Genomic DNA, 72,089 nt, shown 5'->3' on the forward strand with positions numbered 1-72,089 from the left:
ATATTGTTGGTCAACCATGCTAGTCATATGTCACATATTCAGTTTTTGCTGACTCATATGTTACATGAAAATTTATGTTCAGTCATATGTCACATATATATTTTTATGAGATTTGAATTTTTTAAATTAAGATTTGAATTTTTTAAATTAAATTTATAACAAATCCATTATAATGTTTTATTGTATAAAAAATCTTGGCCACAGTGAAAGATGTTAATTTTACATTGTATATTGTATATAAAGATTTGGATGAATTTGATGTATACAAAAACAAAAGTGAGTGAGTGAGAAAGAGACTGAAAACAGAAAAGTAGCGAGTCCACAATTGGAGTTTTGACAAACAAACTGGATACTTGGAGAAGAGTTTCAGGAGGGAGAGTAATTTTGTAAATACATGTATTTGTTACTTTTTAGCTAATGGACAAACGGTTGTGATTTACTATAATTTTATCTGTTAGATAAGATATATTTTCATACCTTAAGAAAGTCAAACCATAGAAAGTTGGTCGGGTCCACAATGGAGATGTGGTAACTCTTTGAGAGCTCAATATTCTGGATAATAAGCTGTGGGAACTAGGTCTAGAAGAGTACAATATAAATAAAAGTTAAGCATAGAAGTAGTAATCTACGGTAAAAAAGAGAAGAAAAAAAATTGTGGAGGGCAAAAAGGCTAGATCGAAGGAGTGAAGGGTTTTTATTCGTGAACAAAAATCAAGGTATTACAGTCACTTTACTTACAGAACACAATGTTTTTGTTATGAATGAAACATGTTATTTTTTTATAGTGGAAGAAGTTATGGTAGAACTAAAAGTTAAATGAAAAATATTATAGATCTGGTTGTGTTTGGAATCGAACGTATGGGCATCCAATAGTGGATTTTAATTTTTAGTCTCTTATGTACTGTTGTAATTTTTAATGAATATATTATGTACTGTTTATAAAATAAGAATCCTTAAGATTCTAATTAAAATTATTTTCTCCAATGGTAGAATATAATATTGAGTCTTTTATTTTTTAAAATATAGTTTTTTGAATCTAATTTCATTCAACTTCCAAACCCTTTGATCAGTTCTATAGGAACAAACAACCAAAACAACATTGAGCTTTGGTCCAACAAGGACAATTCATACACTTCATATTAAGGTGAATTACATATGTGGCTTCGGCAGGCTTTGCCTGTTCTTGCTTGGGTTCATCAGTCTATATGAGTGATGATATTGTAAGAATATACCAAAAATGTCAATTAACCTACACAAATCACCATTAACAAGAAACATACTATTTTCAACTTTTACGACTAACCTAAGGTTTCTGATTCATATTCTCATTCCTGTTATCATAAAAGCCAGCCCATTGTTCCTAAAGAAAAAGAAAACGTAACTTGATTTGAGAACAAAACGATGAGCAGACTCTATTATGGAATATGAAATGGTGCTACAAAGCTGTAAGAATTCATAAAAAACCAGTTAAAGGAAAGAGTTTTGCACACTTGACCTGCAAAAAAGGGGAGAAACTTAATCGGAAATGCTGCAACCAATGGTGATAAACATAATTTGAGATGTATCAGCTACTTACACAATCCATGAAAAGCCTAAGCAACTCTTCCATTGCAGTCAAAGCAATGTCGGTCATAAGAGGCTTATCCATGTCTGATATTGCAGATTATTATGACCCATAAAACTTCCTGGAAGAAGATCAAAATCAAGTGAAGGATCATGAACACAAGGTCCACAACCAGTTAAACTAAAGTATGACTAAGCATGAGTTCGGAAAATGAGATCATGGAATTAATAATGAGACCAATATGTAATACTTGAAGTCGATTCAGAATGTCAAGGTGTGTGAAATGAATACATGAAAAAGTTTGCTAGCTTATAATGTTGTTACTCACCCTTTGTCGACAAGCCAATGTATCATTCCGTCAGTGACACCCTTTGTGACAGAGAAAACAAGAAATAAACTATCGGATGTAACTGGGCGTGGGTCATATCTTCCAAGCACTCCAGCAGCAGTGTCAATACTAACTTTCCCATCTTTATATGAACATACCTAAACAATCATGGGTGAGTTAAACCAAAGGTAAAAAATGAAAAGGAAGCCTCTTAAAAAGAGAGTAAAAGAGCGTAGCTCACCTGAATTCCAAGAATTTTCTGAACACATGCACCACTACACCACAAAACAATATATATCAAACAAGAGACTGGGAGCGACACAGTGTCCTCTCAAAAAACACAACAAGGACTAACATCTCACACTTGTATCTTCCTCCAATGAACCTCAAATCCAAAACCGATGGAAGTTAACGCTCGGTTACACTGGTTCCTACACAAAAGAATGTGAAAACCCATTAAGCATAAACACAATCAAAATGCCTGAATAAACCATGTGTCAATGATCAGACTCAATTTAATGACAAACCAATAGAAAACTTCCAATTCTTATATAAGCCTTATATTTGAAACAAGAACGCACCACTGTGATTGCAGAATCAGAGAACACAAAACAAATGCACGGAATGATCTATCTTTATTCATAGGTTCCAATGCTTTTATAGGGAACTACATGATCAACAGCAAAACGAAAATAACGGACACACGACTCAACTAGTTCAACTAGTTCCACCAATAGCTACAAAATAGGAAACAGAGCTTGACTCCTTCAGACCTAAAGAATCGGTCTAAGATAATTATTCAAATAACAAATGCTGACTCAACAATCCCTCCCTTGAACTGAACTCGATTAAGAGTCACAGTTCACAATGCTCAACCCGAACGCTTCCCTGATTCGTTGAAATGATGCCATCTTCAATGGCTTTGTCATGATATCGGCCAACTGCTCCTCTGTGCTGCAATGAACCAACTCCACAACTCCTTCCTTAGTTAGTTCTCTGAGAAAGTGATAACGAACCCTGATATGTTTTGACTTCCCGTGCATGACTGCATTTCTTGACAACTTGATAGTGGAGGTGTTGTCACAAAACAGAGTCATCCTCTCCTCTTGTGCATAACCAATTTCTTTCAATATTCTCTTCATCCAGATAGCCTGACACGCACAGGTGGCTGCTGCTACATACTCTGCCTCGGTTGATGACAATGTCACGATCGGTTGCTTCCTGGATGACCAAGCTACAGCCCCTCCACTCAGTAGAAAAACATAACCGGAGGTGCTCTTGCAGTCGTCTATGTCCCCCGCATAGTCACTGTCGGTGTAACCCAAGAGATCCCCATTTCCTCCTCTTCCATACCATATCCCAAACTCCAATGTTCCCTTTAAGTACCTCATGATTCTCTTTGCTGTAGCTAGATGTGACTCAGTTGGATTTGCCATAAAACGAGAAATGAGACATACCACAAACATGAGATCTGGTCTTGTGGCTGTGAGATACATCAAGCTCCCCACTATCTGCTTGTAAAAAGTTGAGTCCACCTTTACTCCAGCCTCATCTCGCCCAACTTTCTGTCCAGGAACAATCGGATTTGAAACAGAGTTGAAGTTCTGCATCTCGAATCTCTCAACAGCTCTGCCGCATACTTCCTCTGACATATAAAGATCCCATCAGGTTTTTGAATCACTTCAATGCCCAGAAAGTACCTCATCATTCCCAAGTCTGTCATGTCGAACTCATTCTTCATGGACTTCTTGAACTCACTCAACATTTCTTCATCATCACTAGTGAACAACAGATCATCAACGTAAATGCTTACGATTAGAATTTTACCTCCCTTCCGTTTGATGAACAAAGTTTGTTCACTAGAGCTGTTCTCAAAGCCTTCTTTGATGAAGTAAGACTCAATACGACTAAACCAGGCTCTGGGTGCCTGTCTTAATCCGTATAAAGCCTTGTGAAGCTTGTAAACCATTCCCATCTTTCCTGCTATCTCATATCCCTGTGGCTGCTCCACAAACACCTCCTCCTGTGATTCTCCATGTAAGAACGCAGACTTGACATCGAGTTGATAGATCCCCCATCCCTTTTGTGCTGCAACTGCGATGATCAATCTCACTGTATCCATCCTGGCTACGGGTGCAAACACTTCGGTGTAATCAACTCCGTATTCTTGCGCATATCCCTTAACCACCAGACGAGCCTTGAACTTGTCCACTTCTCCTCTTTCATTCAACTTAGTTTTGTAAATCCACTTGACCCCAATTGCTTTTACACCTGCCGGAAGTGTAGTAAGCGACCATGTATGGTTTCTTTCAATGGAGAGTATCTCTGCATCCATCGCTTGTTTCCAGTGAGAATGTCTTGCTGCTTCTGCAAAACTGGTTGGATCTGCTATAATCATAAAAGCAAGATTCTCAATGTCGACTCTGGCCATGTTTGCTTCTTCCTCAGTGTCAGAAATCTCCTCTCCTGTGACATAATCTGCAGACCAAATTGGAGCTCTTCTAATTCTGCTTGTTGTCGCTGCTGTTGCAATCTGGGAGGGAACATCAACGTTTTCTTCTTCTCCTCCCTCCATCCCAGTTTCTGCAGCGATCTCATCTGCAATCTCATAATCATCTTCCCATTCAAGTTCTGCATCTGCTTCATTAACGTAACCAGACTCTTCCCAAATCCACTTTTTATCTTCCTCGAATATTACATCTTTGCTGATGTGAACCTTCTTTAGCACCGGATCGAACATCTTAAAGGCTTTGGATTCACTACTGAAGCCCAACAGGACGCACTTGATGCTTTTGTCGTCAAGTTTGCTTCTCTTAACATCAGGGATGTGAACATACCCGATGCTTCCAAACACTCTGAAATGCTCCACTGATGGCTTTCTTCCACTCCACGCCTCTTCAGGTGTCATATCTCTTACAATGACTGTAGGAGAACGGTTGAGAACGTGATTCACCCACTGCACAGCATCTGGCCAAAACGCTTTTGGCACTTCTTTCTCCAGTAGCGCTGCTCTCACCATATTCATGATTGTGCGATTTTTGCGTTCAGCAACGCCATTTTGCTGAGGCGTAAAAGCCGTAGTCAACTGCCTTTTGATTCCATGCTCTCTGCAGAACTCCTTGAACTCATTTGAGTTGTATTCTCCACCTCTATCTGTTCTCAAACATTTGATGACCAGACCAGTTTGTTTCTCTACAAACGCTTTGAAGGTTTTGAAGCAATGAAATGCCTCTGACTTTTCCAAGACAAAGTAAATCCAAGTCTTCCTTGAAAAATCATCAATAAAGCTTATCAGGTACCTCATGTTACTGTTCGATGGTGGACTGATCGGACCACATAGATCAGAATGAATGAGCTCCAGTTTCTTGGTGGCTCTCCACTTGCTCTGTTTCGGAAAAGGAACCCGGTGATGTTTTCCTTTGACGCATGCCTCACACGTGACTTTCACATCACCAATATCAGGTAGACCCACGACCATCTCTTTACTGCATAGCGTGTGGAGTCCTTTGTAGCTGAGATGTCCATATCGATGATGCCACAGCTCTGCCTTGTCTGAGACATTGATCTGCAAGCATCTTTCTTCTTTGGTCTTTTCATTCGGTTCCCCCAAGAGAATGAACATTCGGTTTGAGCTCATCACAGATTCTGCAATTTTTCCTCTTGTGGGATGGAAAATACAGCAGGTTTTCCGATCTCCTCCCCCTTTGAACAGTACATCCAGGCCTCGTTCTTGGAGTTGTCCAACACTTAGCAAATTGTTCTTCAGTTCCGGTACATAATAGACATCATTGATCACATAACTTACCCCACTAAGAGTGATCTTCACCACCCCTTTGCCACCAACCGTCAGCTTCAGGTTGTTTCCGAGTTTCACAGTGTGTGTGAAAGTCGTATCCAGGCTCGAAAACATGTTGCTCTGCCCACACATGTGGTTTGAACAGCCAGAATCAACAAACCAAGCATCGCTCCTCTTTGTTCCGCAGAACTCTATGTATGCCATCAATAGAACCTCCTCTTTCTCCTCCAATTCTGCATAGTTTGCTCCATTGGATCCATCTGGACATTCATACTCAAAGTGTCCCAATTTGTGACAATTTTAACACTCAATAGTGGCCTTGTTGAAGAAGCGGCCTCCTCTGCCTCTACCTCGTCCTCTGTAGGAGCCTCTGCCCCTCCCTCTAACAGTGAGTGCCTGATCTTCCTCTTCATGGTTCGAATTTTTGAATTTCTTCTCGTGCACAGACAGTGAGCTCTGCAACTCATCGACGGTCATGCTGCTCGTGTCTCTGGAATCTTCGATCGATACCACCACGTATGTGAATTTATCGGTCAGAGTGCAGAGAATCTTCTCCACAATTTTTGAATCTGGCATACTCTCGCCATTACTCCTCATCTTGTTTGATACCATCATCACTCTCTTGAAATAATTGTCAATGCTTTCATCGCCTTTCATGACAAGAACTTCAAAGTCTCTCCTCAAGGTTTGGAGAAGCGATCTCTTGACCCGTTCATTCCCTCCAAACTTTCTCTTCATGGACTCCCAAATGATCTTAGAAGTTTTCCGGTCTAAGATCTGCTCAAACACCTCCCGCTCAATGGCTTGAAATAGGTAGTACTTGACTTGATGATCCTTCTTCTTCAGATCCTCAAGACTCTTCTGCTGCGCTGCAGTTGTCTCGAGTCCTGCTGCTGTCTCAGGTATGCCTTCTTCTACGAGACTCCACAACCCCTTTGCTCGCAAGAGATTCTCCATCAGCTCGCTCCAATGATCGTAGTGACCATCGAACTTGGGGATCGTAATTGTCTTATCTTCACTCATCTCTCTCTTCACCGTTCTCTCTCTTCTCACTTTGATCACTCTAAAATTGTGTTTTGCTCTGATACCAAATGTGATTGCAGAATCAGAGAACACAAAACAAATGCACGGAATGATCTATCTTTATTCATAGGTTCCAATGCTTTTATAGGGAACTACATGATCAACAGCAAAACGAAAATAACGGACACACGACTCAACTAGTTCAACTAGTTCCACCAATAGCTACAAAATAGGAAACAGAGCTTGACTCCTTCAGACCTAAAGAATCGGTCTAAGATAATTATTCAAATAACAAATGCTGACTCAACAACACAGTATCAGTAGAAAGAAGGATCATCTCTGAACATATGCAAGAACCCTAATTTCCAAATTTCAAAGAAACTTAAACCCTCACTAAACGGGAATTCATACTTATCAGAATGACAATATAACAAAACAACTGCCGATTGAGAATCGATTCAATCTCCTCTAATTCAATTACCTCCTCCGATTCGCATCTCCTCCGACACGAATCTCCTCTGATTCCATCTTCTTCTCCGTTTGTCATGTCAATTCGCGAGCTCGAGAGAGAGACAGAGACACAGAGAGAGGAAGAGGAAGAAAAAAAAAATCAATCGACCATCAAAAAAACTTTTATCTCTATTAATCGGTTTGTCCAACCAATTGATGACACGTATAATCTCTTATAATCAAATTGAGTCTACTAAACAAGAGGACCTCTTATTTTTTTTCCTTTTTCTGATTTTTTTTCTTCTTCTTCTTTTCGCTTAAAATTCCCCTTAAAACCTGCCATTGAGGAAAGTCTAACTGGGACTATTTTATATCATCTATTTGTTAATCTTTCACTATTTCAACTACTTTTATGATATTTTTGAATTATTTTTTATACCTAATTTTTGTTATGTGGCTAATCTAATTCGTTATCTCTAACAGAATACTGGTACATCTATAAACTGTTTATTTAGGTAATAAAATGTATAACGAATTTTGTAATATATATATATATATATATATATATATTTATATATATAAATCTATAAATATGTAATGATAAAAATAATAGAGAGAGGAATTTACATGCGTTTTCAAGCAATCGTAATAATGTGTATTTCATATGAACGAATATATTAGTATTTATAGATAATATTGAGACAAATATTACTGTAAGTTATAATGAAAATTTTGATTTTTGCAACACTTCCCCTTGGAATCCATTGTCATTTGTCCATTTGATGTATTTTGTTGTCTTGTTAAAAACCTTTCTAGAAAAATTGGTGAGAAAAACCATAGTAAGGTAAAAGAGTATAATCACACTTGCTCTCCCTCGAATGACTTAGTGTAACACTCTAGAGATCCCGTTGATGACGCATCCCAATGTTATTGACATATTTTTTGAATATTGAAATAGGCAATGACTTTGTGAAAAGATCTGCTGCATTGTCAGATGACCTAACATATCTTATTTCAATTACCTTATTCTTCTCAAGCTCTTGGGTATATGAGAAAAACTTTGGAGGGATGTGTTTAGTTCTATTGCTTTTGATATATCCTTCTTTCGTCTAAGTAACACATGCGACATTATCTTCATATAAGACAGTTGGCTTTATCTTTACGTTGATTCTACTACTTGATGTAATGTGTTGACTTATTGACCTAAGCAATATACACTCATTACTTGCCTCATGGAGTGCGATGATTTCAACATTATTTGAGGAAGTAGCTACTAAGCTCTGTTTTTGAGAGCGCCAAGATATGGCGGTACCCCCAACAGTAAAAACATATCCAGTTTGTGATAGAGCTTTGTGTGGATCTGATAAATATCATGTATCTGCAAAACCCACTATTTGAACCTTTGAGTCTTTAAGATAAAATAATATTAAATCAATAGTCCCTTGAAGGTAACGAAAGACATGTTTTATCCCATTTCAATGTCTTTGTGTAGGGGATGAGCTGAACCTTGCCAAAAGGTTAACTGCAAATAATATATCAGGTCGAGTGCAATTTTCAAGGTACATTAGTGCTCCAATTGCACTTAGATATGATACTTCAGGACCAAGTATCTCCTCATTTTTTCATGTGGTCGGACGGGATCCTTTTCAGTATTAAGTGATCTAACGACCATTGGTGTACTGAGAGGATTTGCTTTATCCATATGAAAGCGTTTTAAAACTCTTTTAGTGTATGTGGATTGGTGTACAAATATTCTCTTATGAGAATGTTCAATTTGTAAACCAAGACAAAACTTTGTTTGTCCGAGATCTTTCATCTCAAACTCTCCTTTTAAATAGTTTGTTGCTTTCTGTGATAATTACAAATTCGGGTATTGTTTTCTTGATAAAAACACAAGGGCATAGAGGATTATTGTAATGCCCCGACACCCACATCTTAGTGGACCCATATCCAATACCAGTCCATGGGCCCACATTCCTTAATGGGCCTCACATCCTCTCACTAGGTCCATGAGTCCATCTATATCCGACGGCCGGTTTGCTACGTCCGAGAGGTATTAAAGACTTGTTACCGTCCCTACAAATCACCACATGATCTTTTCCTCTGTTTTGTCCTCACTCGCACAGATCCGACAGTTACTTCGCGGAAGGTCACCCATCCTGAGAATACTCTAGCATAGGCACGATTAACTGTAGAGTTCTCTCAGGACCTTTGACCGAAAAGATAAGTGCACTTTGGTGACATAGGTGGCCAAATCAATTCTTTCAAACCTCTCCGCAAGTCTCTGAAACGGGTGTCAGAATTCATCCACACTAAAAGATCGCAACATCCTCGTTGCACATCAAGACCATCACCCCCGACTGTGTGAGCCCACTCGACTCCACACGCGTCTGGGTTCGGCTCTGATACCACTTGTAACGCCCTGACCGCCACCTCTTAGTGGGTCCCATGTCCAATCCCAATCCATGGGCCCACCTTCCTTAATGGGTCTCACGTCCTCTCACTAGGCCCTTGAGCCCATCTATATCTGACGGTCGGTTTTCTACGTCCGAGAGGCATTAATGACTTGTTACCATCCCTACAAATCACCACATGATCTTTCCATGTGTTTTGTCTTCACTCAGACAGTTCCGACAGGCACTTCCCGGAAGGTCATCCATGCTAAGACTACTCCAGCATAAGCACGCTTAACTGTGGAGTTATCTCAGGACCTTTGACCGAAAAGATAAGTGCAATTTGGTGACATAGGTGGCAAAATCAATTATTTTATACCTCTCCACAAGTCTCTGAAACCAGGGTGTCAGAATTATTGGCATTTCCTTCTTTAGTTAAGTTCTCACTAAGACGATTATATCACATATGCCCAGATTGTTTTAAACCATATAATGATCTTTGTAATTTTATTGCGCATAATTTTTTTGGTTTAGAAGTTAACGTTTTAGGCATATTAAATCCATCAGGGATTTCATATAGATATCACTACCTAATAATCCATATAAATATGCTGTTACAACATCCATGAGACGCATCTCTAGATTTTTATCAGCTGCTAGACTCATTAAAAAAATCTAAACGGGATAGCATCCATAACAGAAGAATATGTTTCCTCGTAATCAATCTCAGGTCTTTGAGAAAAGCCTTGGGCCACAAGATGAGCTTTGTACCTTGTTATCTCGTTTTCTTCATTAGGGTTTTCTTTCTTGTTATCTTGTTTTCTTCAGTAGGTTTTCGAACGAAAACCCATTTATAACTAACAGGTTTTATACCCTTAGGTGTGGCTATAATTGGTTTGAATACATTTCTTTTGTTAAGAGAATCAAGTTCGACCTGTATTGCTTCTTTCCATTTTATCTAGTCATGTCTCTTCTGACATTCATATACTTACCTTGGTTCTGGATCTTTGATTTCTTCATTTATTTCTTTTGAAACAAGATATGAAAAACATCATCCATTTTCTTTCGATTCCATATCTTTCCACTATGGATATAGTTGATAGAAATCTCATGATTTTCTTTAGATTCATGATACTCTATATTGGTAGTCATAATTTGTTTTTTCATAATATTTTCTGTCATTTTGGGGGTGTTATGTTTTTCGACTTCTTTTCTTTTCCTAGGATTTTTATCCTTCGCACTAATTGGTCTACCGCGCTTTAAGTGTATTCTAGACTCATGTGCTTCATCAAGTTTTCCATGTTCTTGTGCAATTTGAATTCTAGCAGGGGCATTTGCTGCTGGTATATGTGATTTAGTTACCGATTTGATATCTACAAATACATCAGGAAGTTGATTGGCTATACTCTGTAAATACATAATTCGTCGAACTTCTAGTTCTGACTGCTTTGTGGGAGGATCAAGGTGTGATAGTGATAGTACACACCATTTGATATCTTTTTCGATCTTTTTACTTTCTCCCCCTAGAACCGGAAATTCTTTTTCATCGAAGTGACAATCAGCAAAATGTGCAGTATATACGTCACTAGTTTGAGGTTCTAGGTATTGTATAATTGATGAAGAGTCACAACCAGTATATATTTCCAACCTTCTTTGCGGTCCCATTTTAGTACGTTGTGGAGGTGCAATTGGTTCATATACCGCACAACCAAATATTTTAGATGAGAAATATTTGGTTCTCGACCAAATGCTAACTGTAATGGGGAATAATTATGATATGTACTTGGCCTTATGCGTATAAGTGATTCTGCATGAAATATAGCATGTCCCCATACTGAGGTTGGTAGTTTTGATCTCATGATTGATGGTCTTGCAATTAATTGCAGACACTTAACTAAAGATTCCGCCAAGCCAGTATGTGTATGCACATGGGCTACAGAGTGTTCAACAATGATTCCTGTTACCATACAATAATCATTGAATGCTTGGGACGTGAATTCACCAGTGTTATCTAATCTAACTCTTTTTATTGGATAATCAGGAATCTAAGCTCTTAATTTGATTATCTGAGTTAGAAATCTCGCAAACGCCATGTTTCGAGATGATAACAAACAAACATGTGACCATCTACTAGATGCGTCTATCATTACCATAAAATATTAGAGTCGTCCACATGGTGGGTGTATAGGTCCACAAATATCACCTTGAACTAGTTCAAGAAACTTTGGTAATTCATTATCGATTTTGGTTAGCGATGGCCTTATAATCAATTTTCCTATAGAACATGCAACACATGTCATTTTATTCCTCTGATAAATATCTTTGGTTTTAGTGAATGTCCATGTGAGATCTCTATATTTTTTCGCATCATTGTGGTGTCTAGGTGACCTAGGCGATCATGCCACAATGTGAAATCATCATGATTTTTTTTTGTCACAAGGTGCGATTCTATTGAATTTATGTATGTATGGTGAAAACCTGACGGGAGTCTTGGTAATTTTTCCAATACATTTCTTTTTCCTTATTTTTCAGAAGTAATGTACATGTACTTCTTTCCATCTCAGTTGCAGACTGAGTGTCATACCCATGAAGGTACAGTCTTTAAAACTCAACAAAAAAAAATTTAAATTTGGAGAAAATAATGCATTATTAATTGAAAACTTTGTTCTGTTAGGTAATGCAAAATTTTCTTTACTAGTCTTTTCATTAAGTTTATGGGACCTGACATTGTATTAACAATACCTTTTGATTTTTTATGTCTCAAGATGGTGTGCGTTGTTCCACTATCTAGTATGCAAATGTCTCCAAGTTTGTCTTGGATATTGTTCCACTTGTATTGTGATCCATTTCCTTTTGGAACTGGTGGGTCGAGACATGTAATTCTTGATGAGGAGCTGATTATTCTTTTCAGCTATTAAGAGCGCCACAATTACCACGCATCCTAAATTGCTTCTGTAGAGTAATATGATTCTTGTGAAACTTGGTGTATGTTTTCTCAAGCATCTGAGACTCGGTGATGGTTTCACCACAATATCTTAGCTTGGCGACAATCCCCAACATGGCAGAATTGTAATTCATCACCTTGTCAAAGTCTTGGAATCTTAGACTTTGCCATTCATCCCGAGCAAGTGGGAGAGTTATTGTGAGAACCAAAAACTAAGTGGGCTAATGATGAGAATAGACTCTCACAAATCACAATTCATTAAGCCTATTCCACATAGCGTTTTGTGCAACACACATGATGTCGAAGAAGACAGCACATGGTTTATTACAGAGAAATCTTTCTGTCAACCAAGGAAAAAATTAGTTTGAGAGAATAGGAAAAGACGAGAGATATAGATTGGAGAACATGCCCCAAAACCCAGAACCTAAAGCTCGATTTTTAGAATATGGGATTATTGTTGATTGTATTTGGCTTTTATATTACATTTTGACTAAGGGGGATTTTTTATTGTGTTGTGTTATTTGTATTGTTGTCAAATGTGTTGTAAAATGTTAAAGATAATCACTACTATATATGTCATGATTTTGTTTTCTCTTTAAGCCTTTTTTTTTTTAATCTATGATGCAGATGGCGTCTTGTGGGAATCCAACAGGCAACAATGATCCAATGGTTATTGAAACTGACGATGATGAACTAGATATGACAGACGATGAGATTCAAAGACCTAATTCTGAAAAGACATGCAAGAGGAAAGAGAAAGACACTGAAAAAGGTAGTAGTGTAGGAAAAGAAAGGCAAGGTCTCATGTATTTTTTACTCTTTTAGTATTTTCAGGTATATCATAATATACTCGAACCAATTGATGATACTCGATTTTTTTGAGTTTTTATAGGTTTACAAATTTCAAATCCGAACCGATCCCAATCCGACATGACCCAAACCGAAATTGAACAAAAAAAAATTGTATTACTTTGATGGGTCATAAACCCCTGTATCTTAAAGATCCAAGCCTGATCGATCCCGACTCAAAACCGACCTAAATATCTGAATGCCCAAGTCTAAGCGTTTCATTTCATTCGACTGTTTTCTTTTTTATTTCTTTATGAAAGTTCGGTACTACAATATTAATTAATATTACTTATTCTTTTTAAAACATTATATTTCCTGTGAATCCAAGATAATATTCCTTTTTTCTTTTCTTTTGAAAAATTAAGATAATAATATTAATATTCATAGCTATAGTTTTACACTTTCACCTAAAATCATTTTATATGTTTGATTAAATCGACTTCTTTTAGTCGATTAACATGTTAAAAAAAAAATTGTATTCTTTCTACTTTTTGGTTTAATGTTTGTGTCGGTTTAATTTCTTGTTAATATCGAGATGTTGCCATTTAAATTCTAATATGTGTAATACATGTGATTGACAACAAAAATAGATATCAATCGTTAGCTCGGAACTAGTAACTTTTCTTCTGGCCTTGAACTTGAAATATTTTTTACCTGTGAAACTTTACCATAGTTATTTCAAATATATGTTCAAAATTAAAAATCTAATATATTTCTAGTCTTATAGATTAGTGAAAAAAAATAATTTAGTGGTATATTAACGTTGACTTGTTAACGATCCAAAAGCATGAACGAAGCTTAAATCGTCGATCGGCGTGACCCTGGCCAGAATGAAAGTACAGATAGAGAATATATATACCATATAAAATAATTATAATATATTATATATTATAGAATATAATCATTTATATGTTTGGTATATTTAATATAATTATATGTTAATTATAACCATACGTTAAAATTAAATAGACTTATCCATCTCCAACCATATTAGACCCTATCGTATTTCATTACATCGTCGCCCATGAATGTTTGGTAGGAAACTTTAGAGAAAGTTAGGTTTTCTAATTAGTTCTACGAATATAAATAAAGCAATGCAAAGAGTTAGGTTTTCTAATTAGTTCTACGAATAAAACCTCAAAGGACTCATTAATCTGACAAGCCTCCAAAATATTTGATCCCTTAAATACATGCATATGAAGTTAATAATTTATATTTAAACCAAAAGATTACATATTCGCATAAACTATATATTTCTATTTAATACTTATTTTGATATTGACTCGTGTGTCATGCGTTTTTATTCTTCCTAGATATAAAAAGAATAATATACCGTGTCAATATCAGCAGCCAGCACACTATAGTCTCTATATATATATGAGTCAAATATCACATGATTTGAAGCAATATAACATATATCCGTTTCCTATACTAAAAAGCCAAAATTAAAAATGGCTACGACGACAACACAACACATGAATCAAATCTTCCTCGTACTCCTCCTAATCTCCTTGGCAATCTCTCCGGCAATCTCAACGGTTCCAAAAGAATGCGAGACCGACCCAACAGACTCTTGCATCGATAAAACCAGAGCCTTACCCCTAAAAATCATAGCAATCGTTGCCATCCTCGTGACAAGTATGATCGGAGTGACAGCTCCTCTCTTTAGCCGATATGTCACTTTCCTGCATCCAGGTGGTAAAATCTTTATGATCATCAAGTGTTTTGCATCCGGAATCATCCTAGGAACTGGTTTCATGCACGTTTTGCCCGATTCTTTCGAGATGTTGTCCTCTCCATGTCTTGAAGACAACCCATGGCACAAGTTTCCCTTCACGGGCTTTGTCGCTATGTTGTCCGGTCTTGTAACTCTCGCTATTGACTCTATTGCTACAAGTCTCTACACCAAGAAAGCTGTCGCTGACGACAGTGAAGAAAGGACTACTCCGATGATTATTCAAATCGATCATTTGCCTCTAGCAACTAAAGAAACTAGCTCTACATGCTCAAAACAACTATTGCGGTACCGAGTTATCGCCATGGTTAGTTTTTCATTACTGCTTTAACATATGGAAAGTACTATAAATTTTTAATATTTAATTTACATCTTAAAAAATCACGTGTAAAATTAGGTGTTGGAGCTTGGGATAATAGTTCACTCAGTAGTCATTGGACTATCCCTAGGTGCAACCAACGACACATGCACCATTAAAGGTCTTATTGCAGCTCTTTGCTTTCATCAGATGTTCGAAGGCATGGGTCTCGGTGGTTGCATCCTCCAGGTACAATTTTTTTTATATTACAAAATCTTTTATGATCTCTGGTCTGAAGCAATACTAAACAAAACGTAAAAGCCTTAAGCCCCAATGTAAAAATTAAATGAGGATCAAAATTAATATGCACATATATTATTTTAAAAAATAATAGCAACTAACACCATAAACATATAGATTAAATAATAGTAATTTAAAATTTTATGTGAATTTGTGTAACCTTTGTTTAATAATATTTTCAATAAAAAGTATCTAACGATAATAGAAACATAAAACATTCTGAGGAATACAAACTATTATTTTTTGAACAGGCAGAGTATACAAATGTGAAGAAATTTGTGATGGCCTTCTTCTTTGCGGTTACAACACCGTTTGGAATCGCTCTTGGTATAGCCTTGTCGAGCGTTTACAAAGACAACAGTCCAACAGCCTTAATCACGGTCGGACTGCTCAATGCATGTTCAGCAGGGTTGCTAATTTACATGGCACTTGTTGATCTTCTAGCTGCAGAGTTTATGGGATCTATGCTCCAAGGAAGCGTCAAGCTTCAGCTAAATTGCTTCGGGGCAGCTTTGCTCGGTTGTGGTGGAATGTCAGTCCTAGCTAAGTGGGCGTAAATACTTCAACATTTAACTTTCAATTTTTATGAAATGTAATAATATTTCAGTGAGTGTAAATAATATATTTTTCTATCATAAGAAGAAAAAAATGTGATTTTCAAGCGATTATACTTTCGTTTTTATTGTCATATTGTATTGTGGGTTATACAATTGAATTATGCTTTATCTTGAGGAAATTTTATCTCTTACTATCATTTTTTTTTGGTTTGTTTACATGGTTAATTCTATTGGCAAAAGAAAAATAATTTTTTTTCTATTTAGATTACAAAAAAAATACTTAATAAGGAATTCAGTGAAGTTGTCGTATGGGGGTTTTCAAAAAAACGATTTTTTTTGTTACTTTTTAAAAATACCCTTTGATGGTATCCATTTTCAAAAATACATTTTTTATTATATAAAATGATAAAATTCTAAATTTTAAACTCCAAATACTAAATCCTACTCCTTAAAACTAAACGTTAAATGTAAAATAGATAACCAAAACCTTCAAAAAATTCTTAAAATAAAAAATGAAAATATTTAAAAAAAAAAATGTTATTTTGAAAAAAGTATCTTAAAAAGAACATAACCAACTAATTCTCGTGAAAGTAGCAAAATAAAATTTTGATCCATTAACAAAAACTGTTGGAAAGAATATAAATATTAGAAAGAATTAAAGTCAAACACTCCAGATTAAAGAAGAAAATTAAAGGCGTTGGCCACTACACCACCAACAATTTTTCTGAAAATGATTCTCCATTGTTAATAAATCCGATGCCTAAAGTCCTTGTTCATGAGTGACCTAGGGCAGGCCTGATCAAATGGTATCCTGTATATAAACATGAGAATTTAGAACAAGCCTGAACCAAATTATGAGATGTATTGATCAATGAGTCTGATTCCGAATGAGGAATGGTCAGAAGTCCCCTTCATGTAGTTTTCATTATCTGTTGAGTGATTATGCTTGCGGTTGTGGATTTGGATTTGGACTGTCTAACGTTTCTTTCGTTCCAAATCTTTAGCTTTAGGATGATACAAAAATCTTATAACCAATTGCTTTACCTGATAAATTTTACCAGACTAAGGATATATGGTACATATGGTTAATTTTACCATATATCCTTAAATTGTTTTAAAGATACTTTTACTTTACAACACTTAACCCCTAGCTCTTTGCCTCTTAATTAACACTCTCTCTATGCATCTATAAGCAGTGTACAAATATTATCACACCACGTGCTTCTCTCTTTCTTCTTAGATCCAAAGAATTCTCTTGTTCCACAAGAAACTTAACCCATTCATATAAATAGTCTATAAAACAACAAACTGTGATACATATTTTTATGGATTGGGATATAATGGCTTCGTACATGCATATCTTGAATCAAAAGTAAAGAATTATAAGAGAGATAATAGATATAAATATGTTCTTTGGTTAAATTGTAAAGTTGAAGATAAACCATAAAAAAAAAGGTTACTCCTCTTGTAACTATTTTATTCTCCAAATCCCAATAATTAATTGTAGTCTATGTATATCCAACCGTACGCATTGTACGACTTGTGAAAAGGCAAGATCCGTACAACTTCTTATTACGTACGTGAGCAAGAATATTGCAGTTTCACCAAATCCTAACATTAAAAAATAAAATTATTTCGCCAACTCCTAAATTCTTTCCGTACATATTAAGCAGAAATATCTTCAACGTCAGCTAAATTTTGGCATGGGAATAGCCAGCCCACTTTTTCTTCTATATAAGCTTAAGTCGTACCACGCCCAAATAGAACACACGAGAATACAAATCACTCGAAGAAAACAAAAACAAAAAGAAGTTCTAAAACAATTATAATGGCAGCTTCGGCAACAACACTTATGAAGCTCTTCTTCTTCGCCCTAATTCTTATCAGCTTTGCCGTATCTCCGGCGATGTCAACGGCGCCGGAAGAATGTGAAGCGGAGTCAACTAATCCATGCGTCAACAAGGATAAAGCCTTACCTCTAAAAATCATATCCATTGTAGCTATCCTCGTTACCAGCATGATAGGTGTCTCGGCTCCTCTCTTCAGCCGATACGTTCCTTTCCTCCATCCGGACGGAAACATTTTCACAATTGTCAAGGCTTTTGCATCCGGAATCATCCTCGGAACAAGTTTCATGCACGTGTTACCAGATTCTTTTGAGATGTTGTCATCAGAATGCTTAGAGGATGATCCATGGCACTAGTTCCCATTCACAGGATTTGTCGCTATGTTGTCGGCCCTCATCACTCTAGCCATTGACTCCTTGGCGACTAGCTTCTACTCTAGCAAGAACGTTAGTGAGATCGTACCTTCCGCTAGTAACGGTGATCAGGAGAGAGCCAATCCGATGATAACTCATGGTCATAGCCATGGTCATGGCGTAACACTAACTAATAAAGATGATGGTTCTTCACAGTTATTGCGGTATCGTGTTGTTGCTATGGTAATCCACCACATATATAAATTTACCATTTAAAGTGATATAAAGTTTTTACAAAATTAGTCAACAGTTTAGCATGTTATATCACTACAAGAAAATAGTCATATTACAACACTAAAAATTGTTGCAATTATTTAATATATAGTTGCAAATCATGTTTTTGTAACAAAATTGAGACACATTTTGTTTGTTGATGTTTGAGCATTGCAAATTTGCTTTTGTTGCACATATGTTGCAAAATTTACAATGAATTGACTTCTTACTATATATGTCGTATTAATGCAACATTATTATCGTAGTAAATTTGTTGTATAATTGTGACGCACATTTGCAACTCTAAATTGTCGTAACTTATTGTCACATAAACATGTAGCAAATCTCATTACAATTTAATAACAAATTAATTTATTGTTAGATGTGTTGTATTTTTGCAACGCTATTTATGCAATAAAATAGTGGTATAATTATGACATTTCAGTGCAACCATAAATCGTCATAAATATATAAAAATATTTTTTTCATATATGACGGTTGCAAATATTAAAACTGCAATTTTTTGTCGCATTATTACAATAAATATATAGTCGTAATTCTATTAAATATTTGTAAGATTGCAATTTATTTTGCAACATTAATTTTAATCTTTGAATTTTGCAACATCACTGTTCGGTACAGTAGCTATTAATTTACATTTTTTTATTTTTTTCTGAAAATAAAAATATATTCTAAAGATAAAAAAAATAACAACTTAGTTTTATTAAGTAATCAAATATTAAAATATCAGCAACTTTGGCACATGAACATGAACCAGCTCAATATAAGATCCCAAACCATTCCGATCAAACATCCGGCTCTTGGAAGGTGTTTGGCTTCTCCACTTAGCTTTTTGGCTTTATCGGTATAGTTGAATAATTTTGATGTGACCAGAAAAGTTAGACCAAATAATTATTCTTTTCTCATTGCGTTTGAACTTGCAAAAAGAATCAAAATAGTTACACATATGATGCAAAATAATCGTTTCTAAATAAAAAAAAAAGGAAGAGTCTTTAAATAATTTTATTTTTTTCTTACCGGCCGCACGTTTCATTCAATCTTGAATCTTCAGTTGATGGAATATTAAAAACACCTAAAACAGCCGGAATGCCTTCTCAAGTAGTTTCCATAGGGTTCATCTAAAACAGAACTTATACCACACTTAAGACAAAAAAACTATAACAAAACTGGGTAATGGAGAACTTTGTTTACGTTTGGAAAAAGAAATATTGCTTATCAACGTGTTGTATTGATAGAAGCACATTCTTAACCTATTACCTATATATAAGCAAAGTAAAATAAAATCGTTTCAAAGATACTGAATAATAGTAGATTAAGCCAAATCTACAAAATATTATTAAAAAAAGAAAACAGAAAAAAAGAAAAACAAGCGGAAAGTAGCGGGAATCTTGATTTCTTTTCCCACATATGCTAAATAATATACTCAATAAGATTAGTTTATTTGAATGTAAATGTTGGATTTGTATAATTATCTAAATGACTAACGAGGACAAATGTTAACGAGGAAAAGGCATATAGCTTTCGTGTTATATATATGAATTTTGAGACATATTTTATATGATTATGTATACATAATATTGTTATACATATTGATAGCTTTCGTGTTATATACTTATATGTAATCATATATGTATATATGATTATATTAGAGTATTAGACAATAGTGTTATATATGATTATATATACATATTATATAGTTATAGTTAAACGTTTATCGTAATTAAGTTTGCTTCATGTGTATCTATATATATATATATATACTAATTTTTATGAAATAAATGTTGCAAAAGAGTTATAAATTGTTGTAAATATAGTGACAAAGTTATCACATATTCTGTCACATAATTTTACTATAATTTTTTTGCAAAATAACCACAATTAATAATCGTTAAATATTTCTTGCAAATTTTGCGAGATATTTTTTTATATCACAATAATGTTGCTAATTTGTAACGAAGAAATGCAACGAACAGATTTGTCGTTACTTTACAACAACTTTGTGATAAAATTGTGACATGCATTCAATCATTGCAAACATGTAGCAGAATTTGTTACAAAGTTGTAACGAATATAATCATAGCAAATATATTGTTGCAATAGCACTACTTTCTTGTAGTGTATAAACACATGATAGGTGTTGGAGCTTGGAATTATAGTTCACTCCGTAGTCATTGGACTATCCCTAGGTGCAACAAATGACACATCCACTATTAAGGGTCTTATTGCAGCTCTTTGCTTCCATCAAATGTTTGAAGGCATGGGTCTCGGCGGCTGCATCCTCCAGGTAAATCGCAAACTACATCTTTATTGAGGTCTTTTAATACACTATATACCAATACACATGATAGGTATTTTAATACACTATATCCCATAGAGATATTTAATAAATGTTTACTAACAAAATCTTGTAAATTGTGAGTAGGCGGAAATATACGAATGTAAAAAAGTTTGTGATGGCCTTCTTTTTCGCGGTTACAACACCATTTGGAATCGTTCTAGGGATTGCATTGTCGAGCGTTTACAGGGATAATAGCCCGACCGCATTGATCACTGTTGGACTGCTTAACGCGTGCTCACCAGGACTGCTCATCTACATGGCCCTCGTCGACCTTTTGGCAGCTGAGTTCATGGGACCAAAGCTACAAGGCAGCATCAAGCTTCAAATCAAGTGTTTCTTTGCCGCTCTACTTGGCTGCGGTGGCATGTCAATCCTCGCCAAGTGGGCTTAGAAACTTATCAGTAATTTTGGTGTTCATGTTTTAAAATAGTTTGGTTAATTAACCAAACTTATAATTAGTTCGGTTTTAGAAAGTGTCGTTTGATCTCTGTCTGTCGCGTGAAGTGTTCATGTCTTCTGTTGGTTACTTTCATATAAATTATGTAAAGAGCAAGAATTGTCGTGTGATGAATAATTGCGTATTAGTTTTTTAGAATAAACTTTCAATATTGAAATTTAACACAACGTAACAGACAAATTAATGATTTATAAGACAGCATAACAAAGCATCAGACCAACCGTTTTAGTCTCCTAATCAAAATTTTAAAAATATTTCTCTTTTTTATATATGTAACTACATAATGTCTACTAAGTAACATGAAGAAAATTTAATAATTTTAAAAACTAAAATAATTTATTTTGTTAGTGAAAGCAAAAAAAAAATGAGTTATAAAAGAAATTTATTTGTTTTAAGTTCCAATGTTTAAACTTGTTGCGTATTGCAGACCTCGATTCACCTCTGTAGTGAACCGTATACCGCGACTCTGCTCTACTCCTCATCTACTTCACAGATTAATAACATAACACAAACATAACACAGAAATTTAACAAGTTCCCCTATGTTTGAGAGTCCATCTTGTGTGGGAACCTTCTCTCACAAACATCCACTATCAATCATTCAAGGTTTATATTGTGTTTCATAGACAAAGCTTAGAGAGTAACTGATCAAAAGCCAATTAACAACCTAATGTGTACTCAACCACGATCTAATGGTATCATTGTAACACTTTAGGATCAAATCCTCAGAGACCAAGAAATTACACGATAAAATTGTGAAGACTAAATATAGCTAAGATAACGTAAAAGTTTGTGAATGAAAGTAACTATCAAAAACGGAAAGTAACAAGTGTGTTAAATCAGAAGAGAAAAATTTGGCGCAGGGAATCATTAGGGAATATAACCATGAATTTAGGTGATTAGATAGGGATGCATTAGACACCGTTCTAGAACTCAAATCACTGTTGTAAAGTTAACCCACTCTCGCAGCGTTAACTATCTAAGCAATGAATTTACTAAACCCTAAACTCTCGTTTGAATCTAGCAAATCAAGCAAGCATTTATAAGTTCAGGTTTAATTAGTTCACAAGGTGCCTTAACTTCAACTCGTGTTGGCTAAGGGTGGCTAAGGGTCACCTTGCTCACCTATGTTCTTTTCCAGCAACTCAACAACACTTTTGGTGTCCCGATGAATTAAATCTAAGATCAGCAACTAGGTAGCTAATCTTGTTTAAGCATTAAGAACAACAATAGATGAGGAACAAAATAGATCAATCCCAAATCTAAAACACCTATGTTAGTTAATCATAAATCCCTTTTGAAACTTGAAATTCAATTTAGAAACTACTGAGACATGGAGAAACGGAAACAACAAATCATTGATGAAGAAGACATAAATGAATTACAAAAGAAAAGATTAGAAGGATTCAAAATTCTTCTCCAAAGTGTTAAAAAGGATTAGAGATCTTCTCCCAAAGCTTACAATTGCTCAAAGGTTGCGTAGAATAAAAGTTATGTTTCTCGAGGCCGAGCTTCTAGCTTAAATACTATAATAAAACCTTAAAAGTCGGTTTAAAACGAAAAAAAAAAGTTGCTTCGGGTACAGGATCGGTCAACCTCAAGTGAGGACCGGTCGATCCTGGGTGCTTTTTCTTTGGAAGGAAACTGAGTGTGCTCCACATGCATGTTTTACTACAAGAAAAGTGAGTATTAATAGCGCGTCATATCTGCTATGGTAGGATTCCATAGCGCTCTTACGGACGTTGTCTATACGCCCGTTATAAAAAGTATGAGAGTTTTAATAACGTTTTTCCGAAACGCTATTTTAGGTCTATTTAACATGGCGGTTTTCTAGTGCAATATATAATTATATAATAACACTTTTTCTATGCAATATTAAATTTTATAATAGCATTTTTTCCTATGCAATATAAAATTATTTAATAATGTTTTACATGTGCAATTTTAAAAATATAGAATAGCATTTTTATTTTGTTATTAAAATTATTAAAGTATATTGTCATAATGCTATTATTTAGTGGTCTTTTATTCAAAATTAAAATTGTGAAAATCTGATAAAACACAAATTTTAAATAGTATCAAAATGTATTACAATAGACCACTCACACAGTAACAGAAAAGCAAAAAGGTTGAGGTTCAAAACAACACAATTGCAACAAGTTTTTGCATCACTTTAATTCAATCTTGTCATTAGGCCAAGCAACCGTTGTACCTATAGCATCAACAACACACTCGATTTCAGAATTTGGTCACCACACTTTAGCATCTCCATTCTTTGACACATCTACCCAAACCTTGCTAGCATTATGACCTAATGGGATGAAGTGTACTCGATCATCTGGGTCAGATGAACAAACACGACCTTCTGCAACAATTTCTCCTAAACCGCTGCAATCAAACAAGATACATTTCTTTTGAGAACTTTTGGTGCTACTAGCGCTTTTACTTGTACCCTGGCAGACAAATTGTCAAATACATCCATCAGATATCTATTAACGTCTTAAAATTGAAGGAAAAACTGAGTAAAAAGATATTAACCTCAGGTGATGATTTTGCTGAAACATCTTCTACTGATGTGTTGGCGTTGAATCCAATCTTATCAAGTGGCCATGCGATGGCCTCATTTAGAACATCACCAAGTACTGCCACATCAATACTTGGCCTCCACAAAAAAAGCATCATGATGAATCACCTTGAGAAACTTAACATTTGCAGCATTAGGACCTAGAGTGATATGGTTAACCTTGTCAGTTGGGTTAACTGAACAAATTACACCCTCACCAATAATTTCAGTTCCATTCCAAGCAAAGATGTTGCATTTATCATTTGTTTCATCGGATGCCCAAAGAGTCATTCATATATTAGTTATTATCCATAAGATATGAACATATAAAATCTTATATACTTCGAGAATTTACCTCAGGCTTATGTCCAGTTGTGGAGATGTTGTCTGAAGGCAAAATTACCCTTTCAGTGGCCAAGGAATTTCAAGTCCGACAGCTTCACCAATGGTGTAAAACATTTTGGTAGGCCTCCATACAAATGCATATGGATTTGTAGCAGTGTGAACAATAACAGCCGCCGCGTCCGGACCAAGTGGAATACGACCAATCATATAGTTTGGGTCGGACGAGCAGAATTCCCCTTCCCCCACAACAATTTCTGGCCCGCACCAAGCCAATATCTTACACTTAATTCCTCCTTTGTTTGTGATTGAAACATTAGACTGAGCATCGAGCTCTGCACCGGATGGCTAAAAAAAGAATTGGTTAATTAACCATTACCCATTATTGGCCATTATCAAAAAAACAAGTATGAAACTTACCCTTCTTCCAGATAGTAAACAACGAACTTCATTCTGCAATTCTACTATCTTGCCCAGCATTTCAGTTTGTGAAGCCTCAAGCTTCTGAACATGTGCGTCTCTAGCGTTACGATACTTCAGCTTGTTTAGACTAATCCCTCTGCCCATCCCTCTAACTCTTCCATATCTATCTTTCCCTAAAACTTGACTGATAGCGTCTTCTCTTACATTTTCAGTAGTGGTGGAGTCCATTTGACTATCAGTTGATCGTATCTTCTCCTGATATTAGTGAACAATATCAGTTAACCAGTTTATCATGATTCTAAAATAAAAAAATGTTGGCTAACACTCAAAGAACTATTCTTACAATTGTATCTTAAAATTATGGCTTCACAGGTCTCCCATCAAAGTGAGTGTGGCCAGCTAACCACACCTTACTTCTTGTCACCTTCCTTGGGTCAAGACTCTTTTTCTTCTATTAAAATTTTAACGAAAGTATGTAACCATTTCGTTTAACACTTTAAAAGTGCAATATACACGAGAAAGTCACACATACCATTTCCATAGATAGACGAAACATGCCCTTACGGCTAGTTGTGTGAGGAATTTGAGACTTCCTTAGGTTTCTGTATTTCTCACTTTTAACCTGCAGTATTTAAAAGTTAATTAATCTTGTAGCAAGTACAATGAACTATAAGAGAAAATTGTAATAAGTACATAACCTTAAAAGCAGGAGAAGTCCAAGATGATAGAGACTGAATGTTGCTTGGTTTTAACTTGTTTCCGCTTGCTACGTCGGACACTATGCTCAGTTGCTTTCATGTTTCACCCTTCAAGAACAACAATCATCATTAGTAAAAACCCTATACAATTATTCACAACTCTACAACACGGAAGCATTGGTTGATATATATTATTATATTAAAACCCCTTCACAGTCATCCCTAACACAAAAACTTTCATCATTAGACGCTTGATTATTCAGGTCATCTTGCTGCACGAATGATACTGATCCACTAACAAATTCCTCTTATGTCTCCAATTCATGATAACCTCTAGGTGGCGCCCGCATAACAACATACCAAGATGAAGAATCATCTTCTCTAGAGTAACATACTTGTTTTGCTTGTGATGGCATAATGTATGGATCTTGTAGAAAAGATGACTGGTTCATATGGAGGTTCACAAGAGTGAAGCCGTCTTCTACCTTTACACCATACCCTCTGTTTGCCCAACTGCATTTGAATAGTGGAACTTGGAACATGTGATAGTCAAGCATAATGATCTCCTTTATCACTCTGTAGTACACAACCATGTCAGCCATTTTTCTACTATCTCGAGCACTAGATCTACACATACTGAAAGCTTCGAATGTCACTCCACTGTTCTGAGTCATTCGCTTTACGTCGTCTCTATGAAATCAATGGCCGTTAATGACATATCCCTTGTAGCTTTGAGTCGTATGTCGTGGACCAAATGCTAACCATCTAAGCTTGGCTGAATGAACCTCTGAGTTTGTAGGTATCTAAACATAAAGTTACATTATTCGTCAGTCAATGATAAATAAAGAGATAGAATTGAAACTGATAATATGATAGTATAATTTGTACAAACCTTTGCTTTTATCCACTTGCAAACCGGTCCGTATGAGGTTTCCAACAATAAGTCTCATCTCTTGCACATCGTAAATTAGTAGCTTGCAATTCTTCCAAATGCAGTCTGAGTCACAAAGATTAACAAGATGTTATTCATAGATTCTTAACTGATCGATGGAAAATTAGCAATGTCAAATAGAGGTAAACTTACTCAATATAAGGATCCATAATGGTTGTATTCATTAAAACATACCGATGAGCTATGTCTAGCTCTTTAGATGAAAGTGTTACTTCCATGGGTTTCTGTAGTGGACGACCTTCGAGGATATGTTCATCACATTCAACATCTTCATTACGGTTGATGGCTTCTTGTATTGGTAGAGTGCTCTTAAGAAACTCTAAACAAAAAGCAAGACATTCTTCAGCCAAATACGCCTCCGCCATACACACTTTTGGCCTAGCAAAATTTTTTACATATGTCTTCAGTGTTTTCATGTACCTACAGGTCAATCCCAAAACATATTTGTCAATTACGTTTACAGTTAAAAAAAAACTACAATATTATTTAAAAAATAAGAAAAAGTACCTCTCAAACGGATGCATCCACTGAAAGTGTACAGGTCCACCCAACTGTGCTTCCCTTCCTAGGTGTAGAGGAAGGTGGAACATGATATCGAATAGTGAAGGAGGGAAAAACTGCTCCATTTGACACATTGTTTCTACAAACTCAGACTCAAGAGTAATGAGCTTTTCTGGATCAATCACACGCTGGCATAACCGTTGAAATAGTTGCATAAACGAGTAATAGCAACTCTGGGTCCTTTGGGCAGCAATTCTCTCAATGCAACAGGCAATAAGTTTTGCATAAGGACATGATGATCATGCGACTTCAAACCACTAATAACCAAAGGATCCAGAGAAACACAATTTGCAATATTTGCACAGTACCCATCAGGGTCTCTAAACTTGGTAACCTCTTGCAAAATCAGATAAGCTGCTGGCGGCAGGTAAATTTTCTTTCCCCTAGTTTGTGTGTGCAACTTTCTTCTAATCCCCATCTCTTCCAAGTCTTTCTTTGCCTTGACTCCATCTTTTGATTTAGCATTATTCATCATAATAGACAGTATAGCGTCTGACAATTTCTTTTCAACATGCATAACATCGATGTTATGACGAACCGACAAATCCTGAGACAATAAATCAATAGGGTTAGTTACTTAACAAAGACTAACATAGAGTAATATATTAAATAATTAAGTAAGTACTAACTACTAACCTTCCAATATGCTAACTCAAAAAATATTGATCGTTTCTTCCACCGCCATTGATCAGAGTCCTCCTCATATTCTTCCTCTGAGCCTACATCATCTTCACATAACTCAGCTCGTTTTCTTTTATTATCCCTACTTAATGGTTTCCCGAAGTCATTCTTGAAATTCTTAATCGCCTCAAATATTTCTGATCCGGTTTGAATTCTTCTTGAAGTCTCCTTCTCAACTGTGTTACCAAACCATCCTTTCCTACGTCTATAAGGATGTCCAGGAGTAAGCCGTTTCCTATTTCCCAAATACACATACTTCCTCTTAAACTTCAGCCATCTATGTGGTGTATCCTTCCCACAAACATTACAAGCTTGTTTCCCCTTCGCTTTACATCCAGAAAAAGTCCTTAAAGCTGGATAATCACTGATACTCCACAACAAGATAGCTTTAAGTGTGAACTTCTCTTTCAAATATGCATCGTACACTTCAATACCTTCTTCCCACAAGTCCTTCAAGTCATCTACTAATGGTTGTAGATAAACATCAATATTATTGCTTGGTGCAGTTGGCCCAGGGATTAGCATCGTCACATAATATTTTCAGCCTTCATATACATCACTAGCGAGATATTATAATTCACTAAAAACACTGTCCACATACTATTTGGTATTCTGAATAGCTAAAGGGTTCATACCATCTGTAGAAATACCAAGTCGAAGGTTCCTAGGTTCCGCAGCAAACTATGGCCAGTTGCCATTGACCTGAGCCCAAATTATCGAGTCCACCGGGTGTCCCATTGTACCATCCTCTGATGCATTGTTGAAATGCCAACGCAACTCCTCAGCGATCCTTCTTGATCTAAACATCCTTTGAAATATTTCCTTGATTGGAAAATATCGAAGGACCTTGGCAGGTATTCCATCCTTCACAGTATCAGTCTGTTTATCGATTTCCCATCTTGAAAAACTACATCTTGGACAGGTTTCCATCTTTTCTTATTGCTTCCTATAAAGAATGAAATCGTTTTGCATGCGTGTATGACATCATAGCCAAATCCAAATACCTTCAAGAACCTTTTCAACTCATTTGTTGACTTTGGAAGTACGTTGTCATCAGGCAGCATGTCGTGGACCATCGTCAGAAGCTGGTCAAAGAAGTTTTCTAACATCCCACTCTTCACCTTGATGCAGTAGAGGCCCATAATTGCAGAGACTTTGGTGTAATTGTGACATCTCGAATACAGTGGTGTTTTAGCTTCATTCAACTTCTTACAAAACTCAGAATCTTCTGCAGTTTCACCATTATCAAACTGAGATCCATTAGGCTTCTCTGACTGTGGACTATCCCCATCATCACTGAAAGCTGACCTAAACAACGCATAAGCATCCAATCCAGAACTCTGACCATTCTCATTCTTATCTTCACTTGTGTCTCCATGTATACTCCACACTACTTTCCTCTTGTATTTATGATCCATCCCCCTAATCACTAAATAATCTACTACTGCATCTACCGGTTGATGACTAACATTACGACAATCGATACACGGACATAAAATCTCAGTAGGATAACCCATTGATGAAGCATTCACAAACTTATTTGCCCCTTCAACATACTCACTGCTATTCCTGTAAGTAAAACAATGAAGTCCAACTATCAATATAACTCACATACACACTATTAATTTAAAATTATAATAATATGACCGAGAGTTTCATACCTAGGTAACCAAACCCATGAATTCTCCATAGTAAACACAACTCAGCTCCTCCACCAAATATATAAAGCCAATTGATCAGACACTCAAATAACTAGCTAACATTAAAGAACAACAGTATATGAACACTGGGAGAAAGGATTCACAATCTTACGATTCAGAAAAAGTCTTCTTTGACAAAAGATTGGTAGAATCTGTAAACAAAATTTACAAAGAACATTCAGACAAAGAATATTTTGTAAATAAGAAGAAAATTCAGACAAACAATGATTAATACCTTCAACTCCTTGAATTCTGACACAAAGAGCTACCTGTGAAAATCATATCTCCAGTTGCAAAACCTAAAATCGATACAAAACCCAAAAAATTTAATCGAATATGGGTCATTACAAGAACCCTAAATTGATACAAAAACCTAAACCCAGAAAAAATTATTCGGAAATAGGTTATTAGAAGGAACCCTAAATCGATACAAGAAACAAAGGGATCGTAAACAGCTGAGAAATCACGGGGTACCTCAAGAACCGACGAAGAGAAGACAACGACGAGATCGACAACAGCTGAGAAATCCACACGGCGACGACCACGATATGCAGTGAGTGAGAGAGAGAGAGAGAGAGAGAGAGAGAGAGAGAGAGAGAGAGAGAGAGAGAGAGACTGAAAGGTTTTTTTTTTAATTTTGCCTAAGTGTTTTAGTTTTTAGTGTGAGGCCAAAATTTTTAACACGCGGGGAACAAAAAAATGAAATCCCGTTTAAACATAAGATAAGACAAAAGAAACTCAGGTGCAATTAAAAATAAGTACATAGTTAAAAAAAAATAAAAAAATCACACTTTCTAACCCCACACACTTTTAATAGCATAACTAATATACAACCGCTATTAAAAAGTAGCGTCTATCTCTTTTATTGCGGAAAACAAAAAAACGATATCTTGTAGTGTTATTAATACTCACATTTCTTGTAGTGTTTTATCCCAAAACACTCAGTTTCCTTCCAAAGTAACCTAACACATGTACATACTCAGAAAAAACTATAAAAACTCTAAAAGCACACTTTGACTCAATAAAAGACTCAAAACAAATGTAAAAACTATGGTTAAAATCCTATAAAATACAGACACATCAGTAACTACAAAGGAACTTGAAGAAGAAAACACATACGTGAAAAAGAAAACACAGAGTAGATACTTTTCTTCTCTCCCCTCCATGTATAACTCTCATTAAAGTGCCATGATGACACCTTAAACCTAGATTAGGTCATGTTCGGTTCTCAGCCCTTATGCCCTAGAGAAGCTTCTGCTCCTTTATCATGGTTTTGTGCACTGCTTCAAACCCTATGTACGACATTATGCGCATGGTCTATGCAATGCGCTCTTGCATTTTTCCTGCACAGCGCCATGCGTTGTGCCCTACAGCTGCCACGAGAGTACAACTAGCTTTTTCTATGTTTTTTTGTTCTTTCGGCCACTACAAAAAAAACATGACTTTCCCGACTAAAATGGCGACCCCTCTTTCTCGAAAACCTAAAGACATATAATCTCTCAGACCTACCATATCACTTAATTAGCCATATATTACACTTTAGGGAAAATGTCATGAAAACCCACTTTGGGTGTGAGTTCTGTCACAAAAACCCACTTTCCACTCATGGTATACTTTCCCAAGTTTTTTGCTTATGTGTCCACTTTCCTTTTACATTTTTGCCCTTACTAACAACTTACCTCTCTTTCTCTCCTTCTTTTCTCTCTTTTTCTCTTTTTTTTTGTTGTTAACACTTTAACAAAGTAAAATATATTTATTTGTTATCATAAAACAAATTTTCTATTTATTTATATAAAATATGTTATGATTATATATTTTCTACATTTTAAGATACATATTGCTATATTTTTTATGAATTTTTAGATTATACAGTATCCATCAGTCGTTGAACATTTGTTCAATTATAAGTGGATAATCAATTGCATTATTGTTAATAGATAGTTACTTGTGTTTATTCATACAAAATATACATACATAAATTTGGTTAGATCTTTATCCATAGCATATTATCCATAACACAACATAGACCAAATAAGTACAAAACCCTTTAATTCTAAATTTTAAATCCTAGAGCATAAATCCTTGAACCTAAAACCAAAATTATTCACTTTAAAAAAAAAACAAAGTTTAGTGGATAGAAAAACTGTGGATAGGTCTCCATGGATTTACAAAGCATATCTAGACATTAAGCTGAAGAATAGCAGTTGAATGGTGGCTATGGATGTGATCATGTGGATATTTTTTTGTGGAAACCAATGTAGACAGACCAAAGAATCATCATACAACATCCACACAATTAAATCCATAGACACCATGAGCTCCTTGCTTCATATTTTGTGTTGGTCCAGAAACATATACACTCATAAGTGGTTAATAAACAAAATAAAAATTAACAACATTGATTTATTTAGAACATTGAATATCAATCATGTGGATTAGTAGTTATGGATACTTATCTTATAATATCTTGCTCATTCTTTACATGAGCAGAAATTTGTCCAAGATAAATTAGCCACATAGATTTCTTTTAGCTAAATGTTTTTGTACTATTTTTCAGCTAGAAGTAGGTATATTAGAACTTAGAAGTGTCACTAGAAGCATACTACACAATAAACATGGTCATTATTAATCTCAAAGCCTATCCACCAAATTCTGACCACGTGGACAAGCAATGCAGATGAAATTTATTGACAAGTTTGTTGCATGTTCAAACATCACTATAGTTTAGCCACTTAGATGTCTTTTAGCCAAATGTTTTTGTACTATTTTTAAGCTAGAATTAGAGATATTAGAACTTAGAAGTGTCACTAGAAGCATAGTACACAACAAACATAGTCATTATTAATCTCTAAGCCTATCCACCAAACTCTGACCATGTGGACAAGCAATCCAGATGAAATTTATTGACAAGTTTGTTGCATGTTCAAACATCACCATAGTTTAGGGTTTAGACTTTAGATGGTATATAGATTCAATATCTATGTTTTGAGTTCAAGTTGTATTGTCTAAGGTTCAAGGTGTAGGATTTAGGGGTTAAGGTTAAAAGTTTAGGTTTAGGTATGTGGATGATGTGTCTATATTTTTAATTCATGGTTTAGGATTTAGGGTTCAAGGTGTATGGTTTAAGGTTTAGGATTTAAGATTTAGGGTATAAGGTTTACGTTTTTGGGTTTATATGGATTTAGTGTCTATGTGGTGTTAGGATTTAATATTTAGGGTATAAGGTTAACTTTTTTTTGTTTGTCAACAACTAAAGTTACTAAACTTAAAATTTAGTATGTTTATCACCAACTAAAGTTACTAAACTTAAAATTTAGTAATGAAAATAAAAAATAAATGTTAAAGAAAAAAAATATTAGAAAAGAAAGAGAAAAGTTAGAGAGAGAGATGAGAAGGAAAAAAAAAAATAGAAAGAGAAGGTTAGTTTAGTTAGAGGGTGTAAGTTATAATTTGACATAAGAAAAGTATAGGGATAGTAGAAAGTGAGTGTAAGTGTCAATACTTTAGGAGAAAGTGGGTGTGGTTGTCATTTTCCCTACACTTTATACCTCCCACACTTAAAGAAAAAAAAAAAAAAAAAAACTCACTAGTAACCTAATTTATATCTTCATCTCTCCACACCCGACATTCACCACTCATCTTGTTCCAGCACAGATAGAGAGAGAGCGAGAGAGAGATTTCTTAGAAGATGTTGTCAGATTCAAATATGGGTCTACACCAACGAATGCGAGAAACCCATATTCGACTTGGTCTAGTCATGGTGAAGATGAGACGATTAAGAACGGAGAAGAAGATTGGTTGACAAAATTTCAGAAATTGTAAAGATGTGGTTTTTTGCGATTTGGTTGTTACTTTTCTCTTTTGCTTCTCATTTTCGTTTGATTTTGAATTGGATTAGTAACTTTTTTTTTTTAATTTGTCATCCTCTTGTTTAGATCTGGTTTGGTAAGATATTATGGATCTAAGAGGAGTTGCAGCGGTGGTGACGTGAAGAAGATCAGAGATAATTTCTACCCCTTAATCCTGTGTTGACGTAAGCAAATCATCGGGTCTAATTACATTCTCCCGGAAGCTATAATTCAAATTTATGGTTTTTAGTTAAGTTGTGCTCGGCTTTTTTTTTTTTTTGTCTCAGAACTCAGATGCAGCTGAAGCATGAGCAGAAGTAAAAGGGTGTTGAAGAGTCATTACTTTAACGGTGAGTAACTGAATATGAATGATGTTAGGATGTCACCTCTGTTTTTACCTCTATGATGAGTTTGTGTATACTTGTGAAATCTCTAATCAAAATGCTGGATTTGTTTGCTAATGTAAATTGTAGTTGGTGTTTGAGCAAATTTTAACCTTCTAAGTAGGAAGCTTTTTGAAAGCTTTTCCACTCTCAAGGTCTTTGCTTCTTTTATTCACTCTTTTCACAGTGTGATTGATGTTGTATTAATAATACTATTCTCATATAGCAACTTAAAGTGATGAAGAGTTGATAAGCTTATGAGTTTATTTATCTTTTAATCAATTCTTATGAGCCTGCTTAAACTTTGTTTCTATTGTGTTGTTGTTCTTATTTTCATTCTTTCTTTTTTTTGGTTGAAGAAAATGGATAAGAGAGCCAGAAAATGCTAGGCCACAAGGTTAGGTTTTTTGTTTTTATAGTTATACTGTGTTACTAAACAATACCTTGAAACTCTTGGCTAGAGAGTCCGCTTCCTATCAATTTGACATGGACACTATTGAAGTCAGTAACCTGAATAGGCAATTTCTATTCCGTCCTTCTCATGTTGGGCACTCCAAGGCTAAGGTATGCTCTTGCGTTTTCACTAAGTCCAAGGGAATCCAGTTCATAAGAGAGTTCATGTGACCATATAGAATCAAAGTTGTTAACCAAAGTGGTTTGGGTTTTTGGGTTTGTTAAATCCAGTTTAGGAGGTATATGTGAGCGACCTAAGCTCATTCTCCCTCGCTTCAAGGTATATGTAAGCAGCCTGAGGTCATTCTCCCTCGTTTGTGTTTGTTAAATCCAGTTTAGGTATATGTAAGAAAACTTCTTTCTTCTCCAGTTTAGCTGATTTCTCTCTGATGGTGTCATTAAGCAACCTGAGTTCATTCTCCCTCGCCTTAAGTTCCTTAAGAGATGCTTCCATCAGCTCAGCTTCCTTTCTCCTTGTCTCGGTCTCTACGGTTTGCGTCTGGTCAAAATCTTTAACATTCATCTCAAAAGCAAAACACTTCTCATATGGGGAAAGCAAAGCAACCTCCTTTTCCATAGCTTCAAGCTCAGCCATTAACCTTTGATGTTTCTGCATTTCCTCCATGATACCTCCAATATTTACTTTTTTTTTTAGTAGTACGATGTATTTTTATTTTTAATTATGTTTTTAGTTTTATTTTATAATACAGTTTTTTAAAATATATCATGGTTTCATAATAATAAATATAGTATTTTTTATTTTTAATATCAATTCATTCCAATAACAAACTGTTATTCAATAACTTACATATATGTAAAAATAATTAATAAATATATATATATAATGCTGTATAAATACAATATTGTTTAAATACATAATAGTAAATTAGTTGTCAATTAGTCACTAAATTTTGTGTCTACATTATGACTATATTGCGTAGTCGTAAAATAGTCGTAGTGTAGTCGCTAGATTTAGTGACTACATTACGACTAAATTTACGACTATGCAAAATAGTCGTAATGTAGTCGCTATTTGGCGACTAATTTTACGATTAATTATTTTAGTGACTCTCGATTTACGACTAATGGTTTTAGTCATTATTTAGTCGTAACACAACGTTTAGCGACTAAATAGTGACTAATAGTGCAGTCGCTATTTGTCTATTTTCTCGTACTGGGCGTATCCTTCTTTGACCCTAGCTTCCCTTATATAGTGAAATCTTAGAGTTTGTGTTGGTTTATCTTGCAAACTATACAACTCAGATTTTGTATAGGCTACACATCAATATAAACTACCCTAAACTTTGATTGTCAAAAAAAAAACTACCCTAAACTTCATAAAATTAAGAACATTTCCAAACCACTTCAATATTAATAACCTATAACATTTTCTCACAAATTTAGATTCTTTTGTTCAACAAATAATATTCATATTAAACTGAATAGAGAAGATAATTATCGTTAGTTAAGATCAAATGTTTGTTTTAAAGAAAAAGAATATGGTTTCAGTCAAGATATGTGAAAGCATGTGGATCATCATCTAACCAAATAGTATCGCGAAATGTCATCACTACGAAAAAAAGTTGTTGGACGCATTATGAGGAGGAAAATATAAATTTTGGATAGCGACATTGTAACGTTTCTTGGACGCAATCATCGTAAATCGTGAATTCACACTTCGTATTCATCGTTCTGCGTTCTGATATGCACACTTAAATGGTATATTTGAATAACATTTATTTTATTATTGAATCTGGTTATCTAAAAAAGTTATGTGGTCTTTGTTTTGTCTATATGTACTGCACAAGATACGACGCCAAAATTTTAAAGTTTGTAACACGACAAATAATAATGACTTTGAATTGCAAAATGTCGTGGAAGGTATCAAAAAATTCAGACTATTGCTTTTTCTGACGTTTTCATTTATACTTTTTTCTTATATATTAGTTGGGATAGCGAAATTTGATTCTTCTTAGAAAAAACAAATTAATATACAAACATTTTTTGTTATATTAAACGTCACTGGACAATTTCATTATTAGTGATTGCGACATAGTTACATAACCTTTAGTGGGGAAACTGTTTTTTGGGTAGCATTGAAATTCGAATTTTGAAAGAACAACAATTAATGGACACAAGAAAATTATGAATTTTGTGTTTCTTCGTAGAGGTGTTGATGACACTTTGAGTGAAAATGTTTCCCTCTGACACTTTTGAGTAAATATCAAACATAATCGAAAAATTAAGGATCCTAAATTTTTTTTTTTATAACATTCTTAATAATATTAATATATAGTTAAGCAGACACATTATATAATTATACATAACAAGGAGTAATCGAATCCAAAATTTAGCCAATAAGATATAAGAAAACTTGTTAGAACATCAACTTTTACAAACAATACAAAACAATGTGAAACCAAATCTGACTAGGAAATTGTACCAAACATAAATAATGAAATTTTAATATTGCAATGTAGTAATATTCTAATTTTTTCAAGTAATGAATAACTAAGAAAATGTCAGATAAGTAAAAGTATTTTATCTTCAATATTTTCCAAATTCAAGGAAATTTATAACAAATTTGTTTTCTGTTTTTCAATTTGTTATATGTAAATTGCTTTGGCTAGAGGAGAAGTAAAAGGCCAAGGACCACCTCACATGTTTTGGAGGGACTCTATAAGATGTCTTTCCCCTCATTCAATTATTATGTCGTCTTTTGCAACTTCCATTTTTGGCTTCCACTTCTGAAGTTTCCAGGAAAAACAATTAACCAAAGAGTATTTTTATAATAGTAACATTCATGACGATCAATGACGATAATAATGACAACAGATTAAGAAAACGGATATACATGATTTCGTTTTCAAATTCTAACTAGGAAGAAAAAAAGTAGGGACTAATTAAGGATGTAGATTAAGCTTTAAACCAAACCCGTAAGATTGCATCGCAATTTAAACAAAAAACTAGGACCACAAAATTAAGAACTACTATTTTCGTGCTTAATGTACACTGTTAATATTGTTGCAACAAGACACTAACTAACACTGAAACGTGTAGCCGTGTAGGGTAAATTTTGTTTAGTGCGTTCCGAAGCATGAGCACGTACACACCACAAATTATAGTATTCATCATCATTCACAAAAATGCAGTGTAATTGGACATACAATTTACATATTACATACTACATATTCCTTAGTTTTTCCACGAATATATACAATCTACATGATTAAAAAAAACACAAAAAAATATGTTTTATTCTGTACAAGATTATGTCGCACCATCACAATATATGTAACTGTATATATGGTGTTAAGTCATTAAGCAGTTCCATAAGTTGAATTAATGATAAAAACTTACAAGAATCGTAACATTCTTTGACTCTAAAACCTAATCAAACTTTTTTAGTTTAATGGTCGTAAAATCCTAACATATCCTTTTTTTTTATTTCGCACGGTTACAACAATCCTTTCAAAGAGGTCACATTAATTCAAAAACACAAATATTTAGTTATCTACTATATATGATTGTATAAACTTCCGTACGAATGAAGGAAACAAAAAAAAAAAGAATTACCAAAAATAAACAAAACTACAAAACAAATGAATCAAATCAATATTTTTAAAAAAAAGTCAAAAAGAGTCATATTTCTTTCTTTTTATCCTATTTTTACTCTTTAATCCTTAAGTTTAAAACTTAAAAAAAAAAACTTAAAAAATTAAACAAATAAAATAAAATAAAAAAATGGTCATGATGACATGTTAACATGTACACTAGCATTCATGACCATATCACAAACAGGACACTTTTGTAACAACGCCGACGATCCACAAACCGTACACAAACACAAATGACGACAAGGCAACACCAACACACTCGCCGTTAATTCACCGCACCGTCTACACCCTCCGTTAACAACCGTTTCCGTTACCGTTACATTCTTCTCTCCGTCGCAGCAGCTTCCACAGCTGGACTCAGCGTCATCTTCAGCCACCACCAAAGGACGACGAGCCAAATCCAAATCATCGACTTGAGCAAGAACTTGTTCAAGATTTGATCTGAGATTATTAGCAGTAGCTTCATTAGTCTGAGCCAAATCACGCCAGATCTGATTCTCAACGTAGAGACTCTTCACGCGTTCTTGTAAAACCCAGTTTAGCTTCCCAACTCTTACGATCTCTTCGTCTTTGGCTTTCAAGTTTTTTAAAATCGCGTTTTGTACCGCGGACGCTAACATCCGCGTTTGCGTTCTCTGTCTCGCTTCCAACTCGATCCTCAGCGTTTCCGTTTGCTGCGCGACGAACCTGTCGATCTCCGAATTTTGCTGTTGGATCTGAGAGACGAGCTCCGCGTCGATCAGTGACGACGGAGAAAACTCGGAGATCGATCTGCGTTTCTGAGACGCGATTTCAGATGGAGTGTTATCGAACGTTGTTGTTGCGTCTCTCTGGCGTTTTGTAGATTGGTTGAAACTGTAATTTGTGAGATCATTTTGTAATTGGTACTGTAAGTTCTGATCACCGATTGTTACCGGAAAACCACCTCCGCCGCCGTTGTTGTTCATTTGTGATTTAACACATTCTCTGCAAAACAAAACAAAAATAAAAAACTGCAAAAAAAAAAAGAGTAATCGTGTGGAGAGAGAGAGAGAGAGAATGAGATTATTTACCTGTTGGTGATATACTGAGAAGAGAAGAGATTCATGTGTCTAGCTTCAACAGCCATTGATAACGTTTTCTTAAAGGTTAGAGAGAGTTTAGAGGGGAAGAGGAAGAAGAAGAAGAAGACTGGTGAAGAAATGTATAGAGGGAGGCTTTTTATTTAAGGAAGAGAGAGAAAAAGTCAAAAATGAAAATTAAAAAAAAAAAAAGATTGTTTCTAGAAAGAGTCTTTTTTTTCTTATTTTACATTTTTAAAATTTAGGGATATTTACATTTCCTTTTTTATATATATAGAATTATCAGATATCTTAACAAACACCAGCACATGTGACTTTGACTTGTAGTGATATATGGTATTAATATTTTTTATATTCCTAATTTTGTAAAATTTAGAATTGATTTGTTTTTTTGTTAATAATGTTTTAAAGAAAGAGAAAAGCTGTATATCTGTTTTTCCCGTGCATAAGAATTTTAGCATAAATGCTATTTATGTCATAAGGAAATACAATCTAGCTAAATTTAAAAAATTTCTTGTGGTTTTGACGGTTTGTTTTGACTAACATGAAAATTATGAATCATTTACTAAAATAGTTAAAAATGCCTTTTTCAGTTTTCTTTTGACTAAACCAAAAAAAAGGAATAATATATTAAAATAAAATAAAACATTAAACAATGATATGATTGGTCAGTATATGTCATAGTACAAATCTTAAGGGGCACTTTCGTAAAACAAGTTTTCTAAAATGTACTCGTAGAATACCAAAAAAAAAAAAAAAAAAAAAATCAGAAGCATGCACGTCGCATATGCGATGTGTTAATTCCTCTCCACGCTTGCTACATCACGCTATTACCGAAAAGATTCCACCGTGTTTTTTTTTTCTGTTTTGTCAACTGATAATATTCATTTAGAAGGGTAAATTGTGAAATACAATCTAAGTTGATATTTTTCAAGTCTAAAATCTAAAAGAGAAAAATTTAGTCGACGAACAAAAAAATAATTTAAATAGAGAAAATTTAAACCGAAAAAAGTAAGAATCTATAAACTAAAAATAGAGGCAACAAGACCTAACCCACACAACACACTAAATTTAAGAAAAGAAAAAGCTCTTTTCATAAACCACTTGCAGATAAGATTTACTAAAGATGCGTACGACCAATTTGAAGTTAACATCAACCACTTCCTATTATGATCAAAGCTAATCTTTCCAAAGCATAATCAAAGTCTTTTCTAAAATACGCTCTCAGATGTAGCGATGAAGATAACATCGTCCAATATCGTCTATGTAGAAGCCTTCAAAATATAATTAGATCTAAACAGATCTGTAAAACCAAGACCTCTTGATAAAAACCGAGCTTTTTAGAGCACAAAGATAGATCGAGATAACTATCAACCACAATGAGCACCAACTACAAACAACGAAGACTAACATATCTTCAAACAAAATAAAGCCTAAGCTATAGAAAGAGAGCAAGCCTTATGGGAATCAGCGGTTGGAAGATTAAACCAAGGGTGAGAGGCGAGACAAAGCTGGGCGGATAAAACACAATCACAGCCAAATAACACAAACGACTTCAAATCGATGAGAACACATGAACGAAAACAATAAAAAGGAAGGGTCAAGAAGATGCATTATTGTTCGAGCCGCACCGTGGAACTACTAGCTCCAGAATCACTAACATCTTCTTGCAACCACAAAACCCAACAAAATTGACCCCTCCAACCGCAATCTTCAAACCACAAGACTCCCCAATCGAGAGCTAAAACTCAACCACACCCACCATAAACATAAGAGAGAAAACTAAATTAAGAGACTCAAACGCTTACACCATGGTCCTGGAAGACAACAAAATCGTGAGATGAGGCCACATAAACGGCGAGCCTCCGATAACTAAACCATCCCAACAAAAAGCTACTGCAATGAATCCTGACTGAGACAACTGCAAATCGAATGACAAATCAACACTGACAAATCAACACCACTGTCAGATTCACCATCTAAGAGATACGTCGAAGCTAGATCTTAGCCTCACCACCACTGTAATGAAGTAAGAGAAACGTTCTAAGGAGCCTTCTCATAGCGTTGTGGTGGCCGCCGGAGAGACAAATCTGAGAAATCAAAATCGTAGCACAGAGACTAAACTTAATCGCAAAACGAGAGAATCTTAATTTTGAAGTAACACAATGTATATGTTTTACCATATAATATTTAAATCGTTTTTGTGGTAGTAAAAAAATTGATTTATTTGTTCTTTAAAACACACTGAGTAAATGCATATTTTAATTTGTGGTAACTGTAAAACAAATTTTAATTTTATTATATTTGAAATAATAATATTTAGTAATTCAGTTTTTAATTTTATTATTACCTCATAAATCTTTTGTTGTTAATTAATTGTAACTGTCGTCAGTTGATTACTATGTGCCTCGTCTAATGGAAGTGGTGCAAATAAGTTGTTCAATACTATAGTTGCAGCTTAGCAATTTACTAATTGGATGTTGTAAATTTGTTAGATAGGAAAAAACCTATGGTAAAAAGTTTGCTAGTAAATAACTTTGAATGATGCATTAAAAAAAAATTGATTCTCTAAAAGATAATCCAAGATCTATTCATAAAATAAGGTGATAATAAAATTTTGAAAAAAATGTTATTAGATTTTTTTATTTTGTAAGTTTAAAAGAACAAAATGTTGGCGATTGTTTTTTAGTTGAGGTTGCTAGTGTTCGGGAAAGGAAGACTATTGCGTAGGAAACTCATTGAATATGATTTTCAGAGTTATGCTAAAAAAAATAGTGACATATGATATAGTTTCAACCTTCGGTGACAATGTGTACATTTATAAATTCGACCTTTGCTTTTCAATGTAAGCCATATCGTTACCATCTAATAATCAGTTTATTTTAAAATATATAAATTAACTTGTATGTTCTTTGTTCGTAATTCTTATTAAAACATTGCATGTTAGAAAATTAATATATACTCTATTTTCTTAAGTAACACAATAATCTTATAATCACTAAACAAATAAATAATCTGATACTTCACATTTTTTTGTGTGTGTACAATGATGTGTTATTAGAATATAATTAACGTTTAAAGAATAAATTATTTTTAAAAAATAATTTAAAAGAAATTTGTATTTTTTTTTTCACCTAATCTAGTAGGCATTTTTTGCCTAAAAATACATGAAAGAACAAATTCCATTTAGGATTGTAAAATTCTTTTTTTTTTTTTTTTTTTTTTTTTTTTTTTTTTTTGTCAAACAGATGTTATCATTCCATTAAAACAGAAAGTAACAAACAAAGCAGAGAGTGTTTTTAAAATACAACATAAAGGGATCTTGCCCAAAGCATAAAACAATAAAAGAGACACAAGTAGATAGGGGCAATCGATGGTAGGAGCTTGAGAGCTATAAACCGCATGCTGGGAAGCAAACTGGAACTTGTGAGGTCAAGGCAAATCGATGCAAACTCCATGAGCAGGTCAGTGGAGGAGTAGGTGGCCATTTTCTTGGGTCGAAGACTGTGGCGATGGAAAGATCAAAGCTGGGTGTCTCACTGGAGTGAGGGGGGCTACTTTAGGTATAGCTTTGACAAACAGTCGAGCAAAGATAGAGCTCTGACAAACAGTCGAGCAAAGATAGAGCTCTGGAGGCTGATCACTACAAAAGTAGTTTCGGTTCCAAGGTTAAGTGAGGAGAGCTTAAAGATGTTGTGGTAACCACTACTACTTTGAGTAGAGGTTATAATGCTACTAGTCTTCAAGTTTACATGAGAGAGCTTCATAAAGTAGATAAATTACGGTTGTGAGAGCTTTGCAATCAGGCGAGGTGAAGATAGGAGGCTGGTGAAGCATCGGTAATCCCAACTCTGTATAAGTGGGATCATAACGCCAAGCTTCACCAAGCTTTCTCCATCAAAGAAATCATCCCTAGGATATCCGACAAACACGGTTTTCAAAGGACTCTTATACCATTCTAGTAACATTGGTGACTTAAGGATCAAAAGCAGTCTTCGAACTAGTGATACCACTAAGTAAACCAAACGTTGACTAGGGTGGGAGAGAGTGGGGTTTAGGCCAAACCTGGATTCACACTGAACTCGACACAAGAGGTTCTCAAGCAAATTAGAAGAAACCAATATTCTGCTATCGAGGATACCTCGTCTTGACCAAGCAGAAGACACCAGTACTAACCAATTTGAACTTGATATAAAGCAGATATGATCGGGTCTGAGTAGCTTCGAGTGTAGGGATGAATCATATTCTAGATAAAGTAGACTATCTACCAGGGTTCTATGATAATACTGGGGAGGAAACCTGGGCCAAAGGGGTAACAAGGTTGAGACAGAGCAAGTCGAGGTTATGGGATTCTTCGTCAAGATCTTCAATGGCTCCAGCGTCAACACAGAGCTCCCGTCCAGCTGCAAACAAGCAAAATACTTGGAGAGAGGATATAAATCCGAGGAGCGGAGAGATGTTGAGGTTTATTGTGGAAAGGACCAGATCGAGAGATAGACGCATTGTTACCAGGGCATTCGGGGGGTTGAAGGTTGAACTCAAGCGGCTGGAGACTCATGAGAGAACCCTCGCCAAAAGAGGGAGACATAAGCGGAGGAGAGAGGGTTAGGAGATGAAGCTGATGCATTACTGGAGGTGAGATCTGGGCTCTCAGGAAGACTCCGGTGAAACTAAAAAAGTATATGAACGAGATTTGCAAACAGAGGAGAGAACAGAGATGGCAAAACCAGAGCCCAGTGACACCGATCGGCCTCGGTGGTTTTGGGAGAGTAAGCCTCGGTGGTTTTGCCAGAGAGAGTTCGGCTAGGGAGAACTTGAGTTCCTTTTGATGGCATTGTAAAATTCTCCTTTATAAACTCTAAACTGACAAATAACCTTGTTTAATTATAAAATCTGAATTCAAACTATTTATTATAAATCCAAACTGGTATATAACATCGTTTAATTTTAAAATATAAATCACAATATTCTTTTAAGAACTCAAACAAACATATAACATTATTTAATTGTAAATCTAATTCTTATACATCATCTTTTACAAACCTAAATCGATATATACTCTTGTAAAAACGAAATCCAATAATATATTGTTAATTTTTATATAAATAATATTAAATTAAATTTATTTGTTTCTGTTATGTGACAGATTTTTGTTATTAAAAATATAGAGTGAAGGGTGAACCCACCAATTTTTCATAACTAAATTCTAAATACTTCACACTTTCTATTTTGTGTACAATGAATTAATGTAATTATATAATTAACGTTTAAAGCAATAATTTTTTATTTTTCTCGTATAAAATAATTTTTTTAATTACACTTCTTAGTTATTATTTTTTGTCTTTCTTAATTATAAGGTAACAAAAATGGTAAGGCAATAATTTATGTGAGTAATTTCATACTATTATATTTTTTATTATAATTATCATGGTCTCATTTTTGGAAAATAAGAACATTGACATGTGATTTTTCTCTCTCTCTCAAAGCGACGCCTCTTCTTCTTCAGAAACCGTTTTTCCCGATCTCCATATTTTCCGGCCGGCGATGGATTCTCCGACGTCGGTCGGTCCTTCCTTTCTTTTCAGTTTCTCAATTTATCTTTCTGTACAGTTTTTAGATAATTATTTCCGCAAATCCAGTTTCCAAATCCCCATCCTTTGCTCATTTGGAAAGATGGTGTGGTCAGATCTGAGGCTGATAACATCATTCTCGACTTGTGTGGCGTTTAATCACACCCAAAGTACAACAGGAGTCCTGTTTTTTAGGCGGAAAAGGGTTGTGTTGGTTCGTCTCTGTCGTGGTTGGAGTTCTACCTAAACACGCGTTTTCATTCTCTTCTTGTTGAAGAGTGTATCTCTCACTTTACTCAAGCCTCATCCAATGAGTAATTGTGTCAGTTTATTCCCATCTCTGATTGATGGTTGTCATTCCATCTCCCATGTATGTTTGTTTCAATCTTATCTGTCTCTTTACTACATGAGAAACATAGCCAAGATTAGGATTTGGGATCCGGGAAGGAATGTTAGTCATGCCATTGTTTGGGTGATGGATTTAGGACTGCATCGATTTGGCTATTGTTGTATTTGCGTAGCAAATTTGAATGAGGGCTTGGTCACATTTAGACGACAATATACTATCGGTAATGGTCCGATCTGGATTTTGAAGAATGACTTAACAAAGCTTAGATGGAACTTTATTGCCATGATAGGGTCACACGAAATTTGTGTTTTGTTTGATGATGTTTATGTCACGGTGTTGATCGACTCTGTACAAGAGATGGAGACGACTTGGTTTACTCTCGGGGCAATGATTTTATATTTGCAGAGTCAAAAACTTATGACTATGACTATTCACATTCGCTTATTGGGTGTTCTTGATGATGGTGTTGAGCGAAGTGAGAGATCAAACAAAGTATTGTGGCCTCTAGTGAATTTTAGAGTTTTGTTGAAGTTTATCAAGAAGATCTCTTCAAAGGATGGTATGGTGGAGATTATTTCTGTATTGAAACTACTTGTGAAGAATATTACAAAGTCGAGATATCTCAAAATGACTTTGGTACGTAAACATTGGTACCATTATGTCTATATTCCAGAATTATGTTTGGACATATTGGGTTTAGAGTTATGGTTCGCAAAACGAAAGTTCAGCCACAAGATGCTGCAAGCAAATCATAATAGAGAAAAATCAAATATGAAGTTGGACAATAACCGATCTTATGAACGGTTAGCGAGTAAGACTACTCTTCGGAAAGCATTGTCAATCTCCTTTCTGCTGTATTTTTTTTTGTGTATGATGCATACATTTGCGTATGTAATAGTTGTGTTACAGCAATTCTGTATAACAATTTTGTAATTACGTTGTTTTTAATTTAAAGAAAGTTTGATTTGCGGAAAAAAAATTATAATTATCATAAATCCTGATGAGTACGTAAGTCTATAGTAGTTTCTACACGTGCCGAACGCGTGAGATCCATGATCGGGGAAAAATACAACATAAGCCACGATTTTGGTGGAACTCATTCCTCAAAACTTCACTGTTTCCATTTTACTATTATAGTGATTCGGAAAGAAATAAATAGCTTCTTTTCTTTTTTGATCCATCCATGGCTTTGCTAGAAAAAAAACATTATTGTCTCGTCGCTTTTATTTTCCTTTTTTTTTTCTAAAACAATATGCAAAACAAAAGAAATATCAAAGTCATCGTTGAAAATAACAAATCCGATAATGTTATAACACTGTACGGACAATAAGTGATTTTATTAATAATTGTTTTTTAGATGTGCGATAAATAGGTAGATGGACCACATGAAAATAAAAATAAAGAGAGACTCTATTATATATATATATATATATATATATATATATATCTGTCTGTGGACAGATTCATGCGTGTCTCTGTGTATATTTGATGTCTTATAGTCATTGTTATATGTACAATCTACGTATCAATCTCTCTTTCTCTGTCTCTCTTTATATTATATGTGTCATTTCATACTGACGAATACGTATTGGTATATGTCACCAAGAAGAACTAATACATTAAAAGTGTATTTTAAAAAAGTTCTAAAAATGAAATCTTTGAACCCTCGATATGTCATTTTATATTGGAGATTAGTTTGATAAAAATGGAATGGACATATTTCTATCGAAAAAAATAAAGAATATAATGAATTTTAAAATGAAAACGTATATACATCATTTAAAGTTAATCTTTAAATTTTTCGGTGATAAGGTTTAGGGTTTAAAGTTTAAAATTGGTAATTATAGTCTATAGAGTTTATAAGTTTTTAGTTTAGGATTTAGATGATTGTTTTTTTTTGTAAATTATAAATCAAATATATTGATTATTACTTTCATATTTTACAATATGAGAGCACTTGATAATAATATATATACTTCTAGCTATTGACAAAAAAAAAAGGTTATAGGTTAAGAAATTATAAACCTAACTTATGAGTTGTTCACTTGTTTTACACTTGAGACCAACTTAATGACATAATTGGTAGTTCGGTACAACATGTATATTCTCTTTCCAAATTTTTGTTCATGTTCAGTTTCATGATCCAGTACGTAAAATCAAAATCACGGTATATAACTATATATCCTCTAACATTAAATTAACTACATTCAAGTTAAATACTTAATTATTAGATGTGATAGAAATATCAAGAGATGGGTCATGGGTGAATAGAAGATGAATTGGAAGTTGAACTGTTGAAGCATCGTAATAAAGTTATGGGGGAACGGATCGAACAAAGGAAGTGGGTAGGACTTAGGAGTGGCATATACTAGGCATGGCCATTTAATAGAAAAAAAAACTATATTTAAAACCGTGTAGCCGTAGTATTATTTTTAATGACGAAACTGATTTTGTAGGCTGAAATTATATACGAGAAAACCTCAAAATATACTTCAAGTAAATTTTCTATTTTTTCCATTTTTTATTACTTGTTGTTCTACAACTTTTCTTACAAATTTTAAAAAATGGATAAATATTTTATTATATTCTTTTTTATTAGATTTTTTATTTATTTAATAAAGGATAAATAAGATAATTTTCTACTAAAAATGATATTGAAAAATGAAAATGACAGCTAAAATAATAATAAAAAAAATCTAGAACGACAACTATTTTTAAACGGTAGGAGTATAACATTAAAATACATAAACTATTTTGGTTCCTCAAAAAAAAATATCTCAACTAATAATAATTTTCTGTTTAATACCCAAGATCACATTTTTTGTTATTTTACACATACATGTTACTATAACATTTTGAAAACCTAATAATGTCCATAAATATGTTTGTCATTTTCTATCCATCTTTTGGCTTGAAATTTTGCATAGAAAAACTCTAGAAATTATAGTCATAGACTTTATTTTTTTTACAAATTATAATCATAGATTTGTGAATACTAAAAAATATAAGATTACACCAAATGTCGATAGCTCAACTGGTAAAAACTCTCTGATAAAGTAAAAAGGTTGTCAGTTCGAAAAACAACGTTTGGCAGATAACCTTATAAATGCTCTGTCTATGGTGTAACAGAATGTACGGGCCTAAATGTGGAACCTCTTATTAATTCAAAAAATAAAAAATATGAGATTATATAAACCTCTGATCATAGACCAAAAGTTCTTAAATTCACTTGTCAATCGCCGAGCTAATGGCACCACCAACTAGATTTATGAGCTCACTTTCCTTCTAATATATATTTTTCAGATTTATTTAACTTATCCTTTTAAAAAAATAGTGATAACTGATAACTAATAAGTTGATTAACTAAAAGTTTAGACAAGAACAAGACAATAGTACTAGGGCCGTGCCCAAGCTCATCCTTCGTATTTGCGGAAATGTGCCCACATGATAATAAATGTGATAAATGAATTATATAATTTCAATATTATATATTATTTATTAGGTTCTTTCACATCGTGGATGAATCGCTCATCACATCTATCAACCAATTTTTATTGTCCTTTTCATTATTGAATGTTTTTATTTTGTCCCCAAGTGATTCTGCAAAACTTGAATAAATTTATTCACGAGACACTTTCACGCCCATTAAACATATATTGTATACATGTCTAGGTACCATTGATATTGTCCTTTTCACTATTACAATTATTTTGGATTTTACAAAATTTGCATTAAACTCATATGAAAAAAGACAGATAGTGATGGAACCAAATCTGAGATTGTTGAAATAATCAAATTGGTCCCCATCACTACCCACTCCTGCACAACCTTGTTAGGTCATTGATCCTAAAGCACAGAAAAAGGAAATAATTGAATATAAAAAAACAATGAAAAGAAATTTCAAGAAATAGAGAAGTTATGGGAACAGTGAACCCCACTATATAATGTGTCTGAGACTTGCTAGCATAGTCTTAAATTCCCTAAAGCACTGGCAAAAATAAAGGTACGAAAAGATCCTCGCACACACGTATGTACTTATATATACATATACTTAGTAATCTATTTCTATATATGTGTATAAAATAAAACTCAATTAGTATAAATAGTTGTAAATTTTAATGGAACAAGATTGACAGAAAAATCATAAATGGAGATGCCACCAGAAAAGGTGGCATATATTGAGATTGATGGATTCTCGGTATCCACCACCATTGCTCTTTGTATATTTATGAATGGCTAAGTAGTTTATTATAGGCCAAAATTTACGTGTTTCCGCAAAAAAAAGCTAGTAAAACTAATTCACTTCTTTTTTTCAACTTTTTTTTTCAGCATAAAACTAATTCACTTCAACCGCAAAATTTACTACTACAATACAACCACTTTTGTTGTCAGTTAAATTTGATATTCAACTATACTTTACGAGTAGTTGTGTGTGTCAGATAATCAACAATTAGGTTTGTAATAAATGTTATGAGAAAAATTATCATATCAAATTTATCATTATTGCCCAAAATATATATATATATATATATATATATATATATATGAGAATATTGACAAATCAATATTATCACTCAGATGATTAAGAAAAAAAGATTTTGATCTTTGTGATAGAGCATTGGAATTAAAAAGCAACTGTATAAGCTCGAATATAGATAAAGAAGAAACCAAAGGATGACATAAAACAATGTCGGAAGGCCAAATAATAGGAATATACAAAGTATCTTCGTAAATTATTGGAGATATTATAATACTAGGTAGTAGTGATCTAGACTTTTTATTAACACTTTAATGTAATAAGATAAGCATTACTAACAAATTAGTGTTTGATAAGTTGGAGAATGGAGCATATTAGGTAAATAATTTTGTGCACTTTTAGAAACACATGCTAATTATAAAAATAATATAATTAGTGGAGATTGATCAGAACTTAAGGCTAATTTGTCTGTATGATTGTGTCAGCATATAATGTTTAGTTATTTAGATGATCAAAGGACCAATATAATTCTATAAAGCTTAATCATATGACCAAAATTGTCTTTAATTTTTTTTTATATTATTACGAGAAAATGGAAGATTATGGATGGCTAAGAATAAAAAAAAAGAAACAAAAAAAAAAAAGAAAAACAGTATGCAATAATATTAATCATCACATTCACATCCCACCGAAAACACGAATACATGGGAACTTGATCATCGTCTCACGCACACATTAGTTGTTATACTAATAAAAATTGTTCGTTCATATGCACAAATCAGAACTAAATTTTTATTCCGTATTATCTTGAGATTGAGGATACACTCATTTATCATAAAATTGTGGAAGCATTGGACTTTCATCTCGACTATCGAAACCTGCAGACTAGAATCGAAGTAAAGCTGAAAATTTTACATTGTTTAAAAGAAAAGAAAAAAAAACAAATGAACTATGACTACTACAATGTCTGTATGGTCATATAAATTCGCTAAAAAGATTATTCTTCTTTTTATAATTATTGCAATATTCGATATCTTTGGCTATCACGTTGAAATGTTTCCACGGAAACAATCAAACACTAATTATACCCAAAACAAATATCACCACTGGCAAAAAAAAAAAAAAACCGTAGTTTGAGTTTATACAATTTCATTTGGATCATATGTATCTTACATTATAAATTGTAAATATATATATATATATATATATATATATATATATATGAAGTATGACCATATATATATAATTTATGAAATGGTGGACTACACTTGAGAAAGCAAAAATGTACTTTACCTTTTAACCTATATTCTAGTTATTTTTTCGATTCTCTCGTTTTTTTTCTTAATTATTGCTTATAATAAGAAAAAGAAACAAGAGAATCGATGATAATTGCACGTCCCACTAATGACTTATTCAGCATCTCATCTTTTACTTTCGCCACTTGTATTTCCTTTTTCCTCCCTTCGTGTCCGCCAAGTCCTCGGGACAAAAGAAGAAAGATAGAATTAAAAAACGACTAATAACAAATCAAGTGAGTTATATTAATATACTATGATTACAAAAACTAACATTTAAATAGATAGAAGGACCCACTATTTTAGTGAAAGTATCTTAATGTTCACATCTGTCAACCTTTTTTTTATAGGATTTTGCTTCTGACTTGTTTCAGGTTTCTGTCGTTTCATTTATAATATATAATATTTTTAATTTTATTCAATATTCGTTTTACTTTTTGCGTCTTTGCGATTTTAAGGTAAAACATTTTCTCTTCGGACAAGTTCTTTGCTTTTCTATAAAGTGACAATCGATTTGATCAAGGATGGTTCTCGCGACATGGTTCTGGCTCCGGTCGTTCTCCATCCATGTACAATTTGGAAAAAGTCAAGTAAAATCGATTTGAAAAATCAGTATATTGATACTAATGAGGTTCTAAAAATACTGATGTTATTTATTGTATTTAAAAAAGAAATAATGCAAACTTTAATTTATTTATTTATTTAGTGGATATCGTCTTCTTAATATAATGTTTATAGTTGAAGTCATTTTTAGTGTTTCGTTTACTCAAATTACGAATAGTTGAGTAAATTCTTTAAAAAGTATAGTTGAGTAAATTTTGTAACCATGATTGGACCTTTTATTATAGACCCCATTTTTCCCAAAGCAAGGAAGAAGGCAAGTCATCGTGGAGTGGGTCTCTTACACATCCACGTTTCAAACATCTCAAATGATGTGTTGATTGATTACTTTGTCTTTTGGGACCAAACTGAAAAATCTAGATATATAAAACGTTTGATTGATTAGAGAGTACAACCATATTTTGTTTCATACTATACTTTTAGAAGTTGGATTAGACCGTCTCTGTCGTCGCTTCCAAGTTGTAATGATTCACGGCGAAGTCCAGTATTGAAGCATTACAGTTTATATTTCTTCGAAGGATACATTATATTCAAATATATTTTAGCTAGGTTTATATAGAATCTGACCATAGTATATAACCCATGAAATTTTACAGTTAACTCTACAACCATGATGAAGGTTAATCTATTGAGCATTTGACGTTGAGGTTTATTTTTTCATATAAAATTTAGACTGTTTTCAAAATTTCAGTCTAAAGTCTACCCTACCCGTTAGGTTAGAGTTTAGGAATCATCGTCCCACCTATCTAAATGGAATGATTTAAATGCACTCCATAATCAATTTGTCCCCACTAATCCCGCCGCCTAAGTGTTTAACCACGACACGGTTTCAGATCTAATCACTCATTATTATAAAGTATATGTCTCTCATACTATATTTTATGACAAATAAAGAAAATCACTATCATGATTTACTTAATTTTGTGTATATTTTTGTCATGATTCGGACGGACAATCAACCTCTGTGCTAATCTTGAATCCAATTTGCTTTAATTAATGTTTAAAGTTGCACTGTTCATAATCAAATCACTATTACCTCAAACCAAGAAAAGAAAATCACTATTAGTTTCACATGACACTCATATTTGAATTCAGTTTGCTTTAGTTAATGTTCTTGTTCATAAACTCTACTAGTTTCACTTTCACATTACAATCAAATACTATATGACAGGCCATCGAGAAACTTCTTCACCTACTTCTCAGGCTAATTTACTAAATCTTTATCAAAAACCGTATTATGAAAATGTGGAAGTTGCATATTGAAATCCGGATACTTAATTAATATACAAACTAATAAGAAAGATAACATTGACAAAAAAATAATATTAGAAGTACGAACACCAAACAAGTTGTAGTACTACATACGATTTTAATTTAACAAACAAACTAATCAATTAGTTACCAATTCATGTTGTGGATGCATATCAAAGATGCTTATCATATGAAAATATTGAAATATATGATTTGATTGTTTTAAACGCTAAATAATATCATCAGTTTCCAATGATTCTACGTCAGTTAAAAAACATGACGGAGAATTTGTTTGAATATTTTAAAGCTGCCCAAACCCAATGACAATCTTAGGCGGCTATTATAATGTATAAGTAACTAAATCCAATTATGAAAAATGATAAGTTAAACGTCGAAATCAATATGAGCAAGCAAAATGCTAATTTGAAGGAAGACTATATAACTTAAATGTGATCCGTCAAGATGCACGCACGCATAGGGTTATATATTAACTAAAGGGGTTTACCAGAAACTATCCTAATACTTAAACAAATGTAGTACATGGGATAATCCTTACGACATAGTAAACAATCTTTATGAATTTTAATAATTTTTGTATGATGGAATTAGTAGATAGGCTACAAAAAGATATAGTTTATATGTTTTTTGGTTGGGTTTGTTACCGCCTTTGCTATACATGTTGTTTTTATAGCACCGGCCTCACTATAAATTATGTATTCTGTAATAATCACTAATTGTCCGATTGAGCAATAATATCTTCTTAAAAGTAAATTAATTTATATGTTAGGAGAGTTCTCGTAGAGATGACAGATAAATGTTTTGCATGATTGGACTGAAAAAGATGGTGAGAAAAACTCAAAACTTGAGCATCGACCTTTTCTATTATTTTTTTTATAACATATAGTTACCGTATATCGGTATAGGTACTCGAGTCGAGACCTTCACGAAGCGATTTCTGTATAATCATAATACATTAGATTAAAATAAAAATTAGTATTGTTCTGGAAGAAGACTTTTTTTGTTCGATATTCTAAATACAAAGAATTACATCGAGTGCTATCATCATCATCATTCAATTTCAAGTTTGGTTCATGTTGGTCAGTCATGAGATATGGATCGTGACAGCAAAACCTAATCTGTATAATATCAATATATCATCAAATACAAACCCTATATAGCGGTTGGATTAGTTATCAAATTAATTAACATTGCTTTTATTAATTATTATTCTAAGTTTTGTCATTAGTCTGTTGATAAGACGAATATACATAGTTTTAATGTGTGCTTCTTAATCTGACCCCTTCTCTATAGAAACTAAAAACAAGCTTTCATGTTTAAAGATCAAATCTATATGATGATTCCAAATTTGATAAAAATTTTGAATGGGTTTTAAAAGTCCAATCCATATTGGTCATACAAAGAAAACCCCCTCTGGACTTAGGGATATGATACAAAAAGTCCTACTTTGGTTTTGGGCTGAAGTTGATTCCTGTTATTAAATGATTAAAGGCTTCTTATACTACGAGTGTAAGAAGAGTCTAGGACAAGTTAGAAAAGGCATATTGCCATATTGATATATCAACGAGTGGAGCTGTTGACAAAAAAAACGAGTGGAGCTGAATTGATATGTGCAGTGTAATGTGCGAACAATACATGAGCAACTCCAAACTCTCTAAACTGAAAAGGACCGTATATATAATGATGACTAGTAAGGAATATATTTTGGTTTCAAAACACATTTCTACTAGGTTTTTTTAGAAGAGCGTGTAAATGTCATCTTTGTCTCTAATACCATCACCACCAAAACAAGAATGAGGATCATTGTAGAAGAAACTATTACGATCACGAGTGTCTAGTCGAGAGATATGAAATTTGACCATATAATATAAAATTTATTGAAGTGTAGGAAATGTTAAGTTGGGTGAAGAACATTAAGTGTAGACTACCGATAGGAAATAACCATGCTCCATGCAATAGTCAGTGGGAACACAAAGAAAGGTGTCACAATTTTTGGTCAACTATAATATTTCTTTATTACTTTCTCTATATATTAGGTAAATTTTCTTAGAGATGTTATAGTCAGAGAAGAAGTCAACTTGTTTTCTAGATATTATTCGAAAACTAGTTTTCAGTTTTGACCAAAGAAAAAGAACAACTTGTCAACTAGTTATGTAATCTTTTGCAACATCTATTTTTGGCCACTAAATTTTTGAGGAAAATGCCAAAAAGTACTTTTTTTTGCAAAATATTAATCATACGATCAGTGACAATAATAATGTTATCTGTCTAGCTCTTATAAAGTACTTTCAAATTCAACCCAAATATACACATAAGCTTCATCAGTCCATATAGTAAACTCAAACAAGATACGATAAAACTCCTTTTGTTTGCTCTTCGATATGGCAGGATCATCTTCTTTTTCTTCTTCTAATGTCTCATTGATCCCGACGGGACTTCAAGTGTTCATCAGTTACCGGGGAAAAGAGCTACGCGACGGCTTCGTCAGCTTTCTTTTGCGTGGCTTCAAAGACAAAAACATTAACGTGTTTACAAACGATCAAGAAGAGAAGGGCAAAGACCTAATCAGCCCGTGTGATAGGATAAGTGAGTCAAGATTTGCGTTAGTTATCTTCTCTGAAGGGTACACCAAGTCAAAAAAGTGTTTGGACGAGCTGGTACATATCAAGGAACGCGTGGATCAAGAAAAACTTAGAGTGATTCCCATTTTCTACAAGCTTGATGCCACCGTCGTGAATGGTCTTAAAGGAAAATTCGGGGATAACTTCAGGGATCTGGTTGAAAGATATCAACATGAACCAAAAAGAATACAGAAATGGACGGAAGCTTTGAATTCAACTTCCCAAACATTTGACATGCCCTTGCCAGCATACAGGTCTCCCACTTTATGTTCCTATCAACAATTAAAATGGTAGCTTGTATTATTTTTCGACAAAAAAAAGCTAGATTGTATCATTTATTATGTGTTTGGATAACTTTCAGGATTCTGGAAGAAAAATATCGACATGAACCAGAAACATTCCAGCAATGGAAGTCAGCTTTGAATACTATTTTCCCAAAGTTATCCTTGACTTTGTCAAATTACAGGTTTTTATTTTCCACTTTGATAAAATGGTGGATCTACTTAATTAAGATCATTTTTTTGTGTTCGGATATATATATATATATATATAAATAAAAAAGCTTTCTTCAATTCGTATATATATATATATATATATATTTATATTGCATATCAAAGTGAGACATCCGAGAACGATTTCATAAGCTTAATCTGCAAAGGAATGAATGGCAATAGAGGAGAAGAAAATAGTGACTGTTTATTGGTCCCAGCAAGGGGACTCAGTCTCGGTAAGCACGAGGCACCAAAGTAAGTTTTTCCTTACAAAAAAGTGGAATCATATAGTATATATTTAATATGTGAACAAGTGTTATATACCACCATTCATCATCGTTATTTAGATAAACTGTCTTTTTTTGCATTGTCCTCTATATATATAAAGCTCTCTCATGGCTGCTTCGTCTTCGGTTTTGAGACCCAACTCGCTGGGGCCTCAAGTTTTCATCAACTTCCGGGGAATAGAATTGCGCAGAAACTTTATAAGCTTTCTCTACGCTGCCTTGAAAGAAGCGGATATAAACGTCTTCATAGACGAAGGCGAGCTATTGGGATCAGATTTGGTTAACCTATTGAAAAGAATAGAAGAGTCTGAGATCGCTTTAGTGATCTTCTCCAAGGATTACACGAGTTCGCATTGGTGCTTAGATGAGCTGGCCGTCTCATAGTGGTTCTATTGGAAGATATATTTACATATTTATGTTATATGGGTAATATACTTTATTGTAGTTTAGGAAGTTGTATAACTTGGTCCACAAGTCTAGTATATTCGGGTGTCTCTTGTGTATATATATTGGTTGTATTGGTTCAAGATTAATAACACAAATATTCTGAATACCTAGCAATCTCGTTTTTTCGATTTTGTTTCTCTCGTCTGTTTTTTTTGGTTTTCTTTTCTTTTTCTCGTTTTGGTTTCTCTTGTTTCGACTGTTTCAAGTTCTGTTTTTGTCCTTTTCCTGTTTGATCCATCACGATGACAGACGAAAAATCTGTTGTTTCCAAGGCCTCTGACTCCACCGTAGTCACGCCTTATACTTTGTCCTCTGCTGACAATCCAGGATCCATGATATCTTCGGTCTTGTTGACAGGAGACAATTATTCTGAGTGGGCGACGGAGATGTTCAATGCCCTGCGCGCCAAAAGGAAGATTGGTTTTCTTGATGGATCAATTCGTAAACCTCTTGAGGGTAGTTCTGAGTTAGAATCATGTACGAGTGTGAATTCCATGGTTGTTGGGTGGTTGCGCACTTCGATCACTCCGCGTGTGCGATATACGGTCTCTTTTATTGATGATGCAGCAGACTTGTGGGAAAACTTAAAAAGTCGTTTCTCTGTTGGAAAGAAGGTTCGCATACATCAACTTGTGTGTCAGCTTGCGTCATGCAAACAGGAAGGTCAGTCCGTCATGGACTACTATGGACGTTTAGTGAATTTGTGGGATGAGCTACAAAGGTATCGTCAACTCCCAGTGTGTACGTGTGGTGCGGCTGCGAAGATCGCGAAGGATCGAGAGGAGGAGAGGGTTCATCAGTTCGCCATGGGACTGGATGAATCTCGGTTTGGCAATGTTATTTGTCAGATTGTTGATGCAGACCCACTACCCGATTTGGCACAAGCATATTCGAAAGCTGTCCGTGAAGAGCAGAGGCAAACTGCGAAGAAGAAAGAGCAACAATATGATGCAGTCGGTTTTGTTTCTCGACAAGAATCTCAACAACCTGTTTCCGTTGGCAATGAAGTAGTGGAAGTTTCTAATTTGGCAACTCGATCTGGTCTTTCGAATTTCTCTCAAGGAAACAGTAGAAACAGAGAACATTCGCTGTTGTGTTCTCACTGTGGAAGAACAGGGCATGAAAAATATTTTTGTTGGGAAATTGTTGGATATCCTGAATGGTTGTCAGATCAAAACAAAGGAAGTCGTCAGTCGGGACGTGGTGGTCGCGGTTCGAATTTCGGGGGAGCTGGTCGTGGTAACAATTTTTCTGGCCGTGGTCGTGGTTATGCGACGGTTGCGCATGCTACCAGTCCACATGCTTCCTCGTATCCCAGTTTTACACCAGAACAGTGGCAAGCAATAAGAAGATGGCCTCGGAGAAGTCCATCTCTAGCTCAGACAAACTTTCTGGTAAGCTGTTTTCCGGTAAGATACACAAGGAACTTATTCTCGACACCGGAGCATCACATCATATGACTGGGAATCTTAAGTTGTTAGTCGATGTAACGACCAATCCGGTTTGCTCTGTGGGCTTTGCTGATGGAAGTAAAACGACTTCGGAAAGCATGGGCGTGTTCCATGTTTCTGATCAGATTACTCTACATAATATTTTATATGTTCCGAATTTGAACTGCTCACTGATCTCTGTTTCAAAACTGTTAAAAAAAATTGGTGGTATTGCGTTGTTTATTGATACATTGTGTGTTGTGCAGGACCGTTTTTCGAAGACGCTGATTGGAGCCGGGGAAGAACGTGATGGGGTCTACTTCGTTACGGATGTGAATGCTGTGCGTGTGAACAAAGTTGAAGCAAGGAGTGATCCTACATTGTGGCATCGTCGGCTCGGGCATCCTGCATTTTCAGTTTTATCTACTTTACCTTTGAGTTCTGGTGTTTTCAAGTTGGCTAGTTCTGGTCCTTGTGACGTTTGTTTTAGAGCTAAGGAGACAAGAGAATTTTTTTCCGATAGTAATAATAAAGCAAATGAATGTTTTTCGTTGATCCACGTTGATGTTTGGGGTCCATATCGAGTTTCTACTTCTTGTGGAGCGGTATATTTTTTGACTATTGTTGATGATATATCTAGAGCAGTGTGGACACATCTTTTGCTCGAAAAATCAGAAGTTCATCAAGTTCTTGAGAATTTTTGTGCCTATACTGAACGACAGTTTAATAAACAAGTTCGCATGGTTCGAAGCGACAACGGGACTGAGTTTTTGTGTCTTTCCAAGTTTTTTAAGAGTAAAGGCATCATTCACCAAACCTCATGTGTGGCTACTCCGCAGCAAAATGGACGGGTGGAAAGAAAGCATCGTCACATTTTGAATGTTGCTCGGTCACTTCTCTTTCAAGCCAATCTTCTAGTTTCATTTTGGGGAGAGGCAATTCTAGCAGCCACGTATCTCATTAATCGCACTCCTACCAAGGTCCTCCAAAATAGTACTCCGTATGAGCTTTTTTATGGGGAAAAACCTTCCTATGATCATATCAAGGTTTTTGGTGCATCTTGTTATACACATCGTCATGATCGTGATAAGGATAAATTCGGAGAGCGAAGTCGCAAATGTATCTTTGTGGGATATCCTTTTGTTAAGAAAGGATGGAAAGTATATGATCTTAACACCAAAGAATTTTTCGTCTCCCGTGATGTCATATTTCAAGAAGATCAGTTTCCTTTTGCTTTACAAACCGGTGTTCATGAATCACCGAACTCGTTTTTAACTAGTGATGCTGTTGATGATGATTGGTTGGTTCACCTTGCTCCTGCGTCTGACGAAAGGGGGAGTCCTTCTGCTGTTTGCGATCAACATGCGACAAATAATGATCTCCCTTGCTTACAGATTCTGTATCTCCTTCTCGTGATTCCCCTGCTCAAGAAGACACTGCTCTTCCTGATAATACGGTTGTGACACCTTCTGTTGATGATGAGCTAGGCCGTGGCCGAAGGCAGAAGTTTCAGTCAGTTCGTTTACATGATTATATCACATATTCAACGCGTTTTCTTCCTGAACCCCATCACGATTCCCCCGACTTCATATCAGGCTCTTCGTCTATGGTCCAAGGTACACATACTCCATATCCTCTCACACATTATATCTCTGATGAAAATTTTTCACCTGCACATCGAGCGTTTTTTGCAGCGGTTATCGATGGTGTTGAACCGATTTTGTTTAAGCAAGCTATGCAAGATCCTCGTTGGACTAATGCTTGTGGTACAAAGATTACAGCCATGGAAGACAGTGGTACGTGGACCATTGTTGATTTACCTCCTGGCAAAGTTGCTATCGACAATAAATGGGTGTTCAAACTTATATATAATGCTGATGGCTCATTAGAACGTTACAAGGCCCGGTTGGTTGCTTGTGGTAATCGTCAAGTAGAAGGTGAAGATTGTAATGAGACATTTGCCCCGATTGTGAAAATGACTACTATTCGTAGCTTACTTCGTTTAGTTGCTGCTAAAAATTGGGAAGCTCACCAGATGGATGTACACAATGCTTTTTTGCATGGGGATCTCGACGAAGAGGTCTATATGAAGCTTCCCGTGGGTTTTCGTCATTCGGGTCCAAATAAAGTTTGTCGCCTTCATAAATCTTTGTATGGGCTTAAGCAAGCTCTGCGTTGCTGGTTTGCTAAGCTTACTAATGCATTGGTACGGTTTGGTTTTGTTGAGTCGTATGAAGATTATTCTTTGTTTATTTACTCCAAGAATGGGGTTGAGATTCATGTGCTTGTATATGTTGATGATTTGTTGGTGTGCGACAATCATTCTCATATGCTTAAGCGATTTAAAGAGTATTTGGGTCGTTGTTTTCATATGAAAGATTTGGGTAAGGCGAAATATTTTCTTGGACTTGAGATTGCTCGGAGTTCTGAAGGTATCTACATGTCTCAACGGAAGTATGTTCTCGACATTGTGTCTAAGGTTGGTCTTCTTGGGTGTCAGCCTTCCCCAATTCCAATGGAAGAAAATCATAAACTGGGTCTAAGTAAGAGTGATTTTATTTCCAATCCGGAGGTGTATAGACGTTTAGTAGGACGTCTTATTTATCTTCTTACTACACGACCGGAACTGTCATTCTCTGTTCAACTTCTTTCCCAGTTCATGAAAGCTCCGCGCGTCGATCATTTGGAAGCTGCGCTTCGTGTGGTGAAATATTTAAAGGGTACTCCGGGACAAGGGATTCTTTTAAGTTCCAATTCGGATTTAACTCTTACGGCTTATTGTGACTCTGATCATAACTCTTGCCCGCTCACACGTCGTTCGTTAAGTGGTTTTGTCATGTTTTTAGGGGGTTCTCCTATTTCTTGGAAGACAAAGAAGCAAGATAAGGTGTCTCACTCCTCTGCAGAAGCTGAGTATCGATCTATGAGGAATGCATTAACGAAAGTGTTATGGCTTCATAAATTGTTTATCGATTTGGGCTGTCCTCAGTCTCAGCCAGTTCGTTTGTTTTGTGACAGTCAGGCTGCTATTCATATCGCATCTAATCCCGTGTTTCATGAGCGCAAACATATAGAGTCTGATTGTCATGCGGTTCGGGATGTTGTTCAAGAGGGTACGCTCACGATAGTTCATGTTGGTACTGATGATCAAATTGCTGATATTTTTACCAAGGCTTTAGGACGTGTTCCGTTTGAAAGATTAACATCCAAGTTGGGCATTTGTGATCTTCATGCTCCAACTTGAGGGGAAGTATTGGAAGGTATATTTACATATTTATGTTATATTGGTAATATACTTTATTGTAGTTTAGGAAGTTGTGTAACTTGGTCCACAAGTCTAGTATATTCGGGTGTCTCTTGTGTATATATATCGGTTGTATTGGTTCAAGATTAATAACACAAATATTCTGAATACCTAGCAATCTCAAGTTTAACAGGTTCCCATCTTCTACAAAATTGAACCTTCCGTCGTGAAACAACTTAAAGGAGAATTTGGGGATTGTTATCGGGATATGAAACGCGGTCATCAACACCAACGAGACAGAACTCAGAAATGGAAGGAAGCTCTAGTGTCTATTCCCGAAATAAAAGGCATGTTCTTGCCAGAACGAAGGTACTTTAATTTTTCTTTTCTTTTTGTCAAGTAGAATATACATCTAGAACCTGATAAGCTTTCTCTTGTTGATATATTTCACTTGTATGGTATGACAGTAACGTGACCGATAGAGAGTTTATAATCTCGATGATCGACAAGATTCAGATATTGTTGGAGGATATGACCGGCAGAGGAAACCTAGAAAGAAACAGAATGATGTAATTATGGGTACATGAAACAAGGAGTTATTTGTGTTTTAGTGATTCTTTTTGTTTTTCCTTTTTTTTTTAGAAAAAAAATTGTAAGCTTCTAGATTAATGTACGTGACTTTCAAGTCTTATGGTTTTGATTTAACCTCACGTCGGTTGTGACCGTGCCTATATAAGAGTTTTGTTTTTCTCTTTGATGTTTCCGATTTTGATAAGAAATCATGTGCTGATTCGAATAGTTTTATCAAATCTTCCAATGGTTGGACAAAAACTCAAAATTTGTGCAAGTTCCCTACTGGAGTGGTTTGACCAAGTGTTTACTAATTTTTGTATACTAGGTTTGGGATTTGAATTTCAATGAATGTACTTTCTTGCAAATTAACCGTGCAAAACTTATTGCTGTTAGTGTAAAATATCCCACATCGGAAAGATGTGAAAGGATTAACTAATATATAAAGGGTTAGGGTCTTTCCATTATTTTGAGTTGGAAGCCTACAGTAAAACCCGAATTTAATATGGTATCAGAGCAGGTTGTTTCTTGGACCACCCCGTGGATGTTGTTCCCACATATGCCCACGCTTCAGATGGTCATGCCTGAGCGGGATTAACTAATATATAAAGGGTTAGGGCCTCTCCACTCATTGCCAATTGGTTTTGAGTTGGAAGCCCACAGTAAAGCCCGAATTTAATAATCGTCGTAGTGTCGTGTGTTGCCGAGAGATCATGTCCATCATAGGGGATATTGTTCATGCATAACCGTCCATTGTATATCCTGTTGGATAAGCTTCAACATTGTAAGGACAAGAGGGGCTCATCATAATCCTATTTAGAGTTAGGAGGTATCTAGTTCTAATAGGAATTGATAGAGAGTGGAAGCTTAATTAACGGACGAAAACGCTAGATCTCTAGGAGAACTCGGATTCACGAACGGATCTTGCTTAGAACGTCGTAACTTGACGAAGAAGCAATAAGGATAGGGTCGAGATCAGGAATGATATCGACGTGGTTTTGCAAGTCCTCCTTGCAGGGCTTGAACACAAGCTCTTAGGGTTGAGAGTTGAGAGTCCTCCTCTCTAAGCTTTAAGCAAAACTCTCTTAAAACAATGTTTATTCAATAATCGATTGTTCCTTACAATAATGATTTACGTCTCTTTAAATAAGAGAAGAGAAAGAAAACCCTAATCTTAAAAAGAAGCAAACGAATAGAAACACTCTAAAACCCATATAAACAACAAGCCCACGAGAAACTAAACCCAAATACTGACCTCACTCAAACATGATGAATGACACATTTGTCTTAGAGATGCGCTGCATCAGTCCCTCCGGGTTAGAAAGATTCGACCTGAATCTTAAATCTTCGAAGATACCTTTGTCCACCAATTCATAATACTTGCGCTGAAGAACTTCATGGCATTTCTTTTTCTGCTTCAAGCACAACTGCCTAAAACATCCTGCATTGAAAGCCGTTGATAAAACAATTGTTACTTCCAAGCGCCTTTGAATGCACGTGACGAGAATATCTTCTGTTTTAGTGGAGAGGCTCTTCGTTCCACTGATCTTTTCTGTCCATCCAATTGTCCCATGCAGCATGTGCAAAGCAATACTTTGATCTCGTAGGAATAAGATCCATGTGTCACCACGACTTAGCCCATGAGCTTTGTAGAGACATATGAAGTCGTTGATCTCATTTTCTGGTGCAAAAGTCGATTCCCAAACAAACTTGTCATCCCAACTTTGAGTATCAACACCGGGCCGACGGTCTATTTCCCCATGAGAACTATTGTATCGAGTCAGATAGAGCCCAAACTTTGACCTCTATCTATATATCTCCGAAAAAAAAGTTCGAAGGCTTATTCTCCCTGAATCAAAAGTTCAAAACATGTATCTCCCCGGATTAATAGTTCGAGATCTATTAACCCACAAACCCGAGTTATGTTGGTTTCTTGTTTGTTATACCGACGATTATAGAACATAAACCAAAGAAAACCAGATTTTGACCCAATTCTAACTTAAGCCCAATTAAAACCTAAACAATATTTCACGTCCTCTGTTCCGTTCGACTCTCATCAGAATCCGAGACTGAGCAAATCACGATCACCGGCATGAAAAACCCCACGACTCTGATCTCCGATTTCGCTTCTCAAAGACTATGTAGATCATATAACTCTTAGTTGTCATACCTCCCCCCGGATTCGTTCTCATTTCCTATCAAATGGCGTCTTCAAATTCGCTCATGGACAGCTTGTTCCAGCGAAGCCTCGAGGATCTCATCAAAGGTATACGTCTCCAGCTACACGGAGATTCCTCTTTCCTATCTAAATCCCTAGACGAAATCCACCGCGAGATCAAATCGACTGATCTCTCCACGAAATCCATCGCGTTACAGAAACTATCTTACCTCGCCGCACTCCACGGCGTCGATATGTCTTGGGCAGCGTTCCACGCCGTATAGGTCGTGTCGTCGTCTCGCTTCGCAGATAAGAGGATCGGTTACCACGCCATTGCTCAGTCGTTTAACGATCACACGCCGGTTCTGCTTCTGATCACGAACCAGCTCCGGAAGGATTTGAATAGTTCAAACGAGTACGAGGTGAGTCTAGCTTTGGAGTGTTTGTATAGGATTGGAACTGATGATCTAGCTAGGGATTTAACTTCTGAGGTTTTTACGCTCTTGGGGAGTAGTAGGGCTTTTGTTAGGAAGAAAGCTATAGGTGTGGTTTTGAGGGTTTTTAATTGGGTTTAAGTTAGAATTGGGTCAAAATCTGGTTTTCTTTGGTTTATGTTCTATAATCGTCGGTATAACAAACAAGAAACCAACATAACTCGGGTTTGTGGGTTAATAGATCTCGAACTATTAATTCGGGGAGATACATGTTTTGAACTTTTGATACAGGGAGAATTAGCCTTCGAACTTTTTTTTCGGAGATATATAGATAGAGGTCAAAGTTTGTGCTCTATCTGACTCGATACAATAGTTCTCATGGGGAAATAGACCGTCGGCCCTATCAACACCCACTAAGTAGCGTAACTTATTCCCCAACTCACTCTTTGTGATCTTTGCGTGAGAATAAAACGTCGCATGCATATCTAATCGGGAATCAAAGAACTTCCACAGCAACACAACATTGAACGCTTCCGTGATCTTGTCGAATAAAATACTAGTCATTTGAGAAAAACAATCCATGATGAAGCTTAACTTCCCATAGGTCAACAACTTGCTTGTGTCACAAGCAACTGTACTCCCACAAATTAATGTATTGGATCGATGACAAGAATCCAAATAACAAACAGCTCTGCTTAACCATGTAGAAGCTCCACACCGATCTGATGTGGCCTTCACGTTGACAAAGTTCTGGCGGTGATGCAAAATTTGGACCTTTTTCATATCACCACCAACAAATAGTACGACAAAAGAATCCACAATTAGAAAAAGGGGAGTCCTCTCGCTGCCAATAAGGTCTTCAAAAGGTTCGTCCGTGTCGTTCGCCTGGTAATTCAACACATTATACTTCCACCTAAGAAATGTTGTGACCCCCATTGAGAACCCCAAAAATTTGATTGGCACATCTTTTCTTCTTTTCAGAGAAGCCATAAATGATAAAATATCCCACAGCGGCCACAAACATGTACAAGCATCCCAGTCAACAAAGACACAAGTCGATAAAGAGTCAAACCGAGGCACCAAACAAGAATTGCTCACTATCTCCACTTTGCCAAGACTCATTGAAACCCTCCTAGAAGACAGCCACATATAAGAAAGCCAGATACGCATGAGAACACTTGTGACTCTGATCCTGTACTCTTCTCTGTTCACAAAAATATTTGCACGACATTCCACTATCGCTGTATATTGATGATTGATCGAGGGTGATTTCATAATATCAATTACGTAACTCAGCTCACTTTGCAGCTCACTTTGCGCTTCCTCTCGTACATCAAACAACACCAAATATATTCCTTTTTCTCCACAAATTACTGTAGTGATTGCTTTATACATATTGAGAATAAAATCCATAGTGCTGGTGACTTCATACGACATGTCCTCAAGCTCACGTGAAAAATAACATCTTCATTATGTTATCTTCCATACAAAAATCCACTATAACCCGCTTGTCTTTATCCACAACAGCTCCATTGGAAAGAAACAAATTAATGGGATTTATGATGCATACGTCTTTCTCGTAGACGACACGTTTACCATAAGACTGAACCGTCATTGGGTTTTTGTGTCCCAAAGCCCAATTCATAAACTCCATTTTTGAGCTGCACACGTAGATTCCTTCATCTGTTTGATTAGTCTTGCAGTTCAGATGTAAAATTTCTCTACTTAATCGACAATGAGGACAAAATACCAGAGGTTTGGTGAACTCAATCACTTGAACTTCAATTATCTCTTTGTCTTCTTTGTAATCCCAACAGGGATTATTCTCATTAGATATATCAGACATTAGAATACCATAGATCTTGTGGTAAAGATCTATCTCACTGTGAGAAAATATGATCTCGTTTCGACCACAGTCTGGACGTTCTTGCTTGCGCTGTCGGTGACAAGTTGTTGAATCTATGGAATTCACATGGATTCTCTTATCCATATGAAAATATTCGTCCTGCTTGTTAAAGAGGTCGACGACTTCAACCAATTCAATTGGTGAAAACTTTGTGTTTAACATCAACGTGATTGGTGAGTACAGAAAATTCAAGTCTCCCTACCTTCAACCTTTGAATGTCGATTAAACCTTGAACATATTCGTCGTGTAAATCTTTGAATTCTTCACCACCATTACTATCAAAGAGTGACTTGTCGTTTTCTTCATACACGTGGAAGATTGGGTCATCAAAAACTGTTTCCCCACGAAGAACTACAAAAGTGTTGTCGTTGTGGAGAACATTTTCGTCGAACACCACCATCACGTCGGCCTCGTCGTCAACGTCGTACACTGGCAGACCAGAGATCTCCTTGTATATATCTTCACTTTGAAGAAACGAACTATGGTTCATGAGAGGAGAATCACCATCACTCAACATGAAGTTAACCACAAAACTATTTTCAGGGCGGTCGTCATTCGCGTCAGTGAAACAATCATCATCGCTTCCTGCAATGATATCAACGTCTTCCAATTCTTTGTCGTCGTGGACAACATCACCATCTTCTTTATCATTGACATCGGCCTTTAGATATGCATCATACACCAAAGGATTCAAATCCTTGTCATCACCGTAGACATACTCATCGCCGTTTTCTACGCTGCCTTCATCGTCTTCTCTGTTGTCGGGTTCTTTCACGTCGACAACATCATTGTCTTCATCTACACACATCAACACCAACAACGTCGTAGATATGCTCATCGACAACGTTTTGGACTCGAATGAAATAACTCTCCGTGTAATTATCAACAACTTGTGCTCCTTGTTTCGAATTAGGTGGAGTACACATGGAGCCTACATCATATGTTGGATCTGCAAAATACACCATAGGAGACAAATCACTGTTATCACGGTAGATACCATGAACGGGTTTATCGTTGCCTTGAAAGTGACAACAACTCTCTTTGTAATCCACCAAACGTGTTTGTCGTGTCAAATTTTTCAAACAATTATACACCAAACTATGGTAATGATGAGGCAAAAAGTGTGCACACAACTTCTGCTTAAGTTTATCCCAAGATTTAATAGGGTTTTTGCCTTCTCGCTTGCGTGTTGACTTCACTTGCTGCCACCATGATGCTGCATGTTCTCGATTTTTTTTTACCACAAGCGAAACAAATCGATCCTCTGCAACGCTTTGAAGCTCAAAAATTTCTTCAACATGCACAAGCCAATCTAGTAATAAATCACTAGAAAATCCAGCTTGGAACTCCGGAATATCCAACTTAAAATCCATCCTAAGGAAATCAAACTACCAGAAACGTGATGAATCTGATACCAACTGATAGAGAGCGGAAGCTTAATTAACGGACGAGAAAGCTAGATCTCTAGGAGAACTCGGATTCAGGAACGGATCTTGCTTAGAACGTCATAACTTGATGAAGAAGCAATAAGGATAGAGTCGAGATCGGGAACGATATTGGTGTGGTTTTGCAAGGACTTGAACACAAGCTCTTAAGGTTGAGAGTTAAGAGTCCTCCTCTCTAGGTTTTAGGCAAAGCTCTCTTAAAACAATGTTTATTCAATAATCAATTGTTCCTTACAATAATGATTTACGTCTCTTTAAATAAGAGAAGAGAAAGAAAACCCTAATCTTAAAAAGAAGCACACGAATAGAAACACTCTAAAACCCATATAAACAACAAGCCCATGAGAAACTAAACCCAAATACCGAACTAACTCAAACATGATGAATGACACATTTGTCTTAGAGATGCGCTGCATCAGGAATAGGATTAGTAAAAGATTTATAGTTCTATAAATAAGGATGTTGAGTTGTGACAATCCTTAAGAAAGCACAAATAGCTTGTGAGTTGTTATTCAAAATATGCTAGTTTTTGAGTTATATTTCTAAACATCGATAAAGAAGAGTTATTTCTTTAAATCACTTTATGCTTGAGAAACTTTAGATCCAAGTATGCATCTGATACCAAATGATGCAGAGTAGAAGTTGTGAAATAGAGGCGTGCTGCAAGTTTTGTGACAAAGGCTTGAACTGCATGTGTGAAGAGGACGATGGCTCTGTTTTAACACAAGAACAGTGGAGTAACAAATGATGGAACCGAAGGGGATAGAGATGAGAGTCCTCCTCTCAGGTCCTACACAAGGTAAAATCTTTATGAGCAAATTAGGTGATCATAAGCTCTATTTATAGATCTATGTAAAGACTCACGAAACTTGATCATCAGTGTAGAAGATAAATTAAAAACTGAACAACAGATTATCCTATTCTAGCAAAAAACCAAACACCGACTCTTGCTTGCTGAGTGACAAGAGATTCTCAAAGATGAATGATTTGTGTTGTTATATTATGTGACCTAAAGGTCTCTATTTATACATGATACAAATGATCGAATTATGTAAATATCTCAACCACTAAGTAAATCTAAATATACACATATTCTCCTAAATACTTGGCTATCAAGACTATCCTTAATATCCCCTTCAAGTTGGAGCATGTAAATTTTGAATGTCCAACTTGTGTAAAAACGCATCAAATTCTGGCTTTCCCAAAGCCTTAGTGAGAATATCAGTGAGTTAATCTTTAGTATGGACATGAGAAGCAGTGACAGTACCGTCCATGATATAATCCCGAACAACATAACAATCGATCTCAATGTGTTTAGTGTGTTCATGGAAAACTGGATTGACACTTATGTGCAATGCGGTTTGACTGTCACAGAACAGAGATATGGGTTTCTGGTGATCAATACGAAGCTCGAAGAGAAATGTTTTCAACCATCATAATTTGTGACAAAGTGCAGCCATGGCACAATATTTAGCTTCAGCAGAATAACTTGAGGTAGTCTTTTGCTTATTTGTCTTCCAAGAGATTGGCGAGTCACCCATTTGAACAAACCAACCAGTAAGAGACTTGCGTGATAATGGACAACTAGCATATTTTGAGTCACACCATCCAGTCAAATGAAGAGGAGAATCAGCTTGTAAAAGAATACCTTAACCAAGAGTACCTTTCAAATATCGAACAACCTTTTGAGCAGCTTCCCAATGTACCTGGCGTGGTTGTTTCATGAACTGAGAGAGAATGTGTATGCCATAAGAAAGATCAGGCCTAGTAGACGCAAGGTAAACAAGACGTCCAATTAAGCATAGATACGGTGCTGGATCCAGCAATAACGGACCGTTAGCAAGTGACAAACGATGATTTTGGTCGATAGGTGAACCGCCAGGTTTGTAGCCTAAGAAGCCAGCTTCCATTTTATGTTCTACCATTTAAGTTATTCTTATTTCAAATTTTATTTTTACAATTAATTTTTGCAAAACTGCACTAAAAATAATAAGTGAAATATGGTAAATATGGTTTCTTTCTATTTTTAAATTTTAAATATAGATGAAAACAGTTTTTTCCGTAAAATCAATAAGTTTTCGTTATGTTATCGATGCTCGTTCCTAACAGATCAGGGTTGGTATGCCACACCAATGCAACTTTATAATCTTCGTCGATGGAAAAAGTCGTTTTAAACGAAAACATATTATCAGTACCTGGCGGAAGTTTTAACCCCATGTCCACTTGTATAAACTGGTTGCACGATACACCATTGGGTCCAATTTTTTTTTTTTTTTTTGTGTGTAAAACTGTGAATTTTCATTGAAGAAAAAAATTGTAGCGATTACAATAGCTTAGATACAAAAGATACTTCTTGCACAAAAAAATAAAAACAAGAAGGGATCTGTTCTTCGACTGGGCACTAGATAAATCTGAGCCAGCTTTACATTAGTTTCTTAAACTTCCTCCGGTGGCACTTTGCCAGAATGGCGTCCCGTACTAGTCTATCCAACATTTTGAATAATACATGGTACCTATTATTCCTCTCAATCCAAATTGTATATATGACAGCCTGTGACACTAGTCTCCACATCGTTTGAGTTGAGGTCGAGTCTTTGATGTCTTGCCAAGCTGAGAAAGCATCCCAAGTGTGAAATACAAATGGTCTGTAGCCTAATCTCCGAGTCACTTCTAACCAGATATCTTCATTGAGGTCACACCGCAGGAAAAGGTGATCTCTCGTTTCAGGAAGAGTACCACAAACACAACAGGATGTTGTATCTACTTGCATTCCCCAGTTTGCTAGACGAGTTCTAGTTGGAATCCTATCAAGATGTGTAAGCCACATCATGAAAGCATGCCTCGGGATCGCTCCTCTGTACCATACATGTGAAGTCCAGGAGAGTGGGTTTTGCCTGTGTCTTATTACTTCCCACGTCTTCTTAGTATTGAAGTGATCCTGTTCTGTATCCTCTATACTCCACATTGATATGATAATGGGAAGCGTCAGGGCATGTGTTCATTGTTTGATGCGTATCTTCTCAACCACGAGGAATTTGTGCATGAAACCAGTTGGAGAATGTTCTCAGCTCCATTACCAAAGTTCTCGAAGAAGAATCAGAGCAAACAGAGTTCAGATGAAGGAGTAACGAAATTTACAAAACAGGTGATCTCCAGCTTACGCGAATTCAGACATACGCCCATTCAAAGGAGGATTCTGACCAGACCAGATTGAATTAAGCTACAAATCAAATTGTTCCAGAATCTTGGTCCATCACAAAAGCCCAACAAAGTGGATTTAGCCCAAAAACAAGAAGAAAAGAGAGATTTTCGCCCATCTTCAAAACAACATTTATTTATGTGTTTTTCTCTCTCTTACATGCACTTTAGAGTTTGAATTTCAATTCTCAAGTTGTGCTGCATGTCATGGACGAAATTTTTGTATATCCTCTATAATGAGGCTTAATTAATGAATAAAAATAAGTTTTGTTGTTGAGTAAAAATCAGAGAAGTTTCTCTCTTTCAAGATGTGATATCTTGTAATTTTTGGAACTTCATGTTCATGGTGTGTCATATCTATGTTCATGGTTGGTTCAGACTTATCATAGATCCTTTCACAGATCTTTGTGGCGTCTCTCGATCCATCTCTCTATCCATTCCTTGTTGGTGTGTCATATCCAGCAAGTTTTCGATCCCCTTTGGTGTGTAATATTCAAAGAATCGATCCACCGGTAAATCAGGAGTCTTCCGCAGCTCTTGTGCGACCATTCGCTCCACATCCTTTGATCCTTTAGACTTCATAGTCTCTTGGATGCAAAGTTTATCCTTTTCTCCACCTTAGAGTGTCGACTCCTTGGGAAGATCGTATCACACATAAATGAGTCTTCTTTGGTGGTTGAGATAGGTTCTGGAATTGTGGTCAGGTGAATGTGAAGGAGTTCCGCTTGTGGGGATCTCGCAGGTCGTAGGCACCAGCCTGATGAAGAGAAAGCTTGAGCCAATGAACCATTGAGAGGGATACCTGTTTGAGATGGACTCGAATGTCCGAATAGGCGTATCAGCGGACCAAGAGGAGTCCACCAGTCGTACCAGAAGCTAGCTTTCATGCCTGTTCCCAGTTTGCATCGTGTAAAACGGATTGCTAGTGGGCAAAGGTGGAGGAGAGTTCTCCAAGTCCACGAGTTCGGCTTCCTGTCATCAAGAGACCAAAAGACCGCGTCTTTAATTTATTGTTTCTGATCCAGTCTGCCCATAAAGAGTCTCTTGCCGAGAACAATCTCCAGATTAGCTTTAGCATCAGAGTTTTATTCCATTGAGTAAAGTTGCGGAAGCCTAAACCTCCTTCTTCTTTAGGCAAGAATAAGGTTGACCAAGAAACTTTTGCATTTGCTTTCTTAGTTATGTCACCGTTCCATAGATATCTTGAGCAAAGACTCTCAATGGTTTTTAGACAACCTTTTGGAAGGATGAAGGCAGAGGCCCAGAAAGTGACTGTGCCATAGATCATCGTGGAGAGCAACTCCTTCCTACCAGCGTAGGACAATGCACGAGCCGACCAAGAGGAGAATTTTGCAGTAACACTGTCAAGTAACGGTCGATAGTCAGCAATACGTAGCTTTCTGTGCATCAGAGGTAGCCCTATGTAACGGATGGGAAGTGAACAAGGATTGAAACCAAGAGTTGCAATCC

General features: G+C 35.4%; 4 protein-coding genes, 1 long non-coding RNA gene and 2 pseudogenes across 15 annotated transcripts; 4 read left to right on the top strand and 3 right to left on the bottom strand.

Moving 5' to 3' along the window:
- Positions 1-14,750: 14,750 nt before the first annotated feature.
- LOC104724913 (putative zinc transporter 8) lies at positions 14,751-16,342 on the top strand. 2 transcript variants are annotated; one of them, XM_010443484.2, is made up of 3 exons: positions 14,751-15,389; positions 15,480-15,629; positions 15,932-16,342. In XM_010443484.2, exons 1-3 carry the CDS (start codon positions 14,799-14,801, stop codon positions 16,235-16,237), a joined length of 1,047 nt encoding a protein of 348 aa, XP_010441786.2. In that variant the 5' UTR covers positions 14,751-14,798; the 3' UTR covers positions 16,238-16,342. The 2 variants fall into 2 exon arrangements, with proteins under 2 accessions (XP_010441786.2, XP_087331956.1); XM_087475830.1 differs by having other exon boundaries at positions 14,792-15,389; positions 15,480-15,673; positions 15,916-16,342.
- A 1,723-nt stretch (positions 16,343-18,065) lies between these two features.
- On the top strand, positions 18,066-21,460 carry LOC104724914 (fe(2+) transport protein 1-like; annotated as a pseudogene).
- Positions 21,461-28,426: 6,966 nt separating this feature from the next.
- LOC147934784 (uncharacterized) lies at positions 28,427-29,435 on the bottom strand. The gene is made up of 3 exons (XM_087472793.1): positions 29,407-29,435; positions 28,750-29,314; positions 28,427-28,624 (listed from the first exon to the last, which is right to left on the bottom strand). Exons 1-3 carry the CDS (start codon positions 29,433-29,435, stop codon positions 28,427-28,429), a joined length of 792 nt encoding a protein of 263 aa, XP_087328919.1.
- Positions 29,436-33,030: 3,595 nt separating this feature from the next.
- LOC104724916 (uncharacterized) lies at positions 33,031-34,895 on the top strand. Of its 10 annotated transcripts, none has more exons than XR_015570393.1 (7): positions 33,031-33,263; positions 33,381-33,478; positions 33,581-33,643; positions 33,767-33,831; positions 34,036-34,240; positions 34,361-34,415; positions 34,500-34,895. It is a non-coding gene; the product is annotated as an uncharacterized LOC104724916 (long non-coding RNA). The 10 variants fall into 10 exon arrangements; XR_015570391.1 differs by having other exon boundaries at positions 34,361-34,409; XR_015570392.1 differs by having other exon boundaries at positions 33,034-33,289.
- A 2,837-nt stretch (positions 34,896-37,732) lies between these two features.
- Positions 37,733-40,819, bottom strand: LOC104724917 (BOI-related E3 ubiquitin-protein ligase 1). The gene is made up of 2 exons (XM_010443487.3): positions 38,799-40,819; positions 37,733-38,712 (listed from the first exon to the last, which is right to left on the bottom strand). The coding sequence occupies exons 1-2, from the start codon at positions 38,852-38,854 to the stop codon at positions 37,878-37,880; spliced, it is 891 nt and encodes a 296-aa protein (XP_010441789.1). The 5' UTR covers positions 38,855-40,819; the 3' UTR covers positions 37,733-37,877.
- Positions 40,820-54,682: 13,863 nt separating this feature from the next.
- LOC104724918 (protein PHLOEM PROTEIN 2-LIKE A5-like) lies at positions 54,683-56,340 on the top strand. The gene is made up of 4 exons (XM_010443489.3): positions 54,683-55,263; positions 55,371-55,475; positions 55,627-55,755; positions 55,889-56,340. The coding sequence occupies exons 1-4, from the start codon at positions 54,770-54,772 to the stop codon at positions 56,169-56,171; spliced, it is 1,011 nt and encodes a 336-aa protein (XP_010441791.1). The 5' UTR covers positions 54,683-54,769; the 3' UTR covers positions 56,172-56,340.
- Positions 56,341-69,488: 13,148 nt separating this feature from the next.
- Positions 69,489-72,089, bottom strand: part of LOC147934785 (F-box/kelch-repeat protein At3g13680-like) — a 4,623-nt pseudogene continuing 2,022 nt past the window's right edge.

This window comes from Camelina sativa, chromosome 11, assembly GCF_030686135.1.
Source record: "Camelina sativa cultivar CO46 ecotype springtype chromosome 11, ASM3068613v1".
NCBI classification, from domain to species: domain Eukaryota; kingdom Viridiplantae; phylum Streptophyta; class Magnoliopsida; order Brassicales; family Brassicaceae; genus Camelina; species Camelina sativa.

Bases quoted from the DNA above. Each gene is read 5' to 3' on its own strand.
- LOC104724913 (XM_087475830.1), top strand. From the start codon at position 14,799: ATGGCTACGACGACAACACAACACATGAATCAAATCTTCCTCGTACTC. The intron at 15,390-15,479 runs GTTAGTTTTTCA...GTGTAAAATTAG, and splicing joins GGTACCGAGTTATCGCCATG to GTGTTGGAGCTTGGGATAAT. The intron at 15,674-15,915 runs TGAAGCAATACT...GGAATACAAACT, and splicing joins ATCTTTTATGATCTCTGGTC to ATTATTTTTTGAACAGGCAG.
- LOC147934784 (XM_087472793.1), bottom strand. From the start codon at position 29,435: ATGGAGAATTCATGGGTTTGGTTACCTAG. The intron at 29,315-29,406 runs GTATGAAACTCT...TTTTACTTACAG, and splicing joins TCATGGGTTTGGTTACCTAG to GAATAGCAGTGAGTATGTTG. The intron at 28,625-28,749 runs GTATTTGGATTT...ATCGATAAACAG, and splicing joins AGTTGAAAAGGTTCTTGAAG to ACTGATACTGTGAAGGATGG.
- LOC104724917 (XM_010443487.3), bottom strand. From the start codon at position 38,854: ATGGCTGTTGAAGCTAGACACATGAATCTCTTCTCTTCTCAGTATATC. The intron at 38,713-38,798 runs GTAAATAATCTC...TTTGTTTTGCAG, and splicing joins TCTCAGTATATCACCAACAG to AGAATGTGTTAAATCACAAA.
- LOC104724918 (XM_010443489.3), top strand. From the start codon at position 54,770: ATGGCAGGATCATCTTCTTTTTCTTCTTCTAATGTCTCATTGATCCCG. The intron at 55,264-55,370 runs GTCTCCCACTTT...GATAACTTTCAG, and splicing joins ATGCCCTTGCCAGCATACAG to GATTCTGGAAGAAAAATATC. The intron at 55,476-55,626 runs GTTTTTATTTTC...TGCATATCAAAG, and splicing joins TTGACTTTGTCAAATTACAG to TGAGACATCCGAGAACGATT.